This window comes from Epinephelus lanceolatus, chromosome 5 (assembly GCF_041903045.1).
Source record: "Epinephelus lanceolatus isolate andai-2023 chromosome 5, ASM4190304v1, whole genome shotgun sequence".
Classification (NCBI taxonomy): Eukaryota; Metazoa; Chordata; class Actinopteri; order Perciformes; family Serranidae; genus Epinephelus; species Epinephelus lanceolatus.
This window is the reverse complement of record NC_135738.1, coordinates 6768916-6841004: the sequence shown is the minus strand read 5'-3', so window position 1 is coordinate 6841004 and position 72089 is coordinate 6768916. Positions and strand designations below refer to the sequence as shown.

General features: G+C 40.1%; 2 protein-coding genes across 3 annotated transcripts; one reads left to right on the top strand and one right to left on the bottom strand.

Annotated features, from left to right (window-relative positions):
- Positions 1-32312: 32312 nt before the first annotated feature.
- LOC117262632 (Fanconi anemia core complex-associated protein 24-like) lies at positions 32313-34642 on the bottom strand. The gene is made up of 4 exons (XM_033635680.2): positions 34375-34642; positions 33496-33638; positions 33243-33398; positions 32313-32855 (listed from the first exon to the last, which is right to left on the bottom strand). Exons 1-4 carry the CDS (start codon positions 34475-34477, stop codon positions 32604-32606), a joined length of 654 nt encoding a protein of 217 aa, XP_033491571.1. The 5' UTR covers positions 34478-34642; the 3' UTR covers positions 32313-32603.
- Positions 34643-38098: 3456 nt separating this feature from the next.
- On the top strand, positions 38099-65853 carry tdrd12 (tudor domain containing 12). Of its 2 annotated transcripts, XM_033634745.2 has the most exons (36): positions 38099-38196; positions 38473-38544; positions 40885-41049; positions 41376-41512; positions 41675-41794; positions 41988-42043; positions 42203-42288; positions 42570-42738; positions 43425-43489; positions 43574-43692; positions 43823-43888; positions 44008-44059; positions 44507-44586; positions 45741-45824; positions 46397-46457; positions 46856-46963; positions 49821-50006; positions 50226-50379; positions 50911-51038; positions 51220-51411; positions 53029-53157; positions 53514-53631; positions 53771-53910; positions 54016-54245; positions 54564-54645; positions 55065-55246; positions 55512-55719; positions 57931-58023; positions 58264-58424; positions 58533-58817; positions 59279-59346; positions 61611-61680; positions 61865-61978; positions 64556-64709; positions 65227-65287; positions 65419-65853. In XM_033634745.2, the coding sequence occupies exons 2-36, from the start codon at positions 38521-38523 to the stop codon at positions 65490-65492; spliced, it is 4221 nt and encodes a 1406-aa protein (XP_033490636.2). In that variant the 5' UTR covers positions 38099-38196; positions 38473-38520; the 3' UTR covers positions 65493-65853. The 2 variants fall into 2 exon arrangements, with proteins under 2 accessions (XP_033490636.2, XP_033490638.2); XM_033634747.2 differs by lacking the exons at positions 64556-64709; positions 65227-65287; positions 65419-65853 and having other exon boundaries at positions 45744-45824; positions 61865-62497.
- The last annotated feature ends 6236 nt before the right edge of the window (positions 65854-72089 follow it).

Below are 72089 nucleotides of genomic sequence, written 5' to 3'. Positions count from 1 at the left end.
ATTTTGTGTCTCTTTCTGGACTTTTTATGTCTCTTTGCGGTCATTTTGTGTCTCTCCGTGGTTGTTTTTCCCCTTTTCAAAGTCGTAAGTCTCTTTTTTTGTCTTTGTGTCTCTTTGTACCTTTTTGTAGTAATTTTTTGTCTCTTTGTGGTTGTTTTTCCCCTTTTTGTAGTTATTAGTCTCTTTGTGTCTCTTTGCAGCGTTTTTTGTAGATTTTTTGTAGTGATTTTGTGTCTCTTCATGGTTGTATTTCCCATTTTCATTTTTGTAAGTCTCTTTGTGGTTTTTGCAGCTTTTATTACTCATTTTTTACCTCCTTGTGGTCTTTTTGTGTCTGCGTTTTTTTCACCATTTTGTAGTTGTAAGTCTCTTTGTAGCTTTTTGTTGTCATTGTTTGTCTCTCTGTGGTTGTGTTTCCGCTCTCCATAGTTGTTAGTCATTTTGTGTCTCTTCCTGGTCTTTTTGCATCTCTTCGTGGTTGTTTTTCCCCTTTTCATAGTCCTAAGTCTATTTGTAACTCTTTGCAGCTGTTGTGCATCTTTTTGTAGTCATTTTGTGTCTCTTCAAGGTTGTCGTTCCCCTTCTCGTAGTCACAGTAACCCTCTTTGTGGCTGTTGTGCATCTTCTGTATTGTTTTTGTGTCTCGTCCTGGTTGTTTTCCCCCTTTTCATAGTCATTGAAAGTCTCTTTGTGTCTCTTTGTGGTCTTCTTGTGTCTGTTTGTGGTTGTTTTTCCCATTTTAATAGTCGTAAGCATGGGTGTAGATCCCGGGGGGGGATGGGGGTGACATGTCCCCCCCAAATTCTGAAAAACACAAATTGTCCCCCCCAATTCTAAATAGCTTAAATGATTGAAATTGAACAAATGTATACAGTAGTCCTATATACTGGGAGAAAGGAAAGATGATGAGGAGAAATGGGAATCCGTGAGAGGCGAGAGATGAGAACGTGAGTGGACATAACATGCCTGAGACCCTGAAACTAGAAATAGCATTAACTAACAGCGAAGCAGTGAAAAGGAGGGTGATGGCTGGTTCCATGTACTACTGGCTGTTTAAGAGAAATAAACAGTAAAGGTAAGCATATGATTCTCTTTGTAGTGCTTTTTGAATGACTTGGTGATGGTGATGAGCCTCTATGAAATCGTGAAATATGCTGGCAATCTCAAGCGCTCTGTGGGCATGATTTGCACGCGTGCAATTAAAAAAAAATCACAACTGATTGTGTCCCCCCCAAACTTGTCATCAGATCTGCACCCATGGTTGTAAGTCCCTTTTTGTCTCTTTGCAACTTTTCTGTAGTTTTTCATAGTGATTTTGTGTCTCTTTCTGGTCTTTTGTGTGTCTTTGTGGCCATTTTGTTTCTCTTCATGGTTGTATTTCCCATTTTCATTTTTGTGAGTCTCTTTGTTTCTCTTCATGGTTGTATTTCCCATTTTCATTATTGTAAGTCTCTTCGTGTCTCTTCATGGTTGTATTTCCCATTTTCATTTTTGTGAGTCTCTTTGTGTCTCTTTGTGATTTTTGCAGCTTTTATTAGTCATTTTTTACTTCCTTGTGGTCTTTTTGTGTCTCTTTGCACTTGTTTTACCTTTTTGTAGATGTAAGTCTCTTTGTAGCTTTTTGTTGTCATTTTTTGTCTCTCTGTGGTTGTGTTTCCGCTCTCCATAGTTGTTAGTCATTTTGTGTCTCTTTCTGGTCTTTTTGCATCTCTTCGTGGTTGTTTTTCCCCTTTTCATAGTCCTAAGTCTATTTGTAACTCTTTACAGCTGTTGTGCATCTTTTTGTAGTCATTTTGTGTCTCTTCAAGGTTGTTGTTCCCCTTCTCGTAGTCACAGTAACTCTCTTTGTGGCTGTTGTGCATCTTCTGTATTCTTTTGTGTCTCGTCGTGGTTGTTTTTCCCCTTTTCATAGTCACTGTAAGTCTCTTTGTGTCTCTTTGTGGTCTTCTTGTGGTTTTTCCCATTTTAATAGTCATAAGTCCCTTTGTGTCTCTTTGCAGTCATTACACATCCCTATGTGGTTTTGTGTCTCTTTGGGGTGTTTTGGTGTCCCTTTGTGGTTGTTATTCCCCTTTTCATAGTCATCGTAAGTCTCTTTTTTTTAGTCATTTTGTGTGTCTCTGCTGCCTTTTGAAGTTTTTTTGTAGTTGTTTAAAGTCTCTTCCTGGTCAGCAGGTGTTAATTTCAGTGATATTTTGCTGGTGAAGGCCAGGGGGGCTCCTGACACTTTGGGCTCCTGGGCCTGTGTCCAGTAGGCCTGCCCATCAATCCATCCATGTACATCTGGTTATTGTTTAACAGGAGATAATTTAAACCAAAACATTTCAAAGTGTAGCCGGCACATTGTTATTTTCTTTGAATCCATTTAGCAATATGGGTTTGTCATGAAAGGTTTTTAGATTGTAAACATCTAAAAAAAGGCTTAACAAACTGCTTGAACCATCCCACACATCCCTTACTGTAATATAAACTCAGTCTCTCTCATTTAAAGGCTTTAATTTGCCTTCATTTGCAATATTAAGGGACTGCTTTCTAAAATAAATCATAACTGTTAAAATGTTTTAGGGTTTGACTTTTTGTTAAGATCTGATTCAGTTGTTTTGACACTTAAATAATTCAGCTTAATTTAATATGATATTGTGCTGAACATTTACAGGTAAGACCCACATTTATTTCTATTTTTGTAAAAGTTGAAAGACAGACGCTGCAGATAAATGTCTCCAGTGCAGCAGATATTAAACTGTGTGTTTCCCTTCCAGCTGACACAGGCTCACCTGGCCCAGGTGTCTCGGAGTATCGCCATGAAGTTTTCTGACGTGGTCTGCCAGATCCTGGTCCGGGATCTGATGACCAATCTGCAGACTCGAGACTCTCCGTTGGCTTCAGCCAGTAAATCCAGCAAAGAGGAGGAGAAGAGTTGGAGCGAAGGCAGCAGGTAGGAAGACCCACCTCTCACTCAGATACACCTCACAGCAGGTCACTGTTAGGGCTCATTTATACTCCCTTTAAACCCAGTTCAGACCGAAGATTCACAATGGGACAAGTTGAAACAGATAACTTCTTGCGACGCGCTGTTCTGCAATGTTCTAAAAACCTGCCAGTTCACACCAATGGGAACACGCCGTCTGCGGTCATTTTGACTTTACTAGCAGACTTCACTACACTTGACCAGCTGAGTCACAGGTGACACCATCAACCAACGGTTTCGTCTTGTTGCGAATCTTTAGTCTGAACTGAGCTTCACATACGAGAACAGATGCACCCCTTTCAAACGTCACTGTCCTCACACTTCTGTATGTCCTTTATGATGATATAAATACAGCCACTAGATGGCACTAGAGGTCAGAGTCAAAAGTTGCACACAACAACAAACGAGACAACAGTGGAGGAGGTTGTAATATTGTATCTTTTTAATGGAGGCAACGTTGTAAATGTATGGTCGTATCTCGCATGAACTACGCTACACTGCCTCTGCGACCTCTGTTGGTACCGCTCCATTTCCTCTGTATCCATAAGCTTTAAGAAAACATGCACAAATACGAACAGAAGTCTGCATCTGTGAGCGTGTCGTATACGTATCAAACGCTGAGCACAAATAAGCCGTGTGGGTGCATTCGCCCTTTGCTTCTAGAGGCCCCCACCACATCTTTGTTGAAGCCTCAGAAAGGACATCAAGTAGGATAAATCAAAATGATCTTTATATGTGTGGAGCCGGGAAATAGTCCTAAATAGACCCCTAATCCAAAATCATCCTACAGTGTGTCTGTTAATGCTTATCCAACTTACTAAGGCTTAATTTAATAACTTATGGCTGATTTGAAAATCAGATATTTTGTGTATTTGTATCATAAACCAATATCACACACCACAGCTTTTATAGCCTCAGCTGATCTGCAATGCTCGTCCCTAGATGGGTCTTTAAAATACATAAAACTTTTCCATTGAAAACTGTACCTTTAAGATCAAACCAATCAATAACTGTTTGTTTGTAGATCCTCCCGTTTGATGCAGGTGGAGGAACCAATGACCGAGGACAGCTCTGCTTCCATGAATTCCTCGGGCGCTGAGGTGGCGTCATGGCACAACTTGGATGAGTATTTGGAGTCGGCGACAGAGGAGGTGATGTCAGCAATAATAAAAAGATTGGACAGCTGTCAGGAGATGACAGAAGCAGGCGTTAAGACACCAAGCCCTGCCAGCAAAGTCCTGAAATATATCTCGACTAAAATGAGCGAGAAGTGGCTCTCTCTCACCATCACTTTATTTTCATGATGGGACCAACGGTTTGGGTGTGGGAATAATTTGTTTGAGGAGTTCAAACCCATTAAAAACAGCCTTTCCTGATCTAGTCCCTCTCATGAGCTCTGTGTGTGCCCCTCAAGTGCAGGAATCGCCATGACAACGGCTGCAGACACAGACACGCACACACAGCCCTCTACTCATACTTGAATTTTCTCTTCAACTCGCTCATACGGCCACAATTTTCACTGTACATACACAATTTATACCACAAAACGTAGGAAAATTTGTCCTGGTCACAGAAATGTTGACATGGAATCTGTCACACGTACACATTTTTGCTGAGTGGCTCCAAAGCGAAGGGAGCGCCAATTTTTTTCTCATTCACTCCCATGTAATCTGAGAGGAGAAATTTCTGGAAACAGCTGAGGTGCAACACATTTGTAAATCGCTCTGGTGACCACCTTTTTGACTCGAGAAACATAAAACATGACACGTGCGTTCACAAGAAGTGGCTCTCTCTCACAATCACTTTATTTTCATGATGGGACCAACGGTTTGGGTATGGGAAGAATTTGTTTGAGGAGTTAAATCTCCTCTAAAAGAGCTCTCTTCTCTGTGTTCTGTCTGTCTCTCTCTGCTCTTCTGCCAGGTGCACCTAGTTTATTACCATGGCAACCGCTGTGCCACACAAACTCACAGAAACATGATGTGTGTGTGTGTGTCTACATCTTACATGCAGACATGACAGGGGCACAATCTCCATTTTAACCCTTTAGGTGCCAGAGTTATTTGAGGAAAATATTCATTTCAACATTTCAAAAGGCTTTCGCTTGAAAGTGGTGAGAGATAAAGGCATACTGTAAATGAGAAAACTATTCATCATGACCCAAAGTTTGTGATGGGAGTAAATTAACTCATCTAATTTGCATATTGTGGCGTCACTAGGTGACCGCCATATTGGATTTCATAAATCTCAGTAAAACAGCATTTTGAACATATTTGCACAGCAGATTTCTTTTGTTTTGTGCTGTTTTTGTCATCTCATCCTCAAAATAAAGGAAGAGGAATCTGATGGGAGTAAATTAACTCATCTAATTTGCATATTGTGGCATCACTAGGCGGCGGCCATATTGGATTTCATAAATCTCAGTAAAACAGCATTTTATTTGCACAGCAGATTTCTTTTGTTTTGTGCTGTTTTTATCATCTCATCCTCAAAATAAAGGAAGAGGAATCTGATGGGAGTAAATTAACTCATCTAATTTGCATATTGTGGCGTCACTAGGCGGCGGCCATATTGGATTTCATAAATCTCAGTAAAACATTCAAATATTCTAATCATTCAAACTTTATTTTATTAAAGGCAGCTATTCAGTGTGGAGTCAGATTTTCAACAAACTTTCAAACATTCAAATCATTCAAACTTCATTGTATTCAAGGCAGCATTGCAGCGTGGCTTCAGCTCGCAGCATTCACACCCGCAATTTCTTCAGAAATTGCTTCTCTAGTTACATTTATACTTGTGCAATAAAGATGTATTCATTTTGCTTCTTATTTTATAACCTGTGTTGTCAGCTGAAGGTGTTTTTGTGTCTTTTTTTTTGTGCACTGATCAGGAGTAGCGCTCCTAATTTTGTTGTTGTATACTTGTACAATGACAATTTCCATTTCTATTCTATCTGATCCTGACATTCCACTTTTTTACTGGATTATATAACAAAAGTCACTTATTACAAACAGTGATGGAGGAAGTATTCAGATCCTTCGTACTCACACAAAACACTTGTACATCAAAACCTTTTCTAGGCAAACCTTTAACAAGCTTTGCCGCTAAAATACGTGATAAAAAATGGGACCTTTGGATGAAGTAGTAGTTATAGTGGTAGAAAACTTTGTTATCCAAAGGGAGAAATTTCTTTTGCAGAAAGGAGTCAAGAATTTCTAGATTTAAAGGTTAAAGGTTGATTATGTAGAATGAGCAGAATACCGCCATCTAGTGTGTCTAGATCGTAGTTGCAACTACAAGAAATAATTCCAGCAGTCGGGTTGCCAGGTTCGATGCCAAGTGTGTGAAGCCATCAGCCTGCACCATGTCAAGTGATGAATCATACAGGGTAACGACTAATTTCGACTAATCAATTAATTTTACAACAGTATTTAACATTAGCCTAGCTATAGGTCTATATATATATATATATATATATATATATATATATGATGTTATGTGTGGTATTTATTCAGTTTTGGGAAATCATGATGTCCAGAAGGCATCAGTGGCTGCATGAAGCGGGCTCAAGCCCCCATTCCGCTGCGGGCCACGTTGAGTTGGCGACTACTTCATTTCTTACCACGCAGAGTGCACTGCAGACGCTAATGTTTGTGTCACTTTTTACCGAGTCAAAATCAAAGTAATGTCGGTACTTCCAAGCATTAAACGCTGCATGGTCCTGCTCTCTCCTGCACTCCATGTTATCTGTTGTTGATCTACACGTCTGTTGTTTACCACTGACGTCGCACCACTCATACCTGATTGTCATGAGACAGTCTCACGTAATCACGGTTTATAAAGCAGTATCGCAGCCTGCTTGCGGTAAATCTATCTTGAAAAATTAAATTGACCATCAGTGCCGACAGGTAACATTAGCTAAGTTAGCAAGTGAGTTAGCTTACCGATCGAGGAGAAAAGTAGCCATTTCCGCGTGCATTCTTATGCCGTGGGAATCCTTTATTTGAGTCCATCGAGCAAATGCTTTGCCAATATTAACTCTCGTCTTTGCCCTTCTCCGGTCACTCTGTTGTTGGGATGGATAACGCACCGTTCTCCGGGGCTCTAAAGCAGCTGCTGGACATGCAGACTCCATCATGCCGAGCATAGAGACCGTACTTGGCAACCAGCAATGCCCAGCCGCTATTGGCTGGTACGATGTAAACATGACGTCATTGTCGAACCCGTCAAAATTTATAAAATTATTTAATTCAGACAAAATATAATTTTTCAAGGAAATGCTATACTTTTATTCTGCACCCCTCTAAACGCACTGTGGATGTATTATTTTTTTTTTAAATTATAGCTTTTAATAATTATTCTACATAATCAACCTTTAACTTAAATTTTTTTTTTTTTACCTGGACCCTATTTTCCTATGTTTTGTGTCTCAGTGACTAAAAGAAACAACCGTTTTTGAATGTGGTCCAGTATTTAGTGCGAGGGCTGCAGCATGTTTGCACTGTCAATTTGCATCCACTAAAAGTGTTTGTTTTTGCCACTGACAGGCTCAGATTGTTACTCTCAGGCCCTGTTTAGACGACGACGGTTTCTTTAAAAACAGAAAAGTCTGTCCTTCGCATTTTAAAAAACTTCTGCGTTTATATGACGACGTAATTGAAACGATCCCTGTTCACATGGAGCCGCAAGATCTACTGGAAACGCTGTAGTATGCACGCCAGGCCAATGGGTGGCAGTGTAAATTTGCAAAGCAACACCACGGCATGACGCCATGCGCCTTCCTCTACAACGCGGTGATTACAAACCAAAACAAAGAAGACACAATGGCGAAAGCATGCACAGATAACTTTGTCTGGATGGACGATGAGGTGGAGTTGCTACAGTAACAGATCTACACTTCACTTCAAATCAACAGGGTGAGGCGTTGCTGTTGTGACGGTCGGCTTGCCTAGTGACTGGAACCGTAATGCGCATGTGCGAAAAGTCTCCGTTTTCAGAGGAACTGCATATTGCAAGTTTACATGACAACAGACATGCTGCCATTTCCAAAAAGTTGCACTCTGGAACCCGTTTTGAAATCGTTGCGTTTTCAGGCACCCAAAACACCGCTGTCGTGTAAACGATCGGCCAAAACGCAACTAAAGTTTACCGTTTTCAGTTGAAATCGTCGTATAAACGGGGCCTCAGTGTCTGACAACAATATGGAAAAGATCCCTACAGAGATAGACCTTTTGTTAAATTTTAAGATTCTTTTTGTTTAACTAGAAACAGCCCCAAAATCTCCATCGCCAAACCCACCAGACTCCATTTAAATAAACTAATTTTAGCATGTATAAAGCCAGAACATTTTCACATCTAACCGGATGAATTAAGAGTTTATTTTAACCAAACCAGAGTTGGTGATTGTTGGAACAGTAGAAAGACAAACCAAGCTGCTCTTAGTCAGTCTGAATGAAGTGTGTTTTATGATGATAAAATTAGTGTTTATTTAAATGGAGTCTGGTGGGTTTGGTGATAGTAGTAGTAGTCTTTATTTGTCCCTGTAGGGAAATTGGGTTGCAGCAGGTCACACATGGCATTTCAGAAATACATAAATAAATAACAATACATCAAACGGTGACCAAACATTCATCACACATAGAGCACAGTAGTCACATCTCATGTACACAGATATAGGAGGAGGAGAAATAGTTTTTAAGCTTCTGCTGGTGATTTTGTGGCTGTTTCCTGTGAGACAAAAAGGATCTTACTCTTTAACAAACAGGTCTCACTCTGCAGGGATCCTTTCATAATGTTATGCGCTGACGTCCGTTCTGATGTGACTGCAACAACACAAGGATCTACAAGGAGGTAAAACACACATGTCAATCAGCCACTTTATATTTTTAGGGTGATATTAAATTATTTCAGGTGATCTGAGGTCAGGTTCTCTGCAGGATGAAAGCTGAAGAAGATCAGACTGTGTCCCCACGACCCAGCTGCTCAAACAGTTTCAGTTCCTGGAAACAGCAGCAGCTGATCAGATTAACTACAGAGCTCCGAAACATGAAAACAATGTCAGGTTAGATGGAGTGAACAACGCTTTGATGTCTTTTTATCCTCTAATAATCTGCAGCAGCTTTTATTAAGTCTCTCTGTAGGTCAGTTCCCACATTTATCAAAAACTTAACTGCTCATGTAGTGATACAGTAAAGTACAAAGCCATATTAGGGCCACTGTGGGGAAAATAAAAACTATTAATATTGAGCTGCAGAAGGGCGTAATATTTTCAGGAAAAAAACTCTAAAAGTCATAACTTTACAAGAAAAAACTACTATTCTCTAAATCTGTAGCCTGCACAAGTTACACCACTGGCACCTATCTTTTTACAGCAGCGAAAGTACAGAAAAATCAAACATATTACCAGAAACATCTGTTAATGACTTACAGAGCAGACGTTATGACATTTGAATGGTTTCTGTAGCTAAAGGTATGTAGAACTAGTAAGTAATCAAAAAATGTATAAGTAGTAGAAGCAGTACTACTTCTACTACTAGTAATAGTAGAAGTAGTACTGCTTCCACTACTACTAGTAGAAGTAGTAATGATTTCTGGTCTCACTTAACACTGAGCTCAACAGCGTCAGTGGAGTTTCTCTAACTTTCAGGCTCAATGTGACAAATGTATAAGTCTGTTTGCTTCTGAAGAAACAGTGTTTGAAAAAGCACAAGTTTTACTCCACTTTGACCAAAAAATGATGTATGTAGAGTAGAAATTGTGGGCGTGACAGCGAGTTGGAGAGAAATATTGAGGAAGCTCTCTGCACTCTGACAGTTGAGTCCTCCACTCTCGCTCAGAAGATTCTGTCCAATATACACATATGTGAAAAACTTGAATAAGGCGTTTTTAACCAAGCTTCAAACAAGTTTAAATTTTCAATAAAGTTAAATTGTGTTATAAAAGTTGAATCGAACCCACAATGTACACAACATGTGGGACATTTCAAGGTTTGAATGGAGTTTCTATGTGAAGGTATGAATGAGGAGATAGGAGTTGAACATGCTTGAAATAACTTTAATTTGTGGTGAATTTGAACATTCTGCCATCCATTTGAATGGGGAAAAAATTCCCCCCAAAAGTTGAGTATTTCATAAAGTAATTAATTGTGATTGTAATGAATGAGATTCTGTATCCAGTTCAAAGCACTTCTGAGTGACATCAATGTTCCGTGTGTGCGTGCGTGTGTTGGGGGGGCTTTGTGACATCACAACAGGGGTGGGGTTTTTGTGACATCACAAAGGGGGGGGCTTTGTTACACCACAAAGGGGGTGGGGCTTTGTGACATCACAAAGGGGGTGGGGTTTTGTGACATCACAAAGGGGGGGGCTTTGTTACACCACAAAGGGGGTGGGGCTTTGCTACACCACAAAGGGGTGGGGTTTGTGACATCACTGTCACTTTTCCTTTGTGACATCACAGGGCATCGATAGAAAGGTAGTAAGTAGGGGAGAGATACATATTTAAAATATTATTTTTTCCCAACAGGTGCTGAGACAGAGTCGTCTGGATCCACATATGATGGAGATACCAGAACATTTCAACGACAGCGTGGGAGACTCAGCAGAACAAAACACCATGTCTACTTTAGAGTGGGACTGCTCACATCAGTTTGTTACTGAGGTGATGCAGGCATTCTTTAGGTGGCAGGCAGAGGAAGAGGCTAAAACCAATTTGGCCGGAGGTACACCCTCAGTGGCTGGCTCCTACAGGGAGACACTGAGGGATAATGTGAAGAGGTTTTTTGACCCTCAGCGGTGCTGTACAGAGCAGCAGGGGGAGACATTTGTCCTCTCTAAAGAACAGGCCATAGTCTTCTTAGAGACTTTTGAAAGGGCTTATGATGATACTGAAGCCCTGATGCAGTCTGTCCAAAGGTGGGAGGCTGAGGAGGCTGTGGAATGCGCTCAGTTGGAGGTTGAGGAGGCTGAGTGCTCAGCGGTTTGTCCCACCCAACAAAAGGTGGAGGCAGAGCTGAAAGTCTTTTTTGACCTCCGGCGAGAGTTTGCTGAGGATAGAGAGACAGATGTTAGGAAATCTGCAGGCAGATGTGGCAGACACATCCTTAAAAGGATGAAGCCTGCATTCAAGTGCTGCTGGGAACGCTGTTTTGGAGCAAGACCCAGGAATAGGATCCGCTCCAATAGGACCAAGGCTGCTGTGAAAACAGACCTGACCTCTGATCCTCTGGAGTTTGTTGAGGATTTGGGACAGGACTTGGATTTATCTGACAGCGTGTCACACACTGCCCCAGTCGCCTCCAGTAAGGACCTCAACTTTGTTGAAGACTGGGGTCAAGACTTAGACTCATCTGCCTGCGTGTCACACAAGGCGGTGTCTCCCACTGCCTCAGTCGCCTCCAGTGAGGACATCAGGTCTGTTGACAGCGCAGACCTGACCGCTGTCCCTCAGGAAAGCATGGCTATGGAAGGCATGGAGACACCAACAGAGAGCAGCCTTGTAGCAGACATAGACGCAACTCCAGGACCATCAGGAGTGGAAAATGTCACTGAAGCTGCCCAGGAAGTAATGGGCAATGAGGTCATTGACATCAGAGACCCTTTTCTGGAGGATATCCCCGACTTGGAGTGTGACCTGATGTTAACTGTCACCTCCCTGGAGAGTGAAAGGGACATCAGTGAGTCCAATGCTCCAGCAGTCTGGGCATGGAAAAGGGAACAGGCTCAGAGAGACAGTGAGTCAGTATCACAAACACCTGCACTTGTAGTGTCTGAGGAGACAGCGGCTGAACAGGATTCATCACAGACAAACATCAACAAATTGTCTGTCAGGGTCCTTGTACAGAAGCTGGTTTCAAGGACCTTTAGGAAAGCAAGGTCGGATACCAACCCATGTCCCATAGCTGACCGCCTGTTTGAGAAGATATGGGCTGAAATTGAGGGAGAAGATTTTGAAATTCTCCCAAAAACATTCAAAAGTCTTGATAAGAATGTTTTTAAGGACCTTTGCCAACACTGGGGCAGTGCACAGATGGTGCTGGTTTCGATGAATCAGGATGAACCCAAGGTTGACAACTACATTGCCTCTACTTTTAAACAACACCTGATGACACCAGCAAAGAGGCCCAATGCCATCTCCAGGTTCTTCTCCAGTGTGGGCAAAGTGATCTCACAGCCCTTCACTGCACACCATAGACGGGCCAGTGACATTTAGGTGACATATAATATACATGTTGAAGGAAAACATAGTTTGGGGTGAGCCTTTTTTCCTTCAACATGTATGTAGTAGAGAGCTCAAGTCCTACCTCCATTCAGGTAACCTCCAGGTTACCTTTTGCTCCACTGGCCTTTGCAGGGCAGTGACTTTGGAGCAAGAAACATGTGGGGCAGGACCTGAGTTCTTAAGACTACCTGAGGAGTCAGCAGTGCAGTCTCACAGGCGAGGGTTCGATGGGCTCTGTGCACCAGCTCCACTACTTCCTGAAAGGACGTAGGCATGAGTATTTCCTGTCCTATACTGTTGGATTAAGTGATTAATCAGCACACACCTGATTAATCACTTAATCCAATAGTATAGGACAGGAAATACTCATGCCTACGTCCTTTCAGGAAGTAGTGGAGCTGGTGCACAGAGCCCATAGTTGGTCCTGAGCCTTTGTGAGTTTGTGTGCTGACTGTTTAGGTAGTGCGGGTTTTCTCCGGGTGCTCCGGTTCGCCCGTTTTCCTGAAACCATTCAGGAAAAGCTAATTGGATTTGATAAATAAATTAATTATCTAATTGGCCATCTTATCTCATATTGTATTATCATTTGTTGTCAAAGCTGTAAAGATTCAACTCAGGCTGTACTTCTACTGATTCAGTTTCCCCTTGAGGTCAGAGCTTTTGTCATGACTTTTATAGTCATGACCCAAAATAGTTAGTGGTTAAGTTAGCATTGAGACTGTGAAGCTAAGATAAGATGCAATGCATGGTTGCATCTCTCAATCTATTTTGACCTAACTAATTAACCTTTTAGAGCTCCATTCCTCCAAACTTATGTTTGAAGAGTTAAACTTTGAGTGTTTCATGCACCAGTTTCAACATATAAAATTCTGCATTCACAGATTGTCAGTTTTCACTAAGTCTCATATTCACCGTGAGCAACTGACAGTAACTGAAAATACCAAACATCAGAGCTGTTAAAGCATTGTGCAGTGTATATGGTTGTGTATAATTGTGTATACTGAGTGTGTTTGCTTGTCTGGTTTTCTGATGATATCTGTGGTAGCGGGGTCCTTTTTTTTTTTAAAACAACAACAAAAAAACTCCTTAGAAGTTGGAAAAACACAGGGGGAAAAAATGTAACAGTATGATTTATCATGACGGCCTCCTGAGGTGCAAATAAAAATATTTATGAAAAAAAAGAAAGAAAGAAAACCAAACAAACAAGCAACAAAAAGGAGAACCCCAGGACGGGATACCCATGAATGAAAGGGAATAAGGACGGGATACACGTGTGTGTATTTCCACATTATCGTCTTTTTCGAGGCATGTGACTGATGATATGCGCCACGATTGGCTGAAACCCCACGTGGGTGAGTGCAAGGGATGTCTATGTATTGGTCAGTGAGGTCACGTGACAAAAAAAGCTTCGTGATTGGTCAGAATAGGTCAACAACAAAGTAATGCAAAGTCCTCGTTATTGGTTGACCTATACATGTACTAAGTGGAGAGATGTCAGAGTGGGTTGCCCATGACAGGCGCATCGAGCGGTTGTATGTTGATTTGTCGAAGTGGCTTGACTGACTATAATAAATGAGGACCTTTGACTTTTAAGACTTGTATTTGAGCTTCATAGTAATGTTACAGAGCTCTCAATTAGCAGCAATAAAAAAATAAATAGAAATACAGTGATAACACGTGATTGATGATAAATAAATAGCAGCAATAAATAAGTAGAAATACAATGATAACATGATTGATGATAAATAAATAAATAGCAGCAATAAATAAATACATAGCAGCAATGCAGGCTAAGTTACTGTAGCGACCCTGCAGTAAATGTTCGGTTATAATGTCAATGTTCTGTGAGTTAATGGCAAGTTTGGGATTGAATGAGTATAGGTAGGGGGGCGGGGTGCGAGTGTGATGGGAATGAGGGCTGTGTGAGTGTGTGACGCGTGCTGGTGTGTGTATGAGCGAGCTGGAGGAGAGAGCAGCAGTGCACAGTTTGAGTTACAGCTAATGTAAGTTTTTGTTTGTTGGTTGTTTTGGCGTGGTTACAACCAACAGTAACCTCTACTGTTCCGTAATAAACGGTGGTTTACCGAATAACTGCGTCGTCCTTCCCACACGTCCTGGCGGACGCTACATTACCTTTTAAATTATGTGGAGCAGCACCAGCTTTCCAGGTGATTTATTCTTTAATGATTAACTTCAAATATTTAAAGTTAGTCCTTAAAATTGCTTTCAGTAATGTAAACATTTCCATGCGCGCAATAACGTCACTGTAGAAAATACCATGGGACATTTACACAGTGGTGAAGAGTGTTGGACCAGAAGTGTAAAAAAATGAGGTGAATATAGTTGATTGAAAACACACATTAAATATGGCTTAACAGAGACAATTTCAAACACAGGTATGCAAATTGGCTTCACTATAAATCGCAGAACTTACAAACACTTGTCTTTATCTGGACACATTTCCCCCACCAATACAACATGCTAACGTTATTAGAACAAGTCTACTGAACAAACTGGAGGTCCTTAATTTTACATTGTATAAATTAGCCTAGCATCTAGCGATCTTTTCCTCTTCTCATATAAAGCCAGGGACAACAGCAACATGTAACAAAGGTAACAGTACATAATTTGGCTCCATTACAACTCACAACATTCCCAAACAAAACAACTGTCTTATACTAAACACGTTTTCCAAGCAAGTACAACATGCTAACGTTATTAGCACCAGCCTATGGCATTTTGTAAAATGTCTTCAGTCCTGTGTGTGTGTGTGTGTGTGTGTGTGTGTGTGTGTGAATATCAACCTGGACCTATGAGCTCACTGCTAACTGCTATGTGACTCCTGGGTGAGGCAGATAATCTCAGAGATTTAGTTGAAGCACGTCTCTCAAACTGCTGGCCTTTCCTTAAAAACAAAAACTCAGATTGTTACAATTTGTATACTCAGAGAGAGAGGACAACCTGACAAATAAGCAGTGTGAAATTTGAGTTTGTACCAGTGTTAATTTTGACAAGAATTTTTAATTTCATTTTAGTCTTAGTCACTCACCAAAGACTGGATTTAGTTAAAGTCACATTTTAGTCTTTTAGTTTTGTTTTGTTTTAGTTAAAATTTAGTCAGTGGAAATCAGGTTTAGTTTAGTCTCATTTTAGTCTTTTGACATAATTTGACAATTTTGTTATACTGTAATAGATTTTGCAAAAGGATGTTTGTCATGGTAGTAAAACCTCCATTGTAAGCATACCTTTAACTGTGTGTTTAGTCATTTAAACTAAGAATGTACCATACTCTTGACAGCAAGAGTGAAAAAATTGAATTTCCCCTCAGGGGGATTAATAAAAGTATATAAAATTTGTTAGAAAAAGTGCAAGACATAATCATGTCCTTCACAGGTTCTTGTTTATTTTCTGTATATTTGTACAACAAATGACTTACAACCTGCAAGAATAAAACTCCAATCCTCTTAAGACAACAAAAGAAGATCATAACAGCTTAACTGTTATTATGCCCATTTTAATTTAGTATTTGTTAACACTAGGACCGCCAGGATTACAGCGCCCCTTCAAGGGCGTCATAGTAACTTCATTGTTTATGCTGCCCGTGTGCTCAGAAGCACACAAAAAATGCATTTTTGAGTAATTTCCGAGAAGTTATGATAAAATAAAAAAAATATTACAGACTATAGAATATGACTGACAACCCTACAACACTATTTGTCTGCTTTTTATAATGTTTTTTTTTTTTTTTGCATGCTGTGCTCTGCTGTGTCTCCAGTTGAAAGTTGTGATTTGCTAAATACATTCTACAATAATGAATTAGATTAACTTTTGGTCTATAATATTGTTGGCTAAATTACGCAAAAAAAAAACAACTTAAGAATAAAAGAAATAAACACCAAAATAATTAGTGGAAGCTTTTTTTTTTATTGATACACCTCCTCTCTGACATACTAACACACACACACAGACACTGAATATGAGATTGAATGAATGAATGAACATTGGGTGCGGTTCAGCCCAGCTGGCGTGGTCACTGTTGAGATTACATTCGTTTTTTATTATTAACAAAATGTTTTTTTATTGACCGTATTAATGGTTTCATTTTCAAATAAACATTTGGAAACGAAAATGTATGCTTTGGTGTACTTTTACAGAGTTTTACAGGCGTTGTTGTTCCCGGCTTCCTGCTGTGGAGCCAAGGCTTCTGTGTGGCAAAACTGGACGTGCACCGCCACCGCGCGGAGGGCAGAAAGATAGACTGAGAGTTCTGCCAGATTGTCTGTCCGGCCAGCGTCACCTTTTTCGTCACGTTTTCACTCATCACTTCATAATGAAGAGAGATTTCGTTTTAGTTTTTGTTGTCAGTACTTATTAAATTTACGTTCTCGTCACAAATTAGTCATGGAATAAAGGGTCATCAATGAAAAGTTTTGGTTTAAGTTTTATTTGACAAAATTAACACTGGTTTGTACTTTAAACAATCATGAGTGTACTAGTGGGTTAGATAACTGGCACAATCAGCTGTCCTCCAGAGATTTCTGGTCTCACTTAACACTGAGCTCAACAGCAGGAGTTAATGGAGTTTCTCTAACTTTCAGGCTCAATGTGACAAATGTATAAGTGTGTTTGCTTCTGAAGAAACAGTGTTTGAAAAAGCACAAGTTTTACTCCACTTTGACCAAAAATGATGTATGTAGAGTAGAAATTGTGGGCGTGACAGCGAGTTGGAGAGAAATGCTGAGGAAGCTCTCTGCACTCTGACAGTTGAGTCCTCCACTCTCGCTCAGAAGATTCTGTCCAATACACACATATGTGAAAAACCTGAAAAGGGTGTTTTTAACCAAGCTTCAAACATTTTTAAAAATTCTAAAAAGTTAAATTGTGTTTTGAAAGTTGAATCGAACCCACAATGTACACAACATGTGGGACATTTTAAGGTTTGAATGGAGTTTCTATGTGAAGGTATGAATGAGGAGATAGGAGTTGAACATGCTTGAAATAACTTTAATTTGTGGTAAATTTGAACATTCTGCCATCCATTTGAATGGGGAAAAAATTCCCCCCAAAAGTTGAGTATTTCATAAAGTAACTAGAAAATGCATTTCCTGCGGAACATGCGTGTGGATGCTGAATGCTGAAATGAATTCAAGACCATGCCTGAAAATGCAGAAAGTGCAGAAATATCAAACAAATTGCCACAAACATCTGAAAATCCTCACAGAGCTGAACATTTTGACATTTGAATGGTTTCTGTAGCTGAAAGTATGTAAAAGTAGTAATTAATCAAAACATGTACAGGAGAAGTACTGTAGGAGAAGCAGTACTACTACAAGTAGGCGTAGGATTGGGTAGGGACGGTAGGGACACATCCCTACCAATATTCAGCCCCTTCTGTATTGTCCCTACCAATATAAGGGTCATTCCATGGAATCGGAGCCCTTTAGTGGCCCAAAGAGGTAAGCAGTCATAAAAGTTTAAAATAATTTATAAATATGTAATTTTAAAAGTATAACTTTGCTGTCTGCCTGTCATATAACATAAAATTAAAGTAAATTAAATAATATTTTAAATATATAAAACAACTTTATACTGATGAGAGTGAGGTTTTTGGCCTGTCCCTCACTAGAATAGCTTTACTTCAGCAGGACCTTTAATTCATAAAATGTGGGGGAAAAGTTCTTTTTTTCCCATTTACATATTGTTTTATGTGTGAACTTATTGTTAAACAATGTTTTTGGCATAAATATATGCTATTTTTAAAAATATATGTACATTTATCTGTGTCCCCTGATTTCATGTCAACCCTGTTATCCTCACCAAAATACCCCTGTAAAATAATGGTACTTTCCAGAAATGCCATAATTTACAGAAAGTTGCATCATCATTTAAACTGGATGCTAGCACTTCAAAGACAAGTAAGTTTCTCCCACTTCTGATGTACTATTTTTGATGTTTTACAATATTTGACCAGGGGGGACAACCATACCATGTCAGTCCTGTTATCATTTTTCAACATATAAATCAAAATAATTTCAAATTTCTCACAATATAATCAAAATCTACAAATAATAACCTTTTAAAGTACACAACATGTGCTTTGTGAACATTAGCTTTTAGCTAGCAATGAGCGCATTTGATTAAAATGGTCAATCTGTTACTGTCAACCCTGTTACTTTTTTAGCGCAACGGGTGACATAGATCAGGGTTTAGCCTAGTTCCCCTGTCTTTAAAGGTCAGCTTAATAAAATTAAAACATATTTTAAGGTTATGTGTGTATTATTGTTTACTCATATCATTTACTGAGGCTAGCATATAAGTCACATTTATATTTACTGCTGTTTGATTCCTAAGTATCATATAGAATGTGTAGGTATTTTAATGTAATTTAGTGATGTTCCTTAGTTTATTTCCTTATTTATACTGTTTAGGCATTATTGTGTTGTGCTGATGATTCTACTGTATATTTACACTAAAATACATGTTTACAGATGAAAGTAATATGCCATTAAGTGCAGCAGAAAGGCAGAGTGATATCGTGCTCGCCGAGATGCAGATCCCGAAAGAAGGGCAAAGTTCTCATGCAGTCACTGCACCAAAAATGTTGTTATATGCAAGTTGTTCTGTTTTTGCTTCACTGCCTTTGAAGAATTGTGTTACTTCTTTTGATGTAAAACTTTTAAAGGGGAACTAAACCCCCCTCTCTGGGCATTACTCCGCCCACAGCTTGATTTTAAAAAATTCAGAAAAGATAGGCTGGGGGGGGGTTGGGAACAGGCGAGCAGCTGAGGAAGGGGGCGAATTGAAGACTGTCCCTCGTTGCGGGGAGAGAGGAGAGGGCTTCCCCAGAGGTCGGCCTCTTTATCCGATCCCTCTCCTCCACACTTCGACTTGTTTTCATTGTGCCGATGGTGGCTTGGAAACCCCCCCCTAACTATGTCACACGGGCAGAAGGGAAGGCGGCTGGAGCTCGGCCTCTTTCCCCCTGTTCACCCTTCTCCCCATCTCCACACTAGACTTTTTTTCACCCTGCTGACAGTGGAGCTTATATCCATTGTGCCGATGATGGCTTGGAAAACCACCCCCAACTGTGTCACACGGGCAGAAGGGAAGGCGGCCGGAGCTCAGCCGGTCCCCTTCTCCACACTTTGACTTATTTTATCCTACTTGGTTCTATTTCTCCCTCTCTGGGAGCCTGGGTTCACCGCGCAGCAGCCCACCACATCCATCCACCCCTCCCTCCCTCACGGCCCCGCACATATACCCACGAGGCTCGGCTCTCTCTCACCGCACAGCGGCCCTCCACATCCCTCCCTCACCGCCCCGCACATATACTCCCGAGCCTCGGCGCCTCTCCTTGACCAACTAACCTAAATACTATAAACACACTACTAACTGTAAACCTACACTAAAATACACTATGCTAACAATACAATTCGACAAATTACTAGCTATTCTCTTTGCTCTACTACTCTCTCTGCTCTGATCCAACCTACTCGCTATCAGTTTGATAACTGCGGACAGAATGGTTTTATAGTAAGGGGAGGAGGAGTAAAGGGAGGAGAGCAGGCTTTAGCGTGGACGGTTAGTGATGTCATTGTAAATTCAAATGTAGTAACCAGGTTTCAAGCTGTATAGGGGGTGCTCCATACCATATTTTTAAAATAAAATGTAGATTTTCAACAGTTTGCACTAAACTGTCAAGATTTTCAGCAGGATCAGTCAGTAACACAACTATACAACCAGAAACAATGATTATCAGTTGAAAAAATGGTTTTAGGGTTTAGTTACTCTTTAATGTAAAACTTAACTATGTTAAATGAAATGTTAGATACTCTCTTAATACTAAAAAAACAGATTTTATATGATCCAATTGGTTTGAATGCTAATGAGAAATATTAAAATGTTTCAATAAAATATTTTTCTTCCAAAGTGCTTGTCAATGATGCATGCATGGAACAGCGATGAAAATTTAGACCTCCTTGAAATGTAGAATGAATGTGTAATGTCACTAATACAATGCTAATCAACCTTGTGGGCAAAACTTGTACTACTACACAATACTGTGAAAAGGTGCAGTATACACACACGTGTGTCCCGTCATCCCCGTTATCCTTGTCACTCCCGTTATAACGTCAATCCTGTTATTGTCAGTAAATTGATAAAAATGTGAAAAAAGGCAATTCCAATTGCTTTTCAACTCTTAATATTATAATTTAGACTATATTATATTTTTGATTGGGGCATTATTTCAAGATTTCTACTCTGAAAATATATTGTTTTCTTAAAAGAATTGTGATCGCCATCCAAACATAGGGTGCTCTTGTTCATCAAAATGAAAAAATATATTGGGAGAAAAAACTAAAATCAGAAAATAATCTCAGTAAAGAGAGGGACTCAAGCACTGCTCATATATGTGAAATATATTACATATTTCAAATTAGAAATGTAGTATATGATGCTTATGTCTGTAACAGGGTTGACAAAGCTATCAAAACATTTAGGAAAACAGTCATAAAATATTAAATTAAATAGCCTGAGATGGCACAATACTTTTTTCTGTCACTTTAAGATGTTCTTACTTCATGCATATTAAAAAAAGAGGTGATTAAAGTTATTTTGAATTTTAACTTTTCAAAGTTGAAAAGGCACCGGTTTCGTGGAATCACCCATAAACACTGGCTGTCGGCGTTATAGACATATATACGTAGATGCTGCACCGAGCACTGAGCCGTACGTCAACGTCGCCGCCATATTGGATGTGGCAAGGCTGCGCTGTAAACTAATACAAGTAAATGGACTTAATTTCTTAAAGCACCTTTCTACAAAGAAATTTACGTTGATACCTCTCATTTATTCATTCACACACGCACTAATATACTTGGGAAACAGTTAGGCACCAAAAACAATGTATTTGATCTTCTCAGATGGCTAAGATAAGAACTTTATTGATCCCACACAGGAGTAATTCACGTTACATCAGCTATAGAGAACAAGATAGTGCTGAAAAACAATACACAGTACATATATATATATATATATATATACAGACACACAACGTTAACGCTAACGTAAGCTAAATACAAAAACGGCTATACTGTCGGCTTACCTGCTGTGGTGAATATATATATATATATATATATATATATATATATATATATATATATATATGTACAGTACAGGCCAAAAGTTTGGACACACCTTCTCATTCAATGCGTTTTCTTTATTTTCATGACTATTTACATTGTAGATTCTCACTGAAGGCATCAAAACTATGAATGAACACATGTGGAGTTATGTACTTAACAAAAAAAGGTGAAATAACTGAAAACATGTTTTATATTCTAGTTTCTTCAAAATAGCCACCCTTTGCTCTGATTACTGCTTTGCACACTCTTGGCATTCTCTCCATGAGCTTCAAGAGGTAGTCACCTGAAATGGTTTCCACTTCACAGGTGTGCCTTATCAGGGTTAATTAGTGGAATTTCTTGCTTTATCAATGGGGTTGGGACCGCTCAGCAGCTCAGATCAGAGACCAGATGAATGCCACACAGAGTTCTAGCAGCAGACCCATCTCTAGAACAACTGTTAAGAGGAGACTGCGCAAATCAGGCCTTCATGGTCAAATAGCTGCTAGGAAACCACTGCTAAGGAGAGGCAACAAGCAGAAGAGATTTGTTTGGGCCAAGAAACACAAAGAATGGACATTAGACCAGTGGAAATCTGTGCTTTGGTCTGATGAGTCCAAATTTGAGATCTTTGGTTCCAACCGCCGTGTCTTTGTGAGACGCAGAAAAGGTGAACGGATGGATTCCACATGCCTGGTTCCCACTGTGAAGCATGGAGGAGGAGGTGTGATGGTGTGGGGGTGTTTTGCTGGTGACACTGTTGGGGATTTATTCAAAATTGAAGGCACACTGAACCAGCATGGCTACCACAGCATCCTGCAGCGACATGCCATCCCATCCGGTTTGCGTTTAGTTGGACGATCATTTATTTTTCAACAGGACAATGACCCCAAACACACCTCCAGGCTGTGTAAGGGCTATTTGACCAAGAAGGAGAGTGATGGAGTGCTGCGGCAGATGACCTGGCCTCCACAGTCACCGGACCTGAACCCAATCCAGATGGTTTGGGGTGAGCTGGACCGCAGAGTGAAGGCAAAGGGGCCAACAAGTGCTAAACACCTCTGGGAACTCCTTCAAGACTGTTGGAAAACCATTTCAGGTGACTACCTCTTGAAGCTCATGGAGAGAATGCCAAGAGTGTGCAAAGCAGTAATCAGAGCAAAGGGTGGCTATTTTGAAGAAACTAGAATATAAAACATGTTTTCAGTTATTTCACCTTTTTTTGTTAAGTACATAACTCCACACGTGTTCATTCATAGTTTTGATGCCTTCAGTGAGAATCTACAATGTAAATAGTCATGAAAATAAAGAAAACGCATTGAATGAGAAGGTGTGTCCAAACTTTTGGCCTGTACTGTATATATATACACATAGCGTCCGTCAGGACATGTGGAAAGGATGACGCAGTTATTCTGCAAACCACTGTTTATTACTGAACAGTACAGGTTACTGTTGGCCGTAACCACGCCAAAACAACCAACAAACTGAGAAGATCCATCTGAAAAGATCAAATACATTGTTTTTGGTTCCTAACTGTTTCCCAAGTATATTAGTGCGTGTGTGAATGAATGAATGAGAGACACTGACGTAAATTTCTTTGTAGAACGGCGTTTTATGAAATTAAGTCCATTTACTTGTATTAGTTTACAGCACAGCCTTGCCACATCCAATATGGCGGCGGCGTTGACGTATCGCAGCAGCGGGCAAACCCACTCCATGCGCCGTCTACGTATATATGTCTATGGTCGGCGTCCGCTCAATATGGTTCACAAAGGGTTAACAATCGTTGGTGTCTACCATATGTCCCGCCTCTAACCTCGTATTGCTCATCGATTGGCTCTACCGTTATTTTGGTAACGTGTGGTCCTCCCCAGCATAGATATAATAAAGAGTTTTTAAGTTTTCTTTATTATGTCTATGCTCCCCAGCGCCGCTCTCTCCACTGACTTTGTGGGTGCGTGTCACCGTACAGTTCACGTCAGTTTGTGAGGGAACGACACACACATGCGCGTCACCGTTCGAGTGTGAACGTGCGCCAGTGATCTGTGACTGTCTATGGTCCTGATATGTCGCGCGCACAGCGTACATTTCAAGTTTGCATTCTACAAACAAACACGTGCAGATTTCGCGGATGAAAAATGAAATGCCAGCAGGCCCAGCACCTACAACAGTCGTTGATAAACCGGATGAATAGGAAGAAAACAGATGTGAGTCGGCTGATTAAGTAAATAAGCTTAAAGTATCGTATTTTCTGCCAACACATGTTGATGTTAGGCTAACTGAATGGCGATCCTTGGCAATTCTTTGCTAAGTGAGATAATGAGATGCTAACGAGCTAATACTAGCTGAGCTAAGTTTGGCAAGATCAGTATTATATGCCAGAGAACATGAAATTCCACTTCACATGCTCCATCAGCAATCATAGATGTCATGTAGTGATGACAGTTCAAATTAATGTTCGTAGTAAGATGACATAATAGAAACAGTCTGAATAAAGAAAGTGTACACACTATAAATAATAGCTCCTTCAGTGACAGTCTTCAGCATCCATGGTGTGTGAGGAAGAGACTTAGGAGAATAGAGATCCACTGCTCCCAGTCATATTTATGTAATAGATATTGGGTGTAAGTGCAACATTTTGCACACAGTTGTATTATTTATGTTTAACATGATGAAGCTGACTAACTTGTGTTGACATTATGGCTGTTGTTTAGCCTATATACATTCAGATGTTGTTTAATGAATTACTCAATTGTAAAACACACAATATGTTTTCCTCAGGCTACAACAATCAAAATCTATGACTGTTGCATCTCAAATTGTCCCACTGTTCACATGTCTTGCATCAATATATTTTTTGTCAGATGACAAGTAATAGAGAGACTGGAGGAGATGGAGGAGAGGCAGGAAGAGAGACAGAAGGAAATGGAAGAGAGACAGGAGGAGATAGAGAAGAGACAGGAGCCTCACAGGTGAGATTGAATCGTGAAGGATATATGTTGATAGTGAGATTCAGCATTGTGACTAGGGGTAAGTAAAATATTGATTCATGCATAATATATGTTTTTTACCCGATATCAATATCAATTCGGATCACTATTACCAACCCAACTGCAGACCACAGGCTGGTACTGAAGTTACACCCCTTCAGAGTATACTGTTATTTGATTGGTGGACAGTACCATACTGCCATGTGATTGGTTGACAGGATTCACTGGGGGTAGTACTACTGGCCTGATGGCGCCAGGGTTTGGGTAGTAGCAGCAGCCACTGGAGATATACCATGGCAACAATAACTACTTTCTGTTAAATATATAACTACACACTGTAGTGTATATTCATGTAACTGATAACATTAGAGAATACATTAACCAAGACATTCTTGTATTTAGTGTAGATATCTAAATATGCATTATAAAGCAGTGATCAGTTTCGCATGACGTGAAATTGCATTAAAAAATCATCAACGTACAGGTCACCGGCATGGAGCACTTTTATGTCCCTACCAATGTAAAAATCAAACCTACGCCCAGTAGTAGCAGCAGTAGTTCAGACTTTAAAGTTACAATGTGTAATTTACGTGGTTGTTTATTAGCAAATATTAACTATTGCTTTCATAAAATATATATTTACTAATGTGTAATGCAATTCACATACAAATGGAAGCTTTCTCATAGGCTTAGAATGATTTCTCTATATATACACAGGCAGGGCGCGGTCTGCTGGAGGCTGCCCTCTTGCATCGCCATATTTGAATACAGTGGCCGAAAGGGATATACGCGCTTCGCGTTTACCCAGAACTTGCCGTCACTGGAGAAGGTGAAGATCAATCCGGGGCGCTTCTGCGTGAACCTGCTTTGTACTGTATGATTCTGTCGCAGTTTAAATGGAAGACCACACATATGTTTGCCCCGTAAGAGGGAAACCACGCCACCAAATAAAAGAAAAAGATCAGACAAGTGAGGACGGGACAAAATGCGAGTGAATATCGGCGTTGCTTATTTTATTTGAACTCCTGTGGAAGAACACTCTGGAAACGCATATATTATAATCGTACCAACCTACATTTGCCGCACTGTGTCGTGACTATCACATAAAACGTGTTATTTTAGCATTACTGTGCTAATGTTTGCTCGTGTTACCAAAACAATTAGAAATAAAACACTCCTAACATTTATCTCACAGATAACCTATATGTCACTGGTAAGCTATAACATATTGTAGCGTCCACCAGGACATGTGGAAAGGATGACGCAGTTATTCGGCAAACCACCGTTTATTACGGAACGGTACAGGTTACTGTTGGTTGTAACCACGCCAAAACAACCAACAAACAAAAACTTATGTTAGCTGTAACTCAAACTGTGCACTGCTGCTCTCTCCTCCAGCTCGCTCATACACACACCAGCACGCGTCACACACTCACACAGCCCTCATTCCCATCACACTTGCACCCCGCCCCCCTACCTATACTCATTCAATCCCAAACATGCCATTAACTCACAGAACACTGACATTATAACAGAACATTTACTGCAGGGTCGCTACAACATCGTAATATGGTTTAGATTCCTAAATAAATATTCACCTCGTCGCTAGATAGGCCTACTCCTGAAAAACTTGAAAAACTCGTGGATGGATCTCTGTTGTCTGCGCAAGGCTTTTTATCCTATGAGGCCACCGTCACTTACCCTACAGGAGGGGCGAGCGAGTGAGTGCGAGTGAGCCCTGCCATCTAGAATTTGACCGCTGGTGTCACTGTTACTCACCATTTTTACACACTGAGGCTTTAAATAGCATAAAAAGTAGAAAAGAATAAAGTATGAATGTCCTTAAAGAACTGAATGTTTTGACATTTGAATGGTTTTGACATTTGAAAAATATTATTTTTTCCCAACAGGTGCTGAGACACAGTCGTCCGGATCCTGATATGATGGAGATACAGCCAGAACATTTCACCGACAGCGTGGGAGACTAAGCAGAACAAAACGACATGTCTGCCTCAGAGTGGGACTGCTCATTTCAGTTTGTTACTGAGATGATGCAGGCATTCTTCAGGTGGCAGGCAGAGGAAGAGGCTAAAATCAATTTGGCCGGAGGTACACCCTCAGTGACTGGCTCCTACAGGGAGACACTGAGGGATAATGTGATGAGGTTTTTTGACCCTCAGCGGTGCTGTACAGAGCAGCAGGGGGAGACATTTGTCCTCTCTGAAGAACAGGCCATAGCCCTCACAGAGATTGTGGAAAGGGCTTATCATGATACTGAAGCCCTGATGCAGTCAGTCCAAAGGTGGGAGGCTGAGGAGGCTGAGGAATGCTCTCAGTTGGAGGTGGAAGAGGGGAGACACATGTTATACCTGCACCTGTCAGTACACAGACGTCTGACAGAAAAGATGAAAAATCTGCAGGCAGACGTGGCAGACACAGGAAGAAGCGCTCCTCGGAGCCCAAGAATAAGATCCGATTATTGTTATTCTTTTTATCATCAACCATGATTATCAACCTCAGATGTCATAAACTTTCATCAATCATGTGTTATCATTGTATTTCTATTTATTTATTGCTGCTATTTATTTATTTATCATCAATCATGTTATCATGTTATTTCTATTTATTTATTTATTTATTGCTGCTATTTATTTATTTATCATCAATCATATGTTATCATTGTATTTCTATGTATTTATTGCTGCTATTTATTTATTTATTGCTGCTATTTATTTATTTATCATCAGTCGTTATGATTGTATTTGCATACACATGAAGCCTGCATTCAAGCGCTCCTCGGAGCGCTGTTTTGGAGCAAGACCCAGGAATAAGATCTGCTCCAGTAGGACCAAGGCTGCTGTGACAGCAGACCTGACCTCTGATCCTCTGGACTTTGAGGATTTGGGACAGGACTTGGCTTGATCTGACAGCGTGTCACAGAGAGCGGTGTCTCCCACTGCCTCAGTCGCCTCCAGTGAGGACCTCCAGTTTGTTGAAGACTGGGGACAAGACTTGGCTTCATCTGACTGCGTGTCACAGAAAGCAGTGTCTCCCATCATCAACCATGATTATCAACCTCAGATATCATAAACTTTCATCAATCATTTGTTATCATTGTATTTCTATTTATTTATTTCTGCTATTTATTTATCTATCATCAATCATATGTTATCATTGTATTTCTATTTATTTATTTATTTATGCTATTTATTTATCTATCATCAATCATGTGCTCCCTGGCTCCTACAGGGAGACGCTGAGGGATGATCTGAAGAGGTTTTTTTTTACCCCCAGCGGTGCTGTACAGAGAAGCAGGGGGAGACATTTGTTCTCTCTGAAGAACAGGCCATAGTCTTCACAGAGATTGTGGAAAGGGCTTATCATGATACTGAAGCCCTGATGCAGTCAGTCCAAAGGTGGGAGGCTGAGGAGGCTGAGGAATGCTCTCAGTTGGAGGTTGAGGAGGCTGAGTGCTCAGCGGTTTGTCCCACCCAACAAAAGCTGAAAGCAGAGCTGAGAGACTTTTTTGACCTCCAGCGAGAGTTTGCTGAGTATAGAGGAGAAACACATACTATACCTGCACCTGTGTTATGTGTTATCATTGTATTTCTATTTATTTATTTATTGCTGCTATTTATTTATTCATCATCAATCAGTATCATTGTATTTGTATTTATTTATTGCTGCTATGTATTTATTTATTTATCATCAGTCATTATGATTGTACAGTATTTGCATACACATGAAGCCTGCATTCTAGTGCTCCTGGGAGCGCTGTTTTGGAACAAGACCCAGGGATAAGATCTGCTCCACTAGGACCAAAGCTGCTGAGACAGCAGACCTGACCTCTGATCCTCTGGAGTTTGTTGAGGATTTGGGACAGGACTTGGCTTCATCTGTCTGCATGTCACAGGAGGTGGTGTCTCCCACCGCCTCAGTCGCCTCCAGTGAGGACATCAGGTCTGCTGAGAGCGCAGACCTGACCGCTGTCCCTCTGGAAAGCATGGCTATGGAAGGCATGGAGACACCAACAGAGAGCAGCCTTCTAGCAGAGATATACGCAGCTCTAGGATTATCAGGAGCGGAAAATGTCACTGAAGCTGCCCAGGAACTATTGGGTGATGACGTCATTGACATCAGAGACCCTTTTCTGGAGGATATCCCCGACTTGGAGTGTGACCTGATGTTAACTGTCACCTCCCTGGAGAGTGAAAGGGACATCAGTGAGTCCAATGCTCCAGCAGTCTGGGCATGGAAAAGGGAACAGGCTCAGAGAGACAGTGAGTCAGTATCACAAACACCTGCACTCGTAGTGTCTGAGGAGACAGCGGCTGAACAGGATTCATCACAGACAAACATCAACAAATTGTCTGTCAGGGTCCTTGTACAGAAGCTGGTTTCAAGGACCTTTAAGAAAGCAAGGATGGACACCAACCCACGTCTCATAGCTGACCGCCTGTTTGACAACACATGGGCTGAAATTGAGGGAGAAGATTTTGAAATTCTCCCAGAAACGTTCAAAAGTCTTGACAAGGGCGTTTTTAAGGACCTTTGCCAACACTGGGGCAGTGCACAGATGGTGCTGGTTTCAACAAATCAGGAAGAACCCAAGGTTGACAACTACATCGCCTCTACTTTTAAACGTAACCTGATGACACCAGCAAAGAGGCCCAATGCCATCTCCAGGTTCTTCTCCAGTGTGGGCAAAGTGATCTCAAAGCCCTTCACTGCACATCAGTCACATTTAGGTGACTGATTTAGGTCATCTGTGTCACACACACATGCACATTATTGTTATTCTTTTTATCATCAACCATGATTATCAACCTCAGATATCATAAACTTTCATCAATCATGTGTTATCATTGTATTTCTATTTATTTATTGCTGCTATTTATTCATCATCAATCGTTATCATTGTATTTGTATTTAGTCTGGGCACAGAAAAGAAAACAGGCTCAGAGCGACAGTGAGTCAGTGTCACAAACGCCTGCACTCATAGTGTCTGAGGAGACAGCTGCTGAACCTGAACAAGATTCATCTGCACAGAGAGACAACAAGAAATTGTCTGTCAGGGTCCTTGTACAGAAACTGGTTTCAAGGACCTTTAAGAAAGCAGGGATGGACACCAACCCACGTCTCATAGCTGACCGCCTGTTTGACAAGATATGGGCTGAAATTGAGGGAGCCGATTTTGAAATTCTCCCAGAAACGTTCAAAAGTCTTGACAAGGACGTTTTTAAGGACCTTTGCCAACATGTAACGTAACAGGGTTAACAAAAGTATGGTTTTGCGAGTACATGAAAATATACTTTCCTTACCGATAGTAGACATTATATTCATGGTTTTACAGGTTTCATCGCTAGCTGAGAGGGAAATTGAAAAAATTGTACACTTGGTGACAAGTTTTTGAAATTTTGCATAGTGTAAGGTATGGGTATAAGGTTTTCAAAAACCAAGTTGGGATAGCCACAAATTTCAATATGGCCCTCACTGGAGATTTGGATCTGCTCCAAATTTTAATGGGTTCCATGTTGGAACATGTTGTACCAATCCACCAAGTTTAACACCATGTCTAATTTCAAAAACTTGTTACCAAGTGCACCATTTTTTCAATTTCCCTCTCAGCTAGCGATGAAACTTGTAAAACCATGTATATCATGTCTACTATTGGTAAGGAAAGTATATTTTCATGTACTCCATAAAACCATACTTTTGTCAACCCCGTTACCATCAACCCTTTTACGCTAGAATGGTAACAGGGTTGACGGTAACAGGGTTGATGAAAAATGTTCTTGGCAGCCATTACTAGCTATGTGGTGAAGGTCATGAGACCACATGGTGTGCATTCATTAGAGGCTTATATCATGTTATTTATGTACATTAAAAATTTCTAACAAATATCTTTTTAACGTGTCTTTTTGTGGAAACAGGGCTGACACAATTAGCTCGCCCCCCTCTGTCAAATATTATATAACTATAAGAAAAATCATGAAAAGAAGAGGACACTTTCTTGTCTTTTCACCAGCATGTTCACAAAAGGAAGCTGATTTCACTCCCAGGAAATGATGCAACTTTGGGAGCATTATCTCTTAAAAGTAACAGGGTTGACGACTACCTGGCAACCCAACTAAATTGATGTTTTTTTACAACATTTTACATATATTAAGAATAAAACCCATTCATGAATAATGAAAGGACACTTGAGGCTTTATATACAAGTTTATGTTTTTATGATAGTTTGACTTTTTTGGGTCTTAATACCTAGTAAAAGTAGAACAATCATATTGAGTGACAGGCCATTTTTACAGTTTTTGAATGATGCTTCATACAAAAAGGTGTTTAAAACTCTTTGAAAACAAAATAAATAAAATTTTACGTTGTTTTAATGTTACAAGAGATATCATGGAAAATACATTCTAAAATGATTATAGTGTATTGTTTATTGACATTTATAGCACAGTTTTGTTCGAGAGACACAAAATGGCATGTTTTCGTATAATGGTTAAAAGGTAGTCCTTAAAATTGCTTTCAGTAATGTAAACATTTCCATGCGCGCAGTAACGTCACTGTAGAAAATACCATGGGACATTTACACAGTGGTGAAGAGTGTTGGACCGGAAGTGTTGCACAAAAAATACGGAAGCTGGCTGCGTTCTGTTTTGCCTCCGTGTGACCGTGAAAAATGAGGTGAATATAGTTGATTGAAAACACACATTAAATATGGCTTAACAGAGACAATTTCAAACACAGGTATGCAAATTGGCTTCACTATAAATCGCAGAACTTACAAACACTTGTCTTTATCTGGACACATTTCCCCCACCAATACAACATGCTAACGTTATTAGAACAAGTCTACTGAACAAACTGGAGGTCCTTAATTTTACATTGTATAAATTAGCCTAGCATCTAGCGATCTTTTCCTCTTCTCATATAAAGCCAGGGACAACAGCAACATGTAACAAAGGTAACAGTACATAATTTGGCTCCATTACAACTCACAACATTCCCAAACAAAACAACTGTCTTATACTAAACACGTTTTCCAAGCAAGTACAACATGCTAACGTTATTAGCGCCAGCCTATGGCATTTTGTAAAATGTCTTCAGTCCTGTGTGTGTGTGTGTGTGTGTGTGAGAATATCAACCTGGACCTATGAGCTCACTGCTAACTGCTATGTGACTCCTGGGTGAGGCAGATAATCTCAGAGATTTAGTTGAAGCACGTCTCTCAAACTGCTGGCCTTTCCTTAAAAACAAAAACTCAGATTGTTACAATTTGTATACTCAGAGAGAGAGGACAACCTGACAAATAAGCAGTGTGAAATTTGAGTTTGTACCAGTGTTAATTTTGACAAGAATTTTTAATTTAATTTTTGTCTTAGTCACTCACCAAAGACTGGATTTAGTTAAAGTCACATTTTAGTCTTTTAGTTTTGTTTTGTTTTAGTTCAAATTTAGTCAGTGGAAATCAGTTTTAGTTTAGTCTCATTTTAGTCTTTTGACGTAATTTGACAATTTTGTTATACTGTAATAGATTTTGCAAAAGGATGTTTGTCATGGTAGTAAAACCTCCATTTTAAACATACCTTTAACTGTGTGTTTAGTCATTTAAACTAAGAATGTACCATACTCTTGACAGCAAGAGTGAAAAAACTGAATTTCCCCTCAGGGGGATTAATAAAAGTATATAAAATAAAAAAAATATAAAACTAAAATTACTCCTGTATAATAAAAATGAATGTCTAAGGCTTGTTAGAAAAAGTGCAATACATAATCATGTCCTTCACAGGTTCTTGTTTATTTTCTGTATATTTGTACAACAAATGACATATAAAATATATATATAGTTTTCTATATTTTGAAAGTCAGAAACAAAACTGATGAATTTCATGGTTTTTTTTTGGTGCACAGTGAGAGGTTTCTCATAAACTAAAGCACAAACGTAATTACTGATAAACTAAGGAAAGAATTTAAGAGGTAAAAAAGGACAACTGATGCTACAAATGACTGATACTTGTTTATTGTGGATGCAAAAGTGCAGAGTGCAAAAAACAAAACAAAACAAAACAGAATTTGTCACACTGAGCAGCAAAGCCATAGAGCAAATCTGTGAACGGCAATGTCTGTCTGTCGGTCCTCCACTTTGGTCCAGACTGAGATATCTCAGTCAGACAACAGTGCATAAATATTTTTTTTAAAGTTTGTACAGAAGAGTTAATGATGTGAACCACAGAGCTGCTGCATCACCATTAAATCCAAACCTTCCTATCTAAATAATGACCCAGAGCTGAGCCGTCAGGTTCCGGCAGTGGTGGGTTTGTGGAAGAAGCTGTGGATTTGCTGAGCTGCAGCCTGACCCACGATGGGCACCATCTCGGCGGGGGCGGCGTTGCAGAGCTGCTGGATGCTGGAGAATTGCTGCAGCAGGGCCATAGCTTTGACCCTGCCGACCCCGGGGACATGCTGCACCAGCGCCAGGACCAGCGGGTCCAACAGCCGAGACGAACTCCTCCTCCTGAAGGGGTTCTCTCTGCCCTCCCTGTGAACCTGGAGGTTGAAAACTCAGCATCAGACAACAAGGCGTAGTGCTACAAGAGCTTTCTGCCTTTTGAGATGGAGATATTGTTACTTTTTAGCCACACGTTCACGTAGTTGACTGGCTGCATCATATATAAAGTATTCACTTGCCTATATACTAAGAGTGTTACTGGATGGTTCCACTGGAGGGCACAACCAGACAAATTAAAGTTTGCCTCTTTATTAGGAAATGGGTGTGTGCAACATACAATAAAAATGCATTCATAACTTTTTGTATAGGCCCAGTTGACTATTGCAATAATAATGTGTCGTTATCACAAAATCCCATGGCACACGTGGACTGGCATCACGGCATCACATGAATTACAGGTTTATTGTTTTGTCTTCGTTACTCACAATCTGAGCGATGAGCTGCGAGGCCTCAGTCTGCCCGCTGACCGGCAGCAGAGTCAAGCCGAGGTCGAACACCACAAACTTCTGCACAGCAGAGAAATACTGCTCACTGAGTCTGGTGTTCTCCACCAGCACCAACTCCTGGAAACTGCTGCTGGACTTTAAAACAGGAGGGACACAGTTCATGTCAGGCAGAACAACACAGGAAAGCTTTTAGCAGAACTGGTTTGTATATTGTCTCATTTGTTCAACTCACATTTCTGTAGCGAACCAGTTTCCTCTTGTAGCTGTTTCCTGCTATGATGTCACACTCAGACACATAGAGGATGCAGCTTTTGTTGGGCAGGTGGAAATCTGCCACGCCGAGCTCATTCTCAAAGAGGATTTTCACACCTCCACCTGCAGCAGAAGTAGGGCTTGTTTATGAGTGCATTTTCTTTATATCAAGGCTGTGAAGTTCCTACTCTTTAAGCAAAGACAAGTGCATGTCATTATTTAATCTTATGCAACAGGACGCATTTTGCTCACAATGCAACAGAAAACAAGAGATATACAGAAAGATATGCATTACTTAAACTTATTTATCAAACTCAGGTGTTCAGATTGTGTGTTTGCCTTTCACGCAGAACTCCATTCAAAAACGTAATAAACGCTACTCTAATCCACGAAGAGATGGTGTTAATAAAGATGTATTTACATCATAGGGGGCTCGTCTGACGTTATATTGAACACTTTTCATATCGGCATTAATACCATCCCTCAGCAACGTTTTTTTCTGTAAAAGTCACTTTGCCGCAGTCTTTAACCAGGATGCACTGTGGTATGCATGGATTATAAAAGCTGTGTTTACATTATTAAACCATTTTAAACTACTGACATGTGAGCCGAATTGAAGAGTGGGAGTATTTGATTAAGGGGAGTTGTACAGCCGTACTCTACACTACATTCTTGCGAAACAAATTTATACACTGATATTTTTGAATGGGGTTTGGCATACGTTAGTTGTATCCGCGTAAAACGTAAACGGCACAGACGTTAGCCAACGTTACATGCTGACAAATTGGCGTTTGTGTGTTGTTTTTTTTTAAATTAAACATATAATACAGACATTAACAATAAAATAGGCTCTTATTACCCTTTAAGCTTTGAATGAGGGACGAGTTCCTCCATTTCTCGCTGGCAACAACATGTCCGTAAGGAGGAACCGCATTCAGCACAGCACGCGCTTTGGTCTCCATAAAGTCACACACAGAAGTGTTTCACTAATGCGGTAAAAGACACGAATTAAACTTTACAGGGGCTGGCTTAAATGTAGAGCTAACTGCATCCATGCAGACGAGTTAAAAACACCAACATGAGCTTTGTTTTGGTTTGTTGCCTCCAAAGTCTAAATGTCTTCTTCGGCTTCAGTTTGTCGGTGTAGGTGAGCAGCAGTTTGCTCCATGTCGCCCCCTGTAGGACAAGAGGGAAAGCACGTCTTCCGCCTGGTCACACATTCAACACCCAAACAGTTTCATAACAGAGGTGAACATACTTCTTCTGTTATATTCCATTTCTGCCAATATATCCCCCTGAATCCTACACACTGGACCTTTAAAGTGATGAGCACAATAATGCATCAGTGATTATGATCCAGTAATGGTTATTATTCTGAAACTTGCCGTTCTGTATAGCGAGTACTTTTACTTTTTGTGCTTTACGTTTTGATCAGAGGTGGGTAGTAACTAGTTACATTTACTCAGTTACATTTACTTGAGTAACTTCTTGGATAAATTGTACTTTTCAGAGTAGTTTTAATGCAAAATACTTTTTACTTTTACTTGAATTATATTGTTTTAAAGCAACAATACTCTTACTTGAGTACAATATTTGGCTACTCTACCCACCTCTGAGTACATAATTACACATATATATATATATATATACAGTACAGGCCAAAAGTTTGGACACACCTTCTCATTCAATGTGTTTTCTTTATTTTCATGACTATTTACATTGTAGATTCTCACTGAAGGCATCAAAACTATGAATGAACACATGTGGAGTTATGTACTTAACAAAAAAAAGGTGAAATAACTGAAAACATGTTTTATATTCTAGTTTCTTCAAAATAGCCACCCTTTGCTCTGATTACTGCTTTGCACACTCTTGGCATTCTCTCCATGAGCTTCAAGAGGTAGTCACCTGAAATGGTTTCCACTTCACAGGTGTGCCTTATCAGGGTTAATTAGTGGAATTTCTTGCTTTATCAATGGGGTTGGGACCATCAGTTGTGTTGTGCAGAAGTCAGGTTAATACACAGCCGACAGCCCTATTGGACAACTGTTAAAATTCATATTATGGCAAGAACCAATCAGCTAACTAAAGAAAAACGAGTGGCCATCATTACTTTAAGAAATGAAGGTCAGTCAGTCCGGAAAATTGCAAAAACTTTAAATGTGTCCCCAAGTGGAGTCGCAAAAACCATCAAGCGCTACAATGAAACTGGCACACATGAGGACCGACCCAGGAAAGGAAGACCAAGAGTCACCTCTGCTTCTGAGGATAAGTTCATCCGAGTCACCAGCCTCAGAAATGGCAAGTTAACAGCAGCTCAGATCAGAGACCAGATGAATGCCACACAGAGTTCTAGCAGCAGACCCATCTCTAGAACAACTGTTAAGAGGAGACTGCGCGAATCAGGCCTTCATGGTCAAATAGCTGCTAGGAAACCACTGCTAAGGAGAGGCAACAAGCAGAAGAGATTTGTTTGGGCCAAGAAACACAAGGAATGGACATTAGACCAGTGGAAATCTGTGCTTTGGTCTGATGAGTCCAAATTTGAGATCTTTGGTTCCAACCGCCGTGTCTTTGTGAGACGCAGAAAAGGTGAACGGATGGATTCCACATGCCTGGTTCCCACTGTGAAGCATGGAGGAGGAGGTGTGATGGTGTGGGGGTGTTTTGCTGGTGACACTGTTGGGGATTTATTCAAAATTGAAGGCACACTGAACCAGCATGGCTACCACAGCATCCTGCAGCGACATGCCATCCCATCCGGTTTGCGTTTAGTTGGACCATCATTTATTTTTCAACAGGACAATGACCCCAAACACACCTCCAGGCTGTGTAAGGGCTATTTGACCAAGAAGGAGAGTGATGGAGTGCTGCGGCAGATGACCTGGCCTCCACAGTCACCGGACCTGAACCCAATCCAGATGGTTTGGGGTGAGCTGGACCGCAGAGTGAAGGCAAAGGGGCCAACAAGTGCTAAACACCTCTGGGAACTCCTTCAAGACTGTTGGAAAACCATTTCAGGTGACTACCTCTTGAAGCTCATGGAGAGAATGCCAAGAGTGTGCAAAGCAGTAATCAGAGCAAAGGGTGGCTATTTTGAAGAAACTAGAATATAAAACATGTTTTCAGTTATTTCACCTTTTTTTGTTAAGTACATAACTCCACATGTGTTCATTCATAGTTTTGATGCCTTCAGTGAGAATCTACAATGTAAATAGTCATGAAAATAAAGAAAACGCATTGAATGAGAAGGTGTGTCCAAACTTTTGGCCTGTACTGTATATGTACAGTATATATCAGAATATATTTGTGTTTCTCGTGCCTTGATTTATGTTATGTTTGTAAAGATTTAATTTATTTTTGTTTAAGTTAAAGGGGTGTCTTTTAAAATACATGAACTTGCAGATTATTATTTTTGATTGATTGATTATGTTCATGTTCTTATTTTACAAATAAATCAGATGTTACTCAACAGTTACTCAATACTTGAGTACTTTTTTCACCAAATACTCTTTTACTCTTACTCAAGTAATTATTTGGATGACTACTTTTTACTTTTACTTGAGTAATATTGTTCTAAAGTATCAGTACTCTTACTTGATTACAATATTTGGCTACTCTACCCACCTCTGGTTTTGATGCTGATACTTTTGTACTTTTATTTAAGTCAACACCTAAGAACACCTGCCTTATCTTTTCAATTTGTCACATCAACTGTACAAATGTGAGGTACTTGTACTTTACTATTAGTATTTTAATTGTCTGCAACTCAATACCTCTAAATAAATAAACTAAATATTGTACTTTTACTGCACTACATTTCTCTGACAGCTTTTCATCCCCTTCCTGTCCAGTGAAAACCATGTATCTCCACATGTGTTGATGTTGAATTTTTGTGATAAACTGAAAGATGAAGTGTTTCTTCATGCGCTGAGAAAATTCTCCTCCTTCTTAAACTCAACAAACTCTGTAAAAACCTTTTTAGATCAGCTGGAAAATGCATCTTCACAAAGCTGAAAATTGTTTCCTGACTTTTTTTTAGAGATATCTGGTTCTCACAGGGCAGCCACGCTCCAATCATATGATGATCTTATAGAATATGATGCATTGTTGTAGATTAAGTATAAAGGAGGTAAAACCTGAAACATCTACAGCAGTAAAATGACACATATACACTGCCCTTCTTCAGACCCGTCAGAGATATGACAATACACTCCTCTGTGAAATGTTTGGCACACAGTTTAGTGTTCTGTGACCTGATGAGAGAGATGGGGTCGTGTTATTTGGAAACAGCCCGGTCTGGTTTATAGCGTGAAGTCTGGGAAATACTCCCATTGTTTCTCTATGAGGCACTGGTTTTGCCAGATATTTAATACTCTATTGTTTCTAAAACTGGGCCCAGTGAGTTTTCAACAATGAAAATGGCAGAGAGCATAGTATATATTTTTTATTTTTCTTTCTTAGGGCTGTTGGTTTTATTCTGACATTATTAACAGGGTAAAATATATTTTAAAAAAAAATCAGGTAAAAAAGCAAGTTAACAGATCCACCCTCTCACCTGGGAGGAACCTGGTATCTCCACAGTGACCTCTAACGGTCGCAATCAGAACAACACTCCGCCATCTTTTTTCCTCCTCACTACAGACTCACTGGCTGTTCCCGTTCAGAAGCTCGAAAGCATGTACGTTTAACGGGGTAAATGTGACGGTAATCAACTGAAATAACGCAAAACACCGCATCTATCAAATTCTACTTCGTGAATCCACCCTTTAAATCCTAGTTTTGTGTGAACGGAGGGTAACGCCGTTTAGCTAACGGCAGGTTTAGCTAACGTTAGCCAACAGGCGGCGGGTCAGTGTCAGGTTCAAAATGTCGCCCTCTGACTTTAAATCTTAATAGTTTTGGAAGAGTTACAACAAACTTAGGTACTTTGCTAACTTTTTGTGTTTTGTTTCAGTGTCTCTTGTATTTAAGAGCGTGGTGTGGATCGACGAGGCCGCACAAAATGCCGACAATATCAATTTTGAAGGTAAGTGAACTTTTCAGTAACATTAACGGTTAATTAACATCAATGTAAATGCGGCCTGATGTAGTTCAGATGAACGTTAGAAGGATAAATCATGGCGGTTTGGGTGCGTTTTCATCGTGTTTATTTTCACTGGTGGATGAGGTATCCTCCATTTAGTGAAGTGCTCAAGAACAGTTACTATAATACTGTATGATACTGTAAACTCAGTGAAATGTTCTTATTAAAGTTTAAGAAGTAAAGATACTAATTAAGCAGCAGAATGGCCTGTGTCTAATATTGGATTATTATTATTATTATTTATGCATTCATTTGTAAATGTTATGTTGCAGTGGGTCAAGGTGGAGCTGATCTAACTATTGATCAAATCTATTACAAAGTACATTATGAGACGATGACACAGTTTGTATGCAGATGATTAATCCGTAAAGTACAAGGTAAAATATAAATAACTGTCAAATGTAGGAACAAAAATACATTAAATGAATGAAGGAGTGTAAAGTAACTAAATGTATTTACTCAGTTACTGTTCAGAAGTACACCTTTGAGCTACTTGTACTTTACTTGAGTATTTCCATTCTATGCTCCTGCAGTTTTGGGGCATTTCCAACATGTTTTTGTTCACTTGTGGTTGAACTTAAGTAGCCTACATTTACTCAAGTACTTAAGAACAATTACAATAATGCTGTATCAGCAAAATGTTCTTATTAAAGTTTAAAAAGTGAAAATACTCACTATGCAGCAGAATGGCGTGCGTCAGTGTTGTATGTGGAAATATTGTATTATGATCCTTTATGCATTAATGTGTAAATATAATGTTGCAGTGGGTCAAGGTGAAGCTAATTTGACTATTCTACATACCTTTGATGGAATCTATATCAAAGTATTTTATAAAATGATGACAGTAGTGAATACATTTACTCAATTACTGTTCTTAAATACAACTGTGAGATACTTGCACTTTGTTTGAGTATTTCCATATTCTGTCTTTTATACTTCTGCTTCACCACATTTTAGAGGCAAATATTGTTCTTTTTACTCCACTACATTTTATTTTATGGCTTCAGTTACTTTGTGGATTTAGTTTATTAATTCAAAATATAGATACATTGTGATGTATTATTATAGATTAAGCTAGTATATAAAGTAATTTTTTTCAGATTTACCAGCTGCAACATTAAATGATGAACACTATAATGAATAAATAATTATAATTCAACAATATGATATTTATTTTTTTAAAACGGGCCAGTGTGCATAATGAGTACATTTACTATTAGCATTGTAAGCATATTTTGATATTGAAACTTTTGCACTTTTCTTTAATTAAAATTTTGAATACAGAACCTTCACTTGTAATAGAGTACTGTTTAAAAGCCTAATCCCAAATAAATGCCTAAGCCCTTTTACTAGCCCTGTGTGGCTACACATTTTGACAAATGCCTGTCTCAGTTAGAGGCCTGGTCTGGTTGCCAAGCATGTTTTTGTAAAAGCTCTTTGGATGTATAAAATTGGGTTGTTGGCTATCTTATATTATGTGTCCATTCCTAGATTACCCTGTGAGTTATTCCTATTCCTTTAGTCCGTATGGGTCGTCAGATCAAAAGGGTTTTTTCACAGAAATAAATGAGTATGGTTTTAACAGGATAAAGTGGTGTTGTGTTGGTGTACTGGGTTCCGTCTGTCAGAGTGAGATCAAATGAATGATTCATAATTGATATATTATCTGAAGCCTAATTTTTAAACAGGTAATACTCATACTGGTTTAAATTACCAATTAGATTATGTTTCCTGATCTTTGCTGAGCAACAGTTTTGTTTGAAAGAAATAAAAGGCCTGTCCCAAATATATGCCTGTTGATTTCAGTGAGTTAAGCAAATAATAGCCTGGGCTATTAATTGGAGTTTTACAGTATTTCTACACTGTAGTATTGCTTCTTTTGCTAATGTAAAAGATCTGAATACTTCTTCCTCTGCTGTATTTAGTTAAGATAAAGACAAAAAACAAAACCCGAAAGTTGCTTTATTAGGTTGCAGTTAGTTTGTGTAATTTCTAGTGGTGGAAACGTCAGGTACATTGAGTTGAGTACCGTTTGGAGGTACTTGTGCTTTACTTTAGTATTTCTATTTTGTGCTACTTTATACCTCGACTCCACCACTCCATTTCAGAAGTAAAATTTAAACTGTTTACTCCGCTACATTTATTTGGTAAATTTAGTTACTTAAAAACATATCATATGTTATTCACTTTACCCGCCATTGGTTTTTAATATTTTGGGTGTATATCTGTAAAACTTGACCTAGTTGTGTTTTCTCTTGAAACACTTCTTTTTGGCCTCCACAGGTTGAGAGCCCGTCTTGCCTCTGGGGTCGGGTTGTTCAGCTTACCGGCAGTGATGCAGAGACCACAGACCAGTACGACAATCTGCTGGCTCAAATGAACCTCTTCTACCACGATGTCACCCAGGACCTGCACAAGCTGAAGCCCACATCGTTAGAGGAGGGACAGGTAACACCTGCAGTCTCTCTTCACCTGTATTTTTACACACCTGATTCAGATATGGGTTGTGTTCTTGTGACATTTTGATTGGGCTGCAGGTGGATTGGAAGAAGTCAAACAACCACAGTTTAAATAACAGGAGAAACAAAGCTGATTTTACCCACAGATCTGTTTCCTTTTAGTTTGTGTTGCACTGTTCATTGTAGTTTTCCATTTAGATTTCTTGGGGGGCTTTTTTGTTGTTTAAATTTTTTATCGTGGTTAACAAAATGTTTTTTTACTGTTGGTTTCAGTTTTCATTAACTGTAATAACCCTTTTGTGTATGTTCTCTCAGGTGTGTGTGGTGTACTGGTCAGTGATAAAATCATGGTGTCGAGCTGTGGTGGAGTCGATCATTATGGACTCGGTGTCCTGTCAGGCTCACTGCCTCCTGGTCGACCACGGAGAACGACTCATTGTCCCCTCAGACCAGTAAGCCAGAACTGTGCCAGTCCTTCTCAACACTTGACCCCTGCCATTTTGCTAAATTAGTCCAAACAAAAGACTACTTTAATAGTGAAAGAGTTTGCAGACTTGAAAGATGTTTGTATGTCTGTGCTGTTTGATCAGTAACTCTTGTGTTCTTGGTTCAAGGATCCAAGTTGTTGCGCAAAGGTTCCTCCAGCTGCCTTACTGGGTGAGGAAGTTCCACCTGGCAAGAATCAAACCAAAAACCCTGCGAGTGTCTGTCTTTGAGGAGAAGGCAAAACTCATGTAAGACAAGCTCACACCTTACGACTGAATTGTTGATGGTTTTGTGAAGCATGATGCACACTCCATAGGATATATCCACAGTCCTTAGAAATGTGATTTTTCTACAAACCCACTTTATCTCTGTGTTGTGAAGTTTACAGATATTTATACTGTGACATAAATTCAGCTTGATGCTTTATTCTTTCCTCTGCAGTCCGTCCACTCGGTGGGACAGCTCCGCTACACTCTACCTGCACAACCTGCTCCAAGGTGACCCACATGGAAGATAGATAAACAGCTGTGTTATTTTCCTGTAGATTTTACATCTTAAAAGCAACATTTGATTTGCTCTAAACTGCTGTGAGACCGGTGTTAAAAAGTATTTCCAATCTTGAGGAGTCACTTTGAAAGTTTGCTTCCTTCCATCAGCATCGACTCTGTCAGAGGCCGTGTTGTTAGAGTCCGAGTCAGACTCCACCTCCATTGAGCTCTACTTGACTGTACGAAACATCAAGGTGAACTTCGACTTTCAGTGCAGGATTTAGCAAGTCATATTAATTCAATAAAAGATCCTCAGACATTTAGTTTAAACACATAAATACAGAGAAGATCATACACGAATTTGCTGCTTTAAAACTAAAACGTTTTCATCCACCCATCTTTTATTTCTTGCTTGTTTGTCAGTTACTGTATATTGTGTTGTGTGTTTGTACTCAGATTTCCTTGTGCAGTTTGTTATCAGAGCTTGTATTGTAACACAAAAAGAAGAATCATCAGGGTTTTCTTGATTTTTCAGATATGTGTGAACGACGATCTGGTGGCCAAGAAGTTTGCATATTACAGCAGAGAGTCAGCTGACAACTGCGGGCTGGAAGAGGTGGACCAATATCCCTACATGCTGCCTTCCAGTATCTTAACCCAGACTGACTCAAAAAAGTCATCAGCACAAACCCAACAGCCTCACGGTAAACACACAGACTGACCTCCTGTTCAGGATAGTTAATCATATCCACACTAGATGGACAGCAGTAGTTTACACTGCGTATGTAGGAACGTCCACATGTGCAGTCAGGTCATAAATTGTGGTCATAGCCTCGCAGACATGTACATGGCTCACTAAACCATCTGTAAACTGTAATGATTTTTAGTTTCAAAGTTTATCCTTGACCTTGAAAACAGCAACTGACAAAACAGTCTCACCCTGAGGTACATTCGATAGTGTTTGTGGAGCTTTCACTCAAATCACAAGATGTTTTGCAGAGTTTTCCTTAATTGTCATATAACTGCAAAGATTCTAATTTGGATTATATGTAAGTTTTAAGAACTTTAAAGCTCATGTAGACAAAACAAATCCAGAAAATAAGGGAATCTAAACATTTGAGGACCAGCTGGGAAAAGTCCATCTGCTGATTATTATGTGATATGATTGAAAACAGTTCTTATTTTTGTGAAAGGTTGTTGTTGAAAGTTTGGATTTTAGTTCCTCATAGGCACAGCAGCTGTGATCAGCTTGGATTCATGTCAATTACATGTCCAAACTGAGATTTGTTTTCAGCGATGTTTTTCAAGATCTAATTTTAAGAAATGAAATAGTGCTGTGATTCTGTTTGACGTTTGTATTCTCACTGAGTCTTACTGTTTCAACCCTCAGTGATGTCACAAAGTCTGGGTGCAGACAGAGCAGGTGATTGGCTGGCAGCTCCCTCTTCACCTCAGGTCAGCAGCTTTGCTCACTGCATTACTGTCAATTCTCCGGTAAATATCCGCACAGCCTCACCTCTGACCTCTCTGCTGCTGTAGAGCCCACAACATGAGCTGAAGACCTGTGACGAAGGCAGCAGGTCAGAGGTCACAGATGAACACCTGTCTCCGGGCCGTCAGTCAAAGAATGGCTCAGACGCGGCTGCTGCTGCAGAGAGGTGAGCACACATTTGATTCAGTTCAACAGTTCATTGTTGAACAGAGAAATGAGTATTGAAGAGTGATGTCTTAGTATATGTATTTTTAAAAAATATAAATTTAAGTTTACTGACCTGCTCTCATGCTCAGTGACTCGTCAGAGGATACAGACTCGTCTCTGGCTGCAGCTCTCACCAAAAACCTAAATCTGTTCAGGTGAGAATTGACCTCAGTCACATACAGAACCTTTCTGATTGTCTGAAACCAACAACACATTTCATGTCTGTTTTAGTATGACTTGTTGATAGTGACAGAGCACTTCCTGTACCCTACAGGTTCCTGAAGTTTCTGAATCCCGCCAGCAGCTACCAGCAGGCGGCTCCCAGTGTGAGTACATACACAGCACAAGAAGTGTTCTTCAAGCTAAATGGCAAAGGTTTTAGAACTGAAGCTGAAGCACATTTTCTAACATGTAATCTAATCTTTGGACAACCTCACAAAACTGTAAGTCATATCTACAGGGGTTCAAACTGCTGAAGGCCTGATGTTTTTATCTTTCTTCTTCTTTTTAATTTTTGTATTGGAGTTCATACATGTGGCTGTCGTGTTTCTTACTTTAAAAGTCATCACATTGCTGCACTGATGACATTACATGACTGTCGAATGTTGTGTTCACTTTTCGTCAACAAAAACTGTCAGTGAGTTAAAAATCAGGGCTAAAAGTGTGGAGCTCAGACTTGAGATTACTGTGTTTCACCTGTTCAAATTGGTTAGTGATTCCTTAACAATGAATCTAGAACCAAAAGCTTGTTTGGTTGTTTTGTTTTTTTCCAGGAGAGTCAGCATGAAGAGCTAAAAGACTGTCAACCTGAAGAGTCGACTGCAGCCTCCAGCATCTATACAGGACAGGAAGTGTACGCAGCCAACACACCTTCAACAACTCCGTTAATTTACTAATGAGCCATTCGGACAGGATTAAAATTACAGAGGGAGGTGGGGAAGGAAATATTTACTGTGCTCCTGCGTAATTTGACTCGTTGCTCTAGGCTACTGAAAAAAATTAAGGGAACACTTAGATCACACATCAGATCTTCATGAGCGAATTATTCAAGTTGAAAATCTTTACTAATGTGCTTTGTATAATGTGTAGAGAACAAAATGATGTAACAGTGGCCAGTGGAAACCAAAATCATCAGCCCACTTTTATCATGGCAACTCATAATGTGACTCAGTAGTGTGTACAGCCCCCGTGTGCCTGTATACAATCCTGACAACGTCTGGGCATGCTCCAGATGAGTCAGCGGTGGTGTCCTGCAGGATCTCCTCCCAGACCTGGATCAGGGCATCAGTGAGCTCCTAGACAGTCTGTGGTGGTACTTGGCAGCAGCAGATGCACCGGTCAGGGGAACGAGAGGGCCAGTCAATGGCACCAATGCCTTCATCATCCAGGAACTGCCTACACACTCTGACCACATGAGGCCGGGCATTTTCCTGTACCAGGAGGAACCCAGGGCCCACTGCACCAGGAGGAACCCAGGACCCACTGCACCAGCGTAAGGTCTGACAATCCCTCTGAGGATTTCATCCTGGTACCGTTGGCTATGACATGGAGGTCTGTGTGACCCTCCAAGGATATGCCTCCCCAGACCATCACTGACCCACAGCCAAACTGCTCATGCTGGATGATGTCGCAGGCCACATAACGTTCACCACACTCTTTCACGCCTGTCACATGTGCTCAGTGTGAACCTGCTCTCATCTGTGGAGAGAACGGGGCACCAAAGCAGGTGATACTGATTCACAATCACTTGTACTTCCTAAATGGACAGGTTGATATCCCTCATGTTTTACTGACTTGGCGTTAGACTGTGACGAATAAGTGTTCCCCTAATTTTTTAGAGCAGTGAACATTTATACTCAAACACATTTACTCACCCAACAAAAAAACAACATGAAACTCATATCGGTTACAGCCTGACCACATTACAGTGCAGACCAGGCACATTCTGATTCTGGAGTTAGTGTGTGTCTGAGCTGATGGCCTCTGCCCTGTCTCTTTATTGTTCAGCAGTTCGAGCAGTTCGAGCAGATCAGTGGAGTCAGGACCAACAGAGAAGACGTGGAGGGTTGAAGAGGACTGGGCCTGTTCACGGTGAGCTGCAGCTCAGGGAGGGAAGATTAACAAACAAACAAATGTGCAGTGTTGAGTTAGTGTAGCATCAACAAAGATAAAATGGTATGGGAGAGTGCTAACTGAAAATGACAATGAACATCTTGTCTCACCTAAAAGTTAATAGCTGAGAGTAATTCCATACAAAATCTTGATTTAAAAAGATGTATGATTGTGTAAAGAAAAACTTTTAAATAGCATCCAAGGCAAAATTTTTCATAGGTGGTAAAAACACCTGAAAATTTCTTGTGTTTTTGCTCAGTCTGTCCACAGTGATCTTTACCAGGAAGACACACAACTTCCAAACAGATTCACGAAACATGACCAAACTTTATAGAAAGACACATACACACACATCATGTTGCCATGATTCCTTTCATAACTTAGGAAATGGTTGTCGTAGGGAGGCATCATTGTGCTATAAACAGTTAATGAGGTTGGCATGAGTGAGTGGATGCATGCATGTACATGGTCGCAACTATTGCAAATTTGTGCATGTTTCAATACCAATGATGTCCAAGGTTTTTGAATTCTGGCTGTTGTGTTTGATGTAGCCTTTTGGAGTGGTTGAACCCGGAGCCTCTGAACCCCGATCCAGATGCTGCAGATGATGCGGTAGGTTTTCTTAGTTCAGTCTAACCTTTGCTGAGTTGTTGGTACTTGATGTGTTGGCAACCCAAGAACCCCAAAACAGACTGAATCCATCAAGCTGTTATTTTGGCCCCCTGTAAATACTTGTCAGTTTAGTCAGTGGATGATGGCCTAAAAAAGAACATTCATTTCTTTACATAGCATTTGCTGTGCACAATATCACCTCAGCGTTTTTCCCCGGGAGGTTCATGCTTTATAAAGTGCATTATGGAGATACTATTTATTTCAGCTGAGATGACTCACCTCTTCGACTTCGACTGTTGGAAACCCTAAAATGTGACATAAACTGAAGTTGATGTTTTGGTCACTTATGGCAAAATTAGGAAAAAAAAAAATTGTTTCTGCCTCCTGACTGTCCTCAGGTTGTTCCCAGAGATCCCAGAAAGAGTGGGATTCTGGTGCACTCTGCCCTCCCAATGGAGCCCTGCACTAGTTTGGACGATGCCCCCGTCACGGATACTCTCCGCAGGGTAAACAAGAGTGTACACTGACTTTGTTTGAGGCTATTTTGACATGAAAATAAGAAAAAACTTAAGAAACCTGAAATAACATTCTCCAAGGGACCTTTACATAAAGGGTTAATTGAAAATAGTTTGTTATGAATATTGTTTCACTGTTAATAATAGGGTTATTTTATTTAAATTAAGAATTGCTTTCCTAGGTCTTAAAAATTATGAAAAAATACTAATGATACAGAACCTAATGTTACTGCAGACTAGAAAAGTGCACTCAGTAGAGTGCGTAGTAGATCTTGCGCCAGACAGCTTTGTTCCCCCTGCAACATGGCTGCTGGAGCCCACTGCGGCTTCTCTAGACAATGCATGTGATGCAGCTGTGTCCGATGGCTCCCTTAAAATCAACATGGCAGTGACAAAAAGCAAAGCAGGGATTTATTCATCTTGAATCAGTGGATCATAGCAGTGTGATAAACTGGCACCACAATGACACCGTCTTTCAAAATGATTACATTGTCATTTGTGGGGGGAAAAAAGACCAACCCAAAAAGTATTACATTATGAGTAAAAGTTTGATTACAATATCAGTCAGGAGATTTCATTATTATTATTGGGTTTTATTACGTCTTCGATCAGGTTAGATGCAAATTTTAATAAAATTTAGGGAAATTATTACATTATTTGGTGCTACCGGGGTTTTAATGAATATTGTGTCCCAGCCTTGTCTACATATAGCCCGTCTACTCTGGTTACACCTTGATAATGTAACCTGCACATCGTCTCCCCTTCACTACACTACTGTCACGTACACACTGGACACACAGCCTGCCCTGCACTGAGCGCACTCTTCTAGTTTTTATAGTACTTTACAAAAGAGATGTTACAAAGTGCTTTAAAGGAAGAAGAAACTACAAGTTCCAAATTTAAGGGAACTTGAGGATGTCTGTAATAAAACAAGCCTTTATAAAGGCAGTTTTCTTTGTTTTTTATATATTTAGGCATGCATGGAGAAACGTGTTTCAGAACAGAATTCATGCAGTTAAGAGTGAGTAGGAAACAACCTGCCAAACTGACCATGTCAGGTCATTTTGACCAGCACACTGCTCCATGGTTTCATAACTTCAGCTGCATTGAGTTATTTGTAAAATGTAAACATAAATCTTTTCAGTTTTTTTGATGTTTCAGGTGAATTCATTCAGATCTACAATAGTTCTTATGTGTAATGATGTTGTCTGTTCAATCTTTGCTGTCACCAGAACTAGTGTGAGGATGCACACTGTAACTCTGATTTCCACCATTATTAAAACAGCATTTTCATTTAACTAACAGATATGTTGTCCATGTTCTATGTCTCGTCCTCCACTCACTGTAGTTGTGTTTTTGCTTGCTTGTGTGGTGCAACACTTTAATTTAGCAAATCTATCTTTGGCAAAGTTTTGAACTAAGATTTATTTATTTATTTATTTATTTTGGACATTCAACCCCTCTGGGCTTTAACAGACACAGTTAGCATCTTAATAGCGTCATGAAATTGGAGGAAAAGCAGGTTTATTCAGAATGTATTGTCGTATACAGCATGTAAATGATCCATCACCAGACCTGGAGCTTTCAAAACCACTTGGCAAGAAGGCCATAGGTTGGTTGATGAAGTAGTGGCTGTCGACAAACATGATGATGTTAAGAAGCTGCCAGTACCGACCACAGCTGCCCCCACAGCCTGCCTCAGTGGATTTCCCTCCAAACTGCAGCTGAAGCACTTCCGGGTGCCAGTCGCTCTCTGCGAGTGGTAGCCTTGGATGCCCTGGATGGCTTTTGGCAGTGTCGAAGTCCTGGCAGCAGTGGCGAGTGACGAAGGGCTGCAAATCCAACAGTGACCTTCCCCCTGGTCTGCCGCGACAGTCACTGAGCGCATTTACATGCACACTAATAAACCGATCATTATCTGATTTCTGGAGTTACCTGATTATTCAAGTGGTCATGTAAACAGCATAATCCGATAGGCTTTATCAGATAAAAGCCATTATCTGATTATGAGAAATCAGATAGATACACACAGCTTTTTCCCCAATAGTCAGATTATTCGGTGCATGTATACCCTTTAATCTGGTTTCTTTCGGGTTTTGCTATTTTATACTCCCACTCCACTACGTTTTAGAGGGAAATATTGTACTTTCTACTCCACTACGTTAATCTGACAGCTTTTGTTTCCTTTCAGATAAAGATTTTACATAAAATAATATATTTTTATATTCTCAGTGTTTAAATTGTCACTTTTATTTTATCTTACTTATATGTTATGCAACTTGTGTGACAAGTTTATATACAACACACTTGTATATTGCACTTTGCAGTACTTTTACTCCGAATCTACCCAAAGTATGTAAAATTGGCTCCACATTGATAAACTACACATTAGAATGCTCTCACATGTATTTGTTAATGATAAAAACAAACAGTACTGTAAGAATATAAGATGTCAGCATGATGAGTGCTTTATTTTGCAAATATATGACTTGCGTACTTTTCGAGGTTTTTCAAGGATATGAGTACCTACTATAACAGGAAGTTTGAGTTTTATGTCATGTACTTGGGGAGAAATCCAACTGAAGGACTGAATCATGTAAACCAGGCTTTTCTGATTATCACATTATTGAAGTGCATGTAAACGCGTCAAGTCGGATTATTACCATTACCTGATTATTCCCAGTTATCTGATTATTGTGCGCATGCAACCGTGCTCACTGACACAAAAGGTGGCGATGAGTTCAGCTTTATAGAAGGAGGGCAAAAGAGACTGAGACTGTTTATTTGTTTATTCACACCCAAACCAAGCGACATGTTTAAACTCCACCTGCAACCGGTCTGTCTCCAGGTGTTGCGGAGGAAGCAGTACAGCTCTTTGTCTCCAGCTGACTGTTGCAGCTGGCCAGCTGTGGCTCAAGGGTTCAACACCGTCATCGTCTCCCATAATGCTGACCAGCCACTCAGCTACCTCGGCCCGCTCCTCACCCACATCCTACTCAACACCATCTTCACCTCCCTCACCTCCAGCGCAGGGGTGAGTACATCAACACCAGGCAGAAGGACATTTATTAAAGTGGATCAAAATGACTTTTCTAGAGTGGAATCTTGTATTAAACATCACTACAATAAAATACACTATTACTCTCTTATGTTCTGGATCACACATCCCTTCATGCAGCACCACTGTTTGATTGTCAGTCATTTAGTTAGTGTAAGACCAATTTTTTGATCTATGCTGTCTATCGATGTCCAGCCTGTGGTGGTGCTGCTGTGTCCAGGCTGGGAGAAGGTTCAGGTTGTGTATGACCTGCTGGAGGAGATGGAGATCACCTCAGTCCTTCACCCTTTCATCGTGCTGCTGGGCATCGGCAAAAACGAAGCCAAGGATGTCAGGATCCCCAAAAACTGTGAGCAAAGCGCAATCTTAGTCATCTCAGTCTGCTTGTGATCCGCTGAAGGTTATTACAGAAAATCCCCCAAATGCATTTATGTGGTTATAGGTGAGATTATCCTTAAAAGATACTTCACCTGCACAGTGATCATATGTACATCAGTAACTCACCATGTGTTACATACACTTGTGTTTGAACTACGGCACACTTCTAGGTGGAAGTGTTTTTTTATATTAAGGTTTTAGCTAAAATGCATGTGTCTGGAAAGTACTGAGCCATTGATCAGATAAATGAGACTTTGATTTTACTGCATGAGATGTATTGTTGTGATATAGTTTTGTTGTTGTTAAACGCAGTCCCCGTTTTCTTCAACTCATGAAGACTATTCACTTTTTTTCAATTCTTCATCTACCTTGGAGGCATGTGTGAAAAGAAAGTTTCCTCAACGAATTCCAGACAACACTGATGATCATTTAGTAAGTGAAGTATCCACTTAACTAAAGTAGTGAAATAATTTCCTAAATATTATATGTGTTTTTTAACCAGGCCTGCTGTTAGTGACCACTCCCTTCAGTTTGGTCCGCCTGCTGTCCTGCCACTGCTTCCTGTTCCTGCGTCTCTACCACCTCGTGCTGGATGAGGCTGACCAGCTTTTTACTCTGGCTCCAGATCAGGTGACGCATCATTCACACTCAACGTCTCCTGAGCTACAGTAACAGGCTGTTACATTTTAGTTTAGGAAATTATACTGTTATTTTCATGATTCTGTTGTGGTTGCATTGATGTGTTTTTCTTTTCCACACAAATAAAACTTTCCTACACATTTCATTATTATAATGAATGTTCTTCTGTCAGATGGCGACCATCCTGCAGCATTTCCAGAAGGTGACGTCCAGCGAGGAGAAGGCATCCTGTCCTCAGCAGCTTGTAGCCGTGGCAAAAAGATGGACCAGTCACATGGAGGGGTTATTAGCCAATCATATGCCATACCCCTGCATTTTCTTGACTGTCCCTAAGGAAGCTGCTCTCTATGGTGACGTTCAGCAGGTGAGTGTCAATAAAGAATCTATAGTTACAAATTTATGTTGTTACCATTGTTTAACTTTGGTTTTTAAATGCAAAATATTATTATATATTATTATTATTATATATATTATTAAAACCGATAAATCTAATCTGATAATCTTGATCTTATTTTCTTTTTGAGTTGATTTTATAATAATCAAGATCCAAAGTCAAGCCTTGAAATCCAGAAATAATGTGGTTGATTAATATGTTAATGTCTTTATTTCAAGGTCAAAATAATTCTGAATGACTCCAGACTGTCTGATAACAGCAGAAAGTTTTACGTCTACATGTTCTAAACTGACTGTAGGAGTACGTACATATAAGATATGCAGTGAAGCTGCTGTCACAAGTTGTAGTCGAGACTGTAGTCCCCTTTCCCACTGCACAAAGAACCAGCTAACACCTGTTAACATCTGGCTTTTGTATTTAATGAAAAGGGTTGCAAATTGGCATTCACTCTTGGGATAAATGACTCTACAGTGGTCACAGGTATTTATTGGCTCTCTGTTAGGGCGATGCAATAACGCACCAGCACAAAATACTATTTGTCTCCATCCAAGCAGCACTCACACACTGATCCACATAAGTCTGCAGCAAGTTTGAGTGAGACTGAATAAGAAGGAGATGTGTAAAAAGAAGTGTCACTGCTTCCAAATGTTTTGTTCTAGTTCAGACAGACTTGACAAGTCAACCAGCCAGTGTTCCACAACTTTATTCTCCTCCAATCCACAGTGTGAACACCATTTTGCGGTGAAAAACTGTAACACAAAATATACACAATCACAATCACATTTACAATAATTACATGCGACACAAAGCTGCCATTAACCTACCATTGTCCCTCTCACATTAGCTAACCCAGACTCGCTAGCTCTGAATGTCAATCCCAAATATGAAATATGTATTACAGATCAATAACACAAATACACAATAAAATATACATGGTCACACACACCGTTTCGCCTTCTGAACTGGAATTTGGAAGTAGTTAGCAGAACGTGAATCCGTCTTGATTCATTTTAAACCCTTTGGACATTTTGTAGCACTCCTGCTCTCGTCTCCTTCCTCTCCCACTAACTTGACGCTTTTGATTACATGACCTCTACGCACCACACTCATTGCAATACTCAAACATAACAGCAGGGGGTGCAATTAAACCAAATAAATGTAAATACACTTCTCAGCATATTATATACTGTACATAGCAATATTATCACAATCATGTATGCAAAAGGTAAGTTATTTATAAACAATCATGTTAAAATTATGAACTCAAAATCACAACAGTTTCAAGAAGTAATCACCTCCATGCTGCTCTCTGCTGTTACTAACCTGTTTTCTGACCCATCCATGACGTTGAATGTGACACATCAGGATAAAAAGAACAGAAAGACATACTTGTCCACTGCAGAGCTGTGTACACGGCTCTGGTTTACCGGCAGTGGGAGAGGAATCTATTGCCTATTTAATGGGTTTCCTGCATTTAAAAAAACAGCATACATGTGCTAATTTTGCTGGAAAAGGGGTAAATACTGAGATCAGTGTTCAAATGTCTGATGAGAGTCTCAGTTTGAGGAAATATCTGTCTTCCTACAGATCATCCTCATGACTCTGGAGAGCAGTAAGGCCTCAGTACTGTTGGGTGCGTTGGATTTCAACCCTGATGTCGGCCAGAAGACTCTGATCGTAGCTAATTCTGTTCAGGAAGCTGAAGATGTGTTCAAGGTGAAACAACAACTTCAGTCATGCTTAACATTCCTATACATTTAGTGTCTCGTCCTACTGTGAAGTACAGAGTGTTTATAATAATGGAAAGTTGTGTGAGTTTGTGTTTGCCCCAAATTGGCCACCTAACAAATCGAGAGACACATTATACTTGCAACAGAATACACCAACAAGACAAGATAACTTTTGTTTTCAATGACAGCAGAGACGGTCTCTTATTAGCAAGGCAGAAAACTCTCCCATCATTTCTACCTTCCATCCACATGTATAATCTTCAGATGCAGTGCACTGATGGTGAAAACAGAACCCAAAGGGAAGTTTACCTTAAATTAACCAGTGTCTTTTCTGATCTTCAGGCTGTGAGCAGCAAATCAGCTTTCTGCCTCAAAACCCACGAACAGTCAACATACCTGTTTGACTTCGTCATCCAGCAGTGGAGAAAAGACATCGGCCCCGGCACTCACGTTATCCTGGGTAAACTGAACATGTATATGAGGAAACTGCTAACATGGAGGTGTAATCAACAGTGAAGACATTTAGAGTCATTCACTGAAACTCCTTACTGAATATTAACAGTGCTGCTGTTTTTTTATGTTTGACTTCTGACCTCTAGTGACCACCAATGAGTGTCTGAAGTGTCTGGGAATCAGAGATGCGACTTGCGTTGTCCACTATGGCTTCCCCATTTCCCCCAAAGTGTTCGGTAGCCGACTCCTCTGCATGGCCGAGAACTTCAGAAACCTTTCTACACGAGTAAGAACAGACAGAGGAGATACATGCAGTAGCTGCATTAACATAATGACAGTTTCATCCACGTTTGCAGCTAAAAGGCTGGATGAAACGTGTTTCTTTTCCAAGGTTTCCATGGACCAGGATCAGACAGGGAGTCGTCATCTCACCAGGTCGGTGCTGCTGATCTCTGAGAGGAACGCCTGTCATGTAGTCGGGGTTCTGCGTTACCTGGAGCGAACAAACGCTCTGTTGCCTCCTGAGCTGCTGTCCTTCGCTCAAGGCATCCGTGTGGCCCGGGAGGACCAGAAGACCAACAAGCCTCTCTGCAGCTACCTCAAGAGCTTTGGAGTCTGCAGGTTGGCTTTTCTTCAAATGATGAACTGCTGTGTGGTTTATTTTAATTTGTAAAGACTGGAATAAAATGTATTCAGCTGTATGGCCTGCTCAGTATTATCAGCACATATGACAGTGCATGAATCCATGAAGTCTTTAGTCAGAGTGCCAAACATGATCTGGCTGCAGCTTCTCAGATGTGAGGATTTAAAGGAGACCTGTTGCAATGCTTGGATTTTGAGGGCAAAAAAATAGTTTTCTGGTTCATTACAGATTTTCAGTCTTTTTAGAATAGAATAAAAATGAACACACAATGTGATTCTGTGTGGGTTTTTTTCCAGAGACAGCAGTGTGTGTCCTGACCGTCACAGATTCATCTCCCAGCTGGATAAATCTGAGCTTCCTGCCTCGGGAGTCATAGAAGTGAGGACGTTCACATCTTTGTCTCTACTCTGTCGTGTCAACTTTTCATTTTAACTGGCCGTCAAAATCTTCTGCTTTACAGAGCTTTAGACTTTTTCAGTTTTTCAGTTACACATAAACAAATTGTACAAACATTAGTTTACTGTTAATGTTGCTCATGGTGTTTCTATGTTTAAATCTCATTCTTTAAAGTCATAATCAGGGTCACTGTTCTATCATCTATCCTGATCAGAAGCACAAGCTCACTGTATGTTTTCCCCTCTTCAGTTTTTGGTCGTCATCATTATTCATAATCACAAAAACTAAATACAAAATAGTTTCCATCAAGCAACCACTGTGTTCATCATCTGTTGCTACACCAAACTCCACCTCTTGTAACTGTAGTAAATTTTTGGCTGTGTTGTGTCCGATGCTTTCAGGTGGTGCCTCTCTATATTAAGACAGCATCAGTGTTCTACGGTCGTATCGTCAGGAATGAGGATGGAGGTTTCCAGAGCATGGCGTCTGAGATGACTTCTTACTATGCTGACAAGAAACCTGGAGCCGAGGAGATGCTGGAGGGAGGCTTGTACACTGTGCAGGAGGACGACGTCTTCCACAGGTCAGACATGAAATCTGAATACAATTTAAGGGGTGATAATCACACTGGAGGAGATTTACAGTCACGGCACTTAAAGACCAAATGTTGTCTCTTTTTATCAGGATGATCTGTAAGTGTAACAGAGCAGGCAAGTAACCACTGTATTAGTTAGTTAATGTCTTTGCTAAATGAGGTTCCTGGCTAGTTAGGAGTTTTTTTCTGGAAATTAGATTTTGATTAAATTTCTTCTAATGTATGAATTGTCACTGTGTGCTCCTTGTGGCAGGGTGAAGATCCTATCAGTCCCAGACCGTGGTGACCGGCTGTTTTTCAGCGTCTTGGTTCGGTTCATTGATGTGGGAAAGGAGGAGGAGGTCAAATCCCATCAGATCCTGCAGCTCCCAGAGCAGTTTCACTCTCTGCCCGGCCAGGCCATCGAGATCATCGTCTGCCGGGTCAAACCTGTCGACGCAGAGATCGACTGGCACCCCAAGGTTTCCTGCTCACCTCCTCACTTTGCTCTAACAACACACTATTATTTTATTCCTAGTTTAAAAATACAGATGTCAGGTATTGTTAAAGTGTACTTACAGTGGCCGCATGACCCAGAAAATGTTCTACAAACACTGCAGCTCAAAAAATTATATTTGATCATCTCTATCAGCCACAGTCTGAGTTCATACAAGCTACAGGTGTTCAATAGGAGTAATTGTGTGAACATTAAGAGCAAAGATGGCAACAGTTAACCATTAATTGCTTAACCACTGAGAATATTTTGGAATATTACACACGTTGGTCTATAGACCGAATCAATGTCACTAACAGCAATAATCACTTCCAGTTAGGCAGGTGGCAGCTAATAACAGTTGCTGAGCTATGAAAAATTGGCAAACTTGTTTATTTCTGTTGTTGTTTTCAGCTGTAACTGATACATGGATAAACATGGTGGTCTGAGGTATCTGATGTTTCCGCTGTGCTCCTTTAATGTAATCTGTTGCTTTGCTATAATCTCTGATAAACTAAATCCACTGGCACAGAAAAAACACACTAATAAATAGTGGCCGCAGTAAACTACAGGGTTCCTACGCAAGTATGGAAAGTATGGAAAAGTATGGAAATAAATTTGATCAATTTCCAGGTATTAAAAAGTATGGAAAATGAAAAATAAAGTATGGAAAAATATTTATGTTTCCAGACTATTACCACTGTTCTAAAATATTGTTTTCTAAAATAGAAAATTAGGTATTTCCAAAATTAATTTAATCAATCCGTATTGTGTTTTATGCCGGGCCAAGCACAGTTTGTGTGAGAGCAAACGTCTCAGAAAACATACCGCCCCTTTTACCTGATTGACAAGTGGTATGTCCAGTCTGCTGCCCCATGACCCTCGTCCAGCCCCCCAGGTATCAAGTTTCACTCCAACACTGCACCTTCGACAAGAGGACGAGTTTCACGTGGGTCACAATGGGTAGATTTTGTAGTTTTTGGATGGATGGCTTGACAATACCGTATGTAAGTACTGGTTGGCCAAGGATTCCCAATTCACACACAGAGCTAGATGCAAGCTTTGTGTGAAATCGTTTGACATCGCCAACATGGGGGAGAAGGCGATTCTGAGCCACGTGAAAGGAAAAAACACCGACGTCTCGTTACTGCATCGCTTGCACCCAGAGTCCCAACCTTTTTGCAGACATTGAACTTACCTGAGTTTTTATTTGCATGCCATTATGGTACTTGGCTACAATCGCCTATTAAGAGTAATTAAATATGATGTGAAATATGATACACTGATATATTTACTCAGATGTCGCATATTCTCTGGGGAAAAAAAAATGCAGAGAAGTCTGGAAATTAGGGTATGGAAAAGTATGGAATTTTGAAATTCCAAATGTGTAGGAACCTTGAAACTAGCAGACTTAAAGTTAAATTACTGTTCTTGTCAGTGGAGCTTTTGGCATTGATATAACGACTTTAATTCCCTGTCAGGAAAGGCTTTCTGATGGCCAGGTAATGCAGTAAAAATATTTTAAATATACTTACACTTAAACTGATATTAATTTTTTTGGTGGGCCTTTTCTAGGTGGCCAAAAACAAACTAACTGAGGCAGCATTTGCTCAGCACTTTGACGGGAGGATTTTCAACCTGGATGTTTTTGTAAATAAACATTGTGATTTGCTGTATTGGTTAATTTTGCTACTCTTCAGTTTAGTAGTAGCTCAAGCTCTATGATGTGCAGCAACGAGAGAATAAGGTATTCATGCTACACTGGTTAGCTAGCTATCCCCGCTCTGTATTACACTCCACCCAAGTCGGGTGGGAGCTGGGTGGCAGCGCTGCTCATTGTGCAATTACTGCTGATAACACTATTCTGACCCCTGGCCTCCCTCTGCACCATGTGATTAGTAGAAGTAAAATATTAAATATATGATGAATAAATAAATACATCCCCTTCTGGGTTTCTCAGATTTATTTGGTAATAAGGTCATTGGAGGGGTCTTTCTTGTACTGATATCATGTAGTGTAACTCAGAATCAGAATCAGAAATACTTTATTGATCCCAGAGGGGAAATTATTTATGTTACAGGTGCTCCTTGCAAGAGAGGAAAGATACATGAAAATATAAGAAATTTAAACAATAGTATTTACAAATATATAGTTAACTGTGTAAAGCTCCCACATGTGATTGAACGTTTTTGACTTGCAGGTCACCAGAGCGATCAGCCAGAAGATCCGCGGTCTGCAGCATCGAGCCAGAGCAGTTTTAAGTCTGGGAAACACTGTTTTTGTTGATCCCATGGTAGGTTTTACCTGTCAGTCATCTCCTCCTTCAGTTAGTCAGTGGGTAACTGATCAACAGATAAAGTGTCCAATTAATAACTTGATTTCTTGGGTATGGTAGACTTTCCTTTTTTTTCTCCAGAAGTCAAAAGTACATGAAAAGATTTGTCAGTAAATGTCAGCCTCTGTGATAAGTCTGTTGTTGGAATGGAGTGTTTTGGGTGCAGCTGGCAGTAAACTTTGCGTTTTTGATTTCAAGGTCCGTATGACTCGGGTGCCAGGTACCAAAACTGTGATCAATGAATACAGCGTGCAGTCAGAGATCATAACCTCTGGGATGGGAGTCAGCAACCCGGAGCATCTGGACCTGCTGAATGCGCTCTGCCAGGAGAGCAGCAAGCAGACGAGTCACAGTTCTGGGTAAGGAAACACTTGATTGACTGAGCTGTCCCAGTAGAGGACTAAGTGGCGGGTACATGTCAGACAATGAATCTGATGATGAATGAAGTGGCATTCTGTTGTTTGTAGGTCAGAGGATGGTCCGGTGTCTCTGGAGGTCAGGATCAAAGCTGAGGAGGAAGTTCTGCCTAAAACCTTCAGAGCAGCCGAGGTCAGTCAGCTCGATGACCTTCCTCACCTCGAGCCATGTGAGCCACTTAGTCCAGTATCTTCAGTGATCCAGTCCCTGGTCCCAGCACCACCAACACCAGCAGCAGTTGAACTCCACCTGGTTCCTGTGTGTGATCAGAACGGTCTGTTGGATAGCCAGGCAGCTTTTGGACAGACAAACACCCACACTGAGCAGATGATGAGGTTGGTGTCTTCATAGTAATCATATTAGTTTGTTCAGGCTTCACATATTTAGGATTAGACAAAAATGACATCACAAACACGTTCCAACAAACATTTAACCTGCACCTGTTTTTGGAGAGCAGATAACTAACTCACAGTGCCACAACGCATTTCATCCTATTTCTTTTTTTAATTGTGTCCCATTTATTGATTCGTCCCATCTTTTAAGTACCTTTGTAACAATTTTTTTTTGACTGGTTACACATGTTGGTCTGTAGGTTATTTTTGCTGCTCTTCAGTTCACTGCACTGCACACCACCCAGGTCAGGTGGGAGCAGGTGGGACAGCTCATTCAGCGATTAATTCAAACAGTCACAAATGTTAAAAACATCAGGAGGTAGAAGAGTAAGTCCCTCAGAGGATTTAAGGTCTCTAGCTCCAGTCTTTGGTCTGAACAGAAGCTTTATGATTCTGATTCACAGGATCGTAGATGGAGGAGAACTGTCCCCCATGACCAGTCAGCCTGCTCCTCTGAACCCCTGTGAAAACGGTAAAAATAAATAAAAGTTAAACTTCATGTGAGTTTAAACTGAGAAGCATCCTGCTGTATGTTGATCATGTATGTTACTAAATATAAAGAGGTACATAATTACTCATACGTCACACCTTTTGTTATTGTGACTCTGTCAGGCAACTTAAACAGATGATTAAATGTACTGTCACAGGCTCATTCCATGTCAAATCAGATTTTTTTGTTGACATTTTAGATTTTGTTCCAACTTTATGTGTACGCTGCTTAACACACAAAAAACCCTTTTTGCAGAATTTTAAGGATTGCATATTTTTGGCCCCTGGGACCTTTGTCATACTTTTTTAGGGTTCAGTATCTTCTGAAATATAATTCTGAAAAATATAACTCTTGTTAAATTTGAACATGAAGACAACATGGAAGGAACTTGCTACTTTATGCACAAAGTGCCTGCATATAAACCCTTGTTTACACAAACTTTCATGGTCCTAGGAATTAGTACACATCACCATTGTGGCATCTCAAAACAGCAAGGCTGAACTTTGGCTTGTTTTAATCGCCATATAACCACCATTCTTCCTTTTTTCACCCATTTTCAAGGGCCATTAATGAAAAATACGACATCCGAATGCCTTTCCATCATCTGGATCTGTTGCACATTGTTTCTCTTGTGCCCCTACCAGCTCTAGGAGTTATCTGTCTGAAGATATAGATATGGCTTCCTGTCTAAGATGTTTTTTAGGGTAAAAATTTCCCAGGGGCAAAAAACTATGTGTTTTATTTTTTGATGTCAAGCGGCATATACACAAAGTTTAAACAAAATCTAAAATGTTAACAACTTCAATCTGACTTGACATGTAATGACCCAATTAAATCCCGCAACTGCACAAAAACAGGTAAGTCCAGATGCTGACAAAATGGATAGCAGCCATTGCAAGAGTAGACAGTGAAAACTAGACTTTGTAGCTGCTTCCACTTTTAGAAAGGTTAAATGCAAAACCAGAATTTGTCTCCAGGGCCCAGTATTTCAAAACTTTTAATCTGGATCAGACTGGTCTGGATAGGATTAAATCTCAATTGGGTATTTCAAACCAGGATATGTGATCCTGATCCTAGTAAAATTCGGATATGGATTTGGTAATCCAATTTTACCCAGAATCCTGATCAAACGCTGTTTTTGGGTATTTCAAAATTCTAAGGTGGAGATTGGGATAGTTTCGAAGCTAAAAATCAGGATTATCCTGATCCCACTGGAAGGGTGGATCAAGCATGGATTCAAGGTGGATGTAGAGAGATGTAGGACACATGGCACATTGCACAGTGTACTAATGCCGACCGTCAGGCCGGACAGAGGGATATTGACACCATTCAATTTGTTTTTTAAACTTTACTGGGAAACTGAAGTTTGTGAAACCAGAATGTCAGATTACAAAATATAGCCTAGGCTACATTAATTCTCATCATAAGAGCTGCCGTACAAAATCAATAGTAAACAAAATACATGTTAATATTACACAAAGCACAATAAATACCAAAGCACATTATCGCATCCTAGATATTCCTACTGATCACTAGACCCAACCAATTCCCACATGTAACTCAAAATAATTTTACTTTGTTTTTTCTTTTTAACTCTTTTTTATTTTATTCCAGACAGCCAAGACAAAACTCATCAATTGAGCAAACAGAAAATGTATAACTGCTGTCCTTTCCTACATAGTTAACACCATACAAAAAAAATCAACCAAAAAACACAACAAAGCCAAAAAGAAAAAGAAAAAAAGGGGGAGGGACAGTACCCACATGACACAAGTGCTTCACATAGGATAAAACAAAATAACTTTTGCAATAGTTAGAACAGACTGATGGTTATGACCAACTCAAATCATGCAATTCTGGCTTTATATGTATTGTGTACCTTATAGTATTGTGTACTATAAAGCAACTAGATGGATATGAATCATTATGGAAACTGACTTATATTTCCCAACATTCTCACATCTGTGTCAATGAAATGTTGTGTAGTAGTTTGAACAACATAGACATTTCATTAGTCATTTAGCTGACACTTTCATCCAAAGCAACTTTGAATTGCTTTTGTAGTGAATTCACAATTGCATCTATTGTCTAAAACAAGTGACACACAACATAATCTTGTGCTGAAGGTAACATGGAGAATAACAAAATAAAAATAGATGAGGGGTAAAAATACAAGTGGGATGATCATGGTAGTCAGCCTATATCCAAAGACCTCAAATCCAGATTCTGTAATCCTGATCTTGCAGGTGACGATCAAAGCAACAGCCTGGAGGTCATCAGCACTAATGAGACAGACTGTGATGACTCCATAAAAAGGTACAAGATGGCCTATATGGAAATTAAAAGAAAATTCTGTCCTACTACAACTTCTGTACATACACACTGTACATTAATTTTTCTATACTGTTCATAAAAATTTTAAAGTAAGTCTTACCTTTAAAATCTACAGTAGATGATCCAAACTGTACAAGTGTCTCTAAACAACATTTTTGTGTTTCAGTTTCCACCCTCTGCTCCGTTGGTACCAGACGTCCGACTCTGTGACTGTAACGGTGAAGCTGATGAACCCGGAGAGGCAGCGCTGTGACTTCTACCCTGACAGAGTCGTCTACAGGTCTGTCAGGAGCAGACCGCCAATGATCGCTCACTTACTTCACATCACATCCAACATTCAGTGGAACTTTTTATCCAGAGCACTTTACACCGGTGGGAGTGGGTACATGTTTAGCATGGCCAGCGTTTGTGTGAATTAAACACACACGAGTTCACGTGTCTTGCCAATGGACAGAGTTGTTTACATCAAACATAGTTTAGGTTTATTTATTTATTAATAAGGTATGAATGTTTGTAGGAAACATCATCAAGGACCGTGACTTTTCTTTGTTGGAACATTAAAGTTACTCTGCTGTTTCTGAATAATAGAGCTGTTCCTCAGCTGATCAAATAACCACATGGCATCATGTGTCACAAAGTGAGCACAGACAGATGAAGTTAGAGATGCCTGTGAGTTCATTTGTTGTTCTGCTGCAGTGACTCCACAGATAGTAAGAGTAACGTCAGACTTTCTGTGATCACTTCTGAACTGTGTTTTGGCATTAGCTTCTCAGTTACTTTAGCCTGTAATAAAATGTTTTAAAATCAATGTTTACTGTCACATGATTTTTATACAACAGTTGGTTGTCATCATGCCGTCTGCCTCACCTGCGTTATTCTTTGTATTTTTGTGACACGGATCGATGACATTAGCTAACACGCTGATGCTAGTGAAACTTGTCGTGTCATCTGTATTAAGCAGTTTCACTTTGACAAATAAATTTTCATGTAGTATATTATTGCCTGTGAACAAACTAGAGAGTACAGTTGGGCCATTGTGAAAATTTTTAAACTGGTTTGATGTTAAAACAAACTTTGGACCAGACTGATGTACCGAATTTTACCACTAGGTGTCGTACTTTATTCAGCAGCCGCTTCTGAGAGCAACATGCTATGGTTGTGTCGAGTATGCATACAGTTGAGACATGCTACTATGTCATAACAATGTGCCTTGAACTTTGACCCTTTGACCCTTGCTCTTATATGTGTTGCAGTCGATAAAAGAGTAAAGTAAAAAGAAAAAATATGAAAGTTAGAACACAGCAGATGTTAATGTTATCACCTAACATTACCTTCGAGATGCAACAAGACGCCATTTGCCGAGCTCGCCAGAGACAGAGGTCAACCTGGAGAGCTCTGCTGTTGTTAGCTTAACTGATTGATTGACTGATTATAGTCATTGCAGCTTCTATCAGCTGTCATCAAGCTTTCATCTGTCTGTGGCTCAGTCAATGTGACGCATCTTATACTGTGCAGAAGACTGTGCATCAGAATAGCCAGAGAAGCATCCTAACCTGTGTACTGCAGAATGTAGCCGGATGCAGTAAAACATCCTGGTATTTTTGCCATACTCTGTTTTAGGATGTGCTAAATCTTTTTCTTGCATACTAAATAGTATCACAGTACAGGTGATTTACGTGTGGTTTACGCATGAGACTGAGAGCCTGTGAATGAGAGTGAAGCAGCTGGTAATGCATCTCTGAACACAAAATAAGAGGAAGAAGCACAGAGTGAGGAGGCGGTGTTGTCCTGCAGTGTTACACGTTGCTTCATCTGTGTTTTTTGGCTCACCTCTTTCATTGGCTTCAAATCCAAAATGGCAAAACCAGAAATCGAGAGACGTAAACCTAGTCGTGGGATGGTTGTGCAGGAAATTCATACTTAATGTCCAGGTCGTTATTATTTGACCTTGATGTTTTCATGAATTTAAAATAAACTTGTAAACTGCTGAAAACAAATCAGAGACACAAACACATTAATTCAACAGTGTTTCATTTCAGGTCTGAACTTCTGAATTTTGGATTTTTAAAGCTCCATAAAAATAATATTTTAAGAAAATACACATTTGGTCTCCTGTATTATCAAGCATGCTTAAAGCTCCATTTATATTTACACAGGTAGCAGGTCCTTGTCCACCAGCAAAAACCTCCTAAATAATGAACACTGAAAAAAATTCTAACCGGGAGCAGTTTCGGCTGGTTGCAATCTCAATCTGAAATCCTTACTGCTAGATGCCACTAAATCCTCCTAAATCTTACTCACTGTCTCTTTTATGGTATTTTAGAGTTTCTCATAATCTGGTGTAGGAGGTGTATACTAATTTTGCACCTAATGAAAGACAAATAATATGGACACTAGCCTACCACTGGGAGGATGAGCCTGCCTCTGTCCTTCACCAGCAGCACTACTGGCTTCGCATCTAGGCTCGAACATGTGTTGCCTCACACCAAAAAACGACTTCATCACGATCATCTTCCATTTCACCCCTGTCCAGTTCGTAGGTTAATTTTGACCCAAAAGAAAAATAGTGCAGCACACTCGTGTGTACGATGGCCTCAGACCTGTCATTCTCTGATGGACTCTAATGACTGAGGACTTGAGGTAGGTCGTCCTGAGGAGAGGTGAGGACAGACTGAGGCGTGCCTGAGGGTGTGGTGCAGTCTGAGTGTGGTGTCTTCTACAACCTGTCTTTTCATAGAAGGGAAAGTTTAGATACCTCGGTGTGCAGCATAGTGAAGTTATAACAGTGGTGTTCCCTCAGTGTGGGATCAGGTTGACACTCTCTGTCTCCCTCTCTCTTTCTGTTGATTGTGTTTAGTGGCAGAGCCAACGGTCGCACCTACAGAGCCGACCTGCAGCTTCACGCCCACATCGCTGCTGACCGCTGCTGCTGGGAAATGAAGTCCAACGAGCCAGTGCTCAAGCTGGTCAAACAACAGCAGGGCCACTGGGAAAGACTCCTGAGGAACAAGGTACTGGAATTGATGCTTAAAGCTTAATGTTTAAACAGTGTTTCCCCCTGGATTTTTTCCAGCAACAGTGCTGGAGTGTGCAAGTTTTATTTCCATCGCTGGAAGATACCTAGTGATCTCCTGACACAAGAAGAACTCTACACGCATATTTGTACACAGACACAGCTGTAGATGTTGATTTAGGTTTAATAAAATGCTTCCTATTTGTGACTTTCCAGTTTCAGTCAACACAATTCAGTCAATGCTGTGACTCTTACATTGATTGTAAAAACAATTGAATACTCTTAATAAGTATAACACAGATGAAAGGTACCTACATAAAAACTGTACCCAAATAGGTTTTTGAGTAGTCACGTCAAAACTAAAAATTGTTAACTCCCCCCAGTGTCCCTGAATCCACCCTGTGTTTCCAGTCGCAGAGACAGAACAACTCAAATCCTGGAGAAATGCAGATGAGAAAGAGCTGATATACATAAAGATGCCACATTGAAGCTAACAAGGTTATTTCTTTCCACAGAATATTTTCGTGAGCTATGACATGGAGCACTTGGAGGAAGATGAAGGCAGAACCCCAAATGGTAAAACCAGGCTGAAAACCTGACTGAAATTTGACTGTAATTTCTAAAGGTGGATAATAATGTGAAATGCAGTCTTTGATAGCTGCTGTGTATTGAACTGACGTCTGTACTGTTTGTGGTTTGGTCTTCAGGTCTGTGTTTTGTGGAGAACACAGGGAAGGATTACTGGTATGTGAACTCAGAGAGCGGCAGTGAGAGCGACTGAGGATTACAGACGAATGCCAAGACACAAAAATACACCTCAACCTTTCCTCAGGTCACTTATTATTATCTGAGGGTCATAACAACAAAATGACCTTATCTCCCTAACACCGAAGGGATCTGGTAATAGAAACTTCTGCAGTGAATTTAGTTAACAATTCAGGACCTTGGGATTTAAACTTTTAGGTTGAAAGCATCTGACTCCAATGAGTTTCTTTTCCTCAAGCATCAAGTAAGATGCAACATGACTATCAAAGTTTCATGTTACAGAAGAGTTCAGCCAAAAATTTGTCTGGAAAAAAACCTTTAAGTGCACCTACAGCACATTACCTTTGTAAAAGTGCTCTGTTAACATTAGATAGCCAATTAGCTCCTCAGCTGTAGTACATTAAACAGCATGTAAATGTACCTTCATGTCACTTTGGTCTGTTTACATGCTGGTGTGTTCTTTACTCTTTAACACACTCATGTCTCTGAAGCGAGGGTCCAAGGACAAAAGGATGTCGTATGCTGTACTGCAGGGATGACGTTTTTCTTAAGGCCAACATGGAAGCTAATGTCGCCCTGTTTCCCTGAACAAAAAGCCTGTGGGATTTTTACATTGGAGTTTGGATCATTGCATAAAATGTGTTCTGTGGCAAACTAACGTTTAGGATATTTACACATTTTGTTCAGCGCGATAATCTTCACAAATGAACACCACCTTTATATTTTTTGAAGCGTAAATTAAATCACGAGAGGTAAAAAGCTAATGTTGGGCTACAAACGAACTTCACCATGGTCGCATGACTTAATTTACATGCTTCAAAATTTACGAGTGGGGTATTTTCAGATGTGTTTTATCTCGTAGAACAAAATGTGAAAGTCTCTTGAGCTAACCACAGATCTTAATTCAGGCATCTAACCAAAAAACTTTTTAAAAAAACACAGACTTTGAGACAAGGGAACCATGAGTGCTAACATGCTGACTTATTTCCAGGTTTTAGGACTCATTCCTGCATCAATCTGTTAAAGGCCCTTGAGACAAACTTGTGATATTGGGCTTTATAAACGAAATTGGAGAATTGACTGTCTGTCTGTTTTTTGATCTTCTCAACAGTTGTTAATCTGATTGTATTCACACATGGCGGGTGTGTTTCTCACTCTAAGTAAGTGCAGTGTTGAGTGTGAAGGTGCCTGTCTGAGCGGTTCTTAAGACAGCTGCAAGCAGAAATTCGACAGGTCTAGCAGTTAGCCCGTTCCACACAGGCAGTGTCTATCGTTTTTCAGCCCATTTTAGATGAAGCCACGCCCACTTCTGTATGACAAAAGCAGAAATGGTTTCCTTCCCATGGAAAGCGCTCTCACCAGTTTGGATCAAAGCAACGTGTGGCACAGCATTTGGTGAATTTACTGTTTATCAGACAACAAATGAAACAAGAATTAGCTAGCTAACTCACTATGTGCTCTCCCTCCGCCTCACTCTGTGCCATTTGGAGACTCCTATGCCAGGATGAGAGAGGACGGCTTTCAGGTAGCGGCTGTAGCAACTCTGTTGGGTCTAACCTGTGTAACAGCAGCAACAGAAAGTTTGCTGATCAGGCGGTCTGGGATCACACCCCTGGTGCTTGGTCTTGCACTGGCTAAATTAGAGTTGCTACAGCCTGTTGTCCAAGCTACTGCAGCTGTCATATTTCGTATCTGTGATTTCTATGAGAACGTTCTCGTAGAGACTTTTGTCTTTGTCAAACTAAAGTGTGCCTAGTTTCATCTAAACTGCGCTCGTATGAATAAAACTGACTCACTCATGGCTTGTAGCTACCGCACGTCTGTTTACTTTGTCTCTTTTCAAACTTTGAGGAATTCTTGCTGTTAACATTATCGGACAGTCAAGTGATGTCAAGTCAATGTTATTTATAAAGCCCAATATTACAAATCACAATGTTGCTAGAGGTGGCGTTACCTTCTCTACAGAATACGACATCCTCTATCAGTAGAGGCTCAGTTCGGGGAAAATAATAACTCCCCAAAAATCCTTTAACAGGGAAAAAAAATGGTAGAAAAATTGATGTTTTTTTATTTTATTTTATTTTATCTTAAAGCACTTTGTTTTGTGACAAATGTTAAAATAAGTTTGTGTTTGTCATGAGTAAGCTTTTTGTAAATGTTGTATTTTCAGCTGTAGTACAGTCAGTTGCAAAACATTCACCCTTGAAACTTTTGAAATTAGCTCTTGTACCACGAAATCTTATGAAGATCACATTATTTGAATTTTCCCAAAGTAAACACACTGTTTGCTGTCACATCAAAGTTACCCCGTATATATGACAGAGTTCAGAACAGTGTGACCCAAGCTCAGTTTATCTATATTAATATCTATTTCCACTTTAAAGTATGACATAAAACTCTCTTTTCTTTGCAAATGCTGAGAAAATCTTGCTGCTTGCATATCCTCCTGAGACCCGAACTTCTGTTTGTGTGCATTGTTAATTTCTCCTTGCTATTTGGGATCAGTGGGACCTGATAAATATAAAAACCAAAACAAGCCCTTACTTTATAATTAACAGTGTCTTAACCTGTTACTGTTGCTAAAAAAATTCCCATGTCAAATTACAAACATACATAAATAATAAACAAGTTTCAATCATAAAATGTGATCAGGTTTTAGACCTTGTTCACTTGTGTGTCAAGATCGGCTGCAGATTGACTTGGCAGAGATGGCTGCCATCTTGTTTTTACATGGATTAGTGTTAAGGATAGACCGATACATCGGCTGGCCGATATATCGGGCCGATATTTGAGTTTTTTTTAACTTGTATCGGCATCAGCCGATACGCGCGTGGGTTCGCGGATTTATTTTTTCCTGGCATGATTTACAGACAGGCATCCACGGGCAGCTCTGTGTTGCTGGAAGACCCTGCAGTGCACATGCAGCGTTACCCCTCCCCCACTGGTAGAGTGGTGAAAGCAGCCCTGGAAGCTGCTTCAGGACAACGGTAAGTTTTAAACTTTCAAAGCCTCTAACTGTTAAACAGTATCGGCCCCAAATATCGGCTCAAGAAAATCAGCAGTCCATAATCAGTCATCAGCTAAGGGTGATGGAAAAAAATCGGTATCGGCATCAGCCCTAAAAAATCCATATCGGTCTATCCCTAATTAGTGTATTGTGTTCTCACTACCGTTAGGAAAAAAAAAGTGTCCACGGACGAGGACAACAGGTCCAAGTTAAGCAGAATGAAGTATAAAGTCAAGTAAACCCAAAATGTGATGCCCTCATATGACGACATGAGGTCTCAGGAGGATAGGACAGCATTCAGTGTGTAAAACGTCTGATTAATAATCTAATTTTGTTTAATTTGTGTGCGTCCAGTCAGCTGCAAACACTGATGCTTGCTTTTGTTTTTCTTTGGCTTTGACATGAGATACACACACATTACTTGCCAACATTTAGGGCTTCAGTTGTCGTTTAAGGACAAAAAAACTTTACACCTTTTTCAATCAGTCATTTATTTGCCATTTCATTTATTTGAATTATACAAGGTACAACTCCAGTATAACGTGATCCTATAATCTCCTTTGTGCTCCGTAATTTAGTCCTTTTTGTGTCTTCTCACATTGTTGGCTGCTGCTTAATAATTGTCTGTGTTTCCTGATGGATCTGGTGATCCTTGGTTTCTGGTTTGGGAATGATTTAACTGTCAACACATCTCGGTGTCAACAAGATGGCCCCATGGTCGCTCCTTCCAATCAGGGGCAGTGCCACAGTGCAGCCTCCTGGCTGAATGATGCTGTTCAGGATTTAGCAAAGTTTCGATGAATCAAAGGATATTACAGCCGCTGATTTCCCATTGGAAACTGATGTGGCATTCTTTTGGTCGCCACCCAGAGCTCATGATGATAGGTGAGGGTTGGGACGTAGATGGATGTGGTTCTTTTGGCTTCATCACACTGTGACCTCCAGCAGGCACTGGGGCGGTTTGCAGCCGAGGGCGAAGCGGTTGGGATGAGAGTCAGCATCTCTAAATCTGAGGTCATGGTTCTCTGCTGCAAAAGAGAGTTACTGCCTCAATCTAGGGAGTTTAGGTATCTCAGGGTCTTGATCCCGAGTGAGGGTAGAATATATATAGATATTTTCCTAAACGTTTTGGCCTCTCGTCCATACAAACTGAGTTTTACGTCACTGAAACAGATTTTTGAAAACGCCTTCTGAGGTACAAATTTATATTACAATTTCAGTTACTTTATATCAGTGTGTAGGCAAAATAGAGCATTTGGGAAACGATGTCATCTCCCCAGTTCACACTAGAAACAAGATCAATGGAGGACTACCGGTTTGTTTACGTTAACCTCATCGTCCGTCCACACACAAGTCACATTTTGGTTTTGCCACACAGAAAGATGTTAAACAAAAAGGTGTCAAATATGGATAAATACAGAAAAAAATACTATTATCTTACTATTGTTTGGTTTGTTAATCCCACCAAAGGAAAATAAGCTCCCTACGCCTGCTCAGAATCTTCTTCTCTGGTGTTTGACCTATCATTGACGTAGCCTTCATCACCACCTACTGGCCCGGCAAGCGTTAGGAGTCGATTTTTCATTCTTGTGTGAAGTAAGATAGATTTTTAAAACAAAGGTTGTATGGACAGATTTTTTTTAATTTTGTTTTACAGAGGGGAAAATGTCCCTTCTTTAGGGTTAGGGTGAGGAGCTTAGATATCCGGGGGGAGATCGGAGTAGAGCCACTGCTTCCTCGTGTTGAAAGGGATCAGTTGAGGTGGTTCAACATCTCATCAGGACCCTCCTGGGCGCTTCACTTTAGAGGGTTTCTGGGTACGTCTATCTAATAGGAGACCCAGAACATGCTGGAGGGATTATATATCTCATCTGGCCTGGGAATATCTCGGGGTCCCCAGAAGGAGCTGGGAAATGATCCAGGAGAGAGATGTTTGGAATGCCTTGCTTAGCCTGCTGCCCCCCCCTGACCTGGCCCCGAATAGTCAGATGATAATGAATAGAAAAATATCTGTTTTCAAAAATATCCGTATACCCCACTGCCTGTGTGGGCAGCGTGACGGCTGCCTCGCTGAACTGCTGTGACTTCCACGCATGAGATGTTCACACAGACAGAGTTGCTGCTGCCTGCCACTCCCTGGGAGTGTTCGTATATGTCACCGCTCTGAGTCCATTTAGAGGGCTGAAAAGGACCAAGTGCGAAAAGAGCCTGAGTGTCTTTGTTTTTGTAATAATAAACTTTATTTAAATTTATAGTCTTTTTTTAAAATGATGTATAAAGTTTACTTTGATGTTGACAGTGTGATTTTTTTAATGTTAAAGGTAGTTGAGATGAAACTAAAAAAAGAAACATTAAATTGAATTAGTTGAGACTTAATTTGGTGGTACAAGAGTATAAAAGGTCAAAGGGCTGAATATTTCTATGACCTGCTGTAGGAAAAGAATTACATGCTCACATTGGTTTTGAGCGGGTTATGTATGTTTATAGTTTAGGTTAAATAATTGTGATGTCGGATGGATCCAGCTGAGTGTTTTCATGTGTTCATATCAACCCATTTTTTGCTTCACTCGTTCCGTCATCGTTCACTTTATAAATCCAATAAAACAAAGGAGTTATTTGTTTAGTTCATCCAAACAGGTCGGCTGTTTGTTGGCTCTCATATTAGTCCCTTAATTACTCTATACTTTGATTATGTTGTAATTTTTTACTCTTTCACTAGAGTGTAAAAATACTTCTGCGTTCACACGTAACCGTTGACATATAACCGTAATACTGTGTAAACAAAATGTTCTTATGAAATATCAAAAGTAAAAATAGTCACTTTGCAGCAGAATGGTGTCTGTCAGTGTTGTATGTATTAATATTAGATTATTATCACTGATGCATTAATGTGTAACTATAATATTGCAGTGGGTGTGAAATAGGTAAATAGGTGAAAGAGTTTGTATGTCTAAGGTGCCATGTAAATATAGCTGCCATATGGTAAGAACAAAAATACAATCTATGAACGTAGTCGTGGTAAATCACTTTGTACATTTACTTCAGCACTCTTCACAAGTACAAGTGTGAGGTACCTGAAGTGCCAGTGATTATTAGTCTCCTTCTTGTGTAATACACCCTGCTGGGCGCCAGGGGGCAGTGTGAACCAGTCTGTGTTAGAGGCACCTGCAGGTCAGTTCACGCTAACCAGTGACTGGGGTTTACAATAAAACATATACAGTACAGGCCAAAAGTTTGGACACACCTTCTCATTCAATGCGTTTTCTTTATTTTCATGACTATTTACATTGTAGATTCTCACTGAAGGCATCAAAACTATGAATGAACACATGTGGAGTTATGTACTTAACAAAAAAAAGGTGAAATAACTGAAAACATGTTTTATATTCTAGTTTCTTCAAAATAGCCACCCTTTGCTCTGATTACTGCTTTGCACGCTCTTGGCATTCTCTCGATGAGCTTCAAGAGGTAGTCACCTGAAATGGTTTTCCAACAGTCTTGAAGGAGTTCCCAGAGGTGTTTAGCACTTGTTGGCCCCTTTGCCTTCACTCTGCAGTCCAGCTCACCCCAAACCATCTCGATTGGGTTCAGGTCCGGTGACTGTGG

What these genes read in the sequence shown, in the direction of transcription:
- LOC117262632 (XM_033635680.2), bottom strand. Translation starts at nt 34,477, where the DNA reads ATGGAGACCAAAGCGCGTGCTGTGCTGAATGCGGTTCCTCCTTACGGA. An exon ending in AACTGGTTCGCTACAGAAAT is followed by an intron (nt 33,399 to 33,495) that starts GTGAGTTGAACA and finishes CCTGTTTTAAAG; the next exon opens with TCCAGCAGCAGTTTCCAGGA. An exon ending in CGCAGCTCATCGCTCAGATT is followed by an intron (nt 32,856 to 33,242) that starts GTGAGTAACGAA and finishes TTCAACCTCCAG; the next exon opens with GTTCACAGGGAGGGCAGAGA.
- tdrd12 (XM_033634745.2), top strand. Translation starts at nt 38,521, where the DNA reads ATGCCGACAATATCAATTTTGAAG. An exon ending in AAGAGCTTTGGAGTCTGCAG is followed by an intron (nt 54,246 to 54,563) that starts GTTGGCTTTTCT and finishes GTTTTTTTCCAG; the next exon opens with AGACAGCAGTGTGTGTCCTG. An exon ending in TGAAGGCAGAACCCCAAATG is followed by an intron (nt 65,288 to 65,418) that starts GTAAAACCAGGC and finishes TTTGGTCTTCAG; the next exon opens with GTCTGTGTTTTGTGGAGAAC.